Raw genomic sequence first — 72,089 nt, forward strand, 5'->3', positions numbered from 1 at the left:
GATTTAATGCAACATTCCTTGTCAACATTCACAAATCTAACATTCAGAGACATCAGCTCGTTGAGCTGGTATGTATGAAAGTCCTCTATTTAAAACACTAACCTCCACTTCAGCTGTTTGGAGGAAATATTCCATACCGACCCACATTTTCTTGAGTGTCCACATGTTTCCTTCCTGGAGTGGCAGTTTCCATTTCATTCTGCCTCGTGGCTCTTGTACATTGGTAGAACCTTCCATTTCTTGTGAAAGGGGAGTGGGAGTTGAAAAAATGGCTGTTCAACATTCAAAGGAATAGTCTTCCTTCATACCACAGGGTCAGGCTCTTTCTTATTCAATCTGTTGGCCAGTATATTGACAATATCTGTTGGCTCGGTATAGGAGGTACCATTGTGTAGTAGCTCAGAGCAAATCTGGGTATTGCTGTGGAGATTCTTTACATAACTATAGACGGCCTTGTGGATGTCTTTACTACCTGCTGCAACTCTGTTTTCACAGCTAACTTTAGAGGATTTTATGAGGGATCTCAACTTTTTGTTGAGGCTGATAAGGGAGTTTTTCCAGTCTTGGGACTTCACCTTATTCCACATCAGCTTTCTCCTTCTGTTGTAGAGTTTGTTTATGGCAGGGGACCACCAGATTGGCTTCCTTTTTGTCAAGGAGAGTGTCTTGGTTCTATTGGGTATGGCGAGATCCATGCATTTGTGTATGTGATCATACAGTGCATTGGTGTATGACTCGGCAGTCATGCAACTATTCTCTATTTGCATGGGTGCCGTGAAGTTAGCCACCTCCTTTTTTGGGTGCCCAAAGTTAGGTTTGGAGAAGTTTTTTATGGTGGTTACCTTTGCGGGGGGGGGGGGGGCGGCTGGGAGGGATATGGGTTTCCAAGCTGATTAGTTCATGGTCGGATCTAACCAGGGAGGAGTTGACTATTGGTGTAGAGCAGCAGTCACCCATGTTAGTAATGACCAGGTCAAGGATGTTGCTACCTCTAGTGGGGGTAAGAATGAGCTGGTCCAGGGCATTGAAAATAGTGAAGTCCAGGAAACATCAGGCAAGTGCACTGGAACATGAGTAGCTTTCTCAGTTAATGAAGGGGTAGTTGAAGTCACCCAGTATGAGTGTTAGGTTGGACCCTAATATTTTCCAGGGTGCTTAGGAATGTAAGGTGTGAGTCTTGGGACATGGTTGGGGACCTATAGCAGGCTATGACCTGAATCGCTGTCTTACCCAATGCTAGCTGCACCTGAAGTATCTCTGATGCGTTATGTTGGGATACCAGTCTGGAGGTGTGTGCATTCTTTATGAATATAGAAACACCACCGCCTTTGCAGCTTCAGTCCATGCTCTGCGGCCTAACGGTGTGGAATGAGTTATAGCCTGGTAGTGCAGGAGTGCTTTCTGCTGCCTTGAGTCATGTCTCTCTTATAGCACAAATGTCAATGTTCTCCATTTTAAGGAGTGCTTTGAGCGAGTGCATTTTGATATTTAGACTTCTAGCATTGAGCGGCATGACCCTCAGATTGCATTTGCTTGTAGTTGTTATGGTGGTAATTTGGTCTTTGGATCACCACCTAAAAAAAGGCACTGTAGGGGTGGCAAGAGCATTGGCCAGTATCCAGAAGCCCAAAGGTGACAGATGCAGACCATCTCTGGCAAAGCATCAAGGTCTGTCAATCATGTCATCCTGACAGACAGATACTGGATCCCCTTAGAATGTCACCGGAAACGTAGCCAATTGTTGAAATCAATCATTTTCTGCTTGTACTGTGGTATCATTCTGGGTGATGGTAGAATGCTGCTCAGGGCTGGGGTCATACCTGTCTGGGCTACATAATCCGAGAGCTGCTCCATGTCTCTTTTCATGCAGTCCAGAGAGGTACATCTCAGGTCATTCAGACCCACATGTACAATGACAGAGTCAAATTTGTACCTGTTGTTGAGGGACCTGAGTGCATGCATTATGTGGCAGATCCTGGTACCTGATAGACAGCTGGCTGTTACTTTCTCCTTATTCAACCTAGTGATTGGGGCATTGGTGTGCCTCACTATCGAGTCACCTATGACTAGTGTGCTGGACATGTTGTTTTGCCTTAGGGGTTTTGGTTGAGTGGCACACTGTTTAGGAGAGTTATGTGTCTCGTGATTAGTGTTGTGTTGTGGTGGTCGTGTATGTTTCTGCATTGGAGGTCTCTGCTGTTTGGGTAGATTTTTATTGAGAGCCTCCATGAAGGTGGGTGTGTGTTTTGTGCTTTTATGTGAAGGCAGTGCTGGTGTGTGTTCTGCAGGGCTATGTGTTCCATGTGGTGTGGTGCAAGTGTTGACCTTCTCCTCTTGACCGTCTTGGCTGGAGAGTGCGTGGATTCCAGTTTGGATATATAAGTGCATCTCTCGCAAGTCTGAGTGTTGGGAGGTAAGAGGAGAGGGTTGTCAGTGTATATGAGGCAGTTGCTACATTGCCTCAGGATGCCCAAGTTCACCAGGTTAATAAGAGAAAGCACATGGAATTGACCTTTAGACATGCCTGGAGGAGTGGGAATTAATAATAACTACTGGAGCTGTTTCGTTGTAGAAAGTTTAGTGCTGGTAGCACTTTTGTTTTCTACAATAATTGCTACAAGACGTCTTGTAAAGTGCTAGACTAATAAACTAGTAAAAGTACAAGAGAGGAGAGGAGAGAACTAGCAGATCTAAGGGAAGGGAAAAATTGACGAACAGACTTTTGCATCACTCAAAAGCTTACAAACAGTCCTTGATACAGAAAATTTATATCTGGAGTAGACTAGTTACAGGAAAGGCAGGAAACAAGAGCAAATGCAAGCTTTTAAACCAGAAAGTTAAAAGAGATGGAAAAACTGCCCAAATGGCCAATAAACTACAATTTCTGGGCCCAGAAACCACTCCTCTTGTGGTGCTTACCACTCCCACTGACAAGGTAGAAGGCTTCTCTCCAACACAGAAAGGCTTGGGGGACTCAGAAGCTTATATACAGTCCTGGATACAGCAAATCTGTATCTGGACTAAACTAGTTACAGGAAAGGCAGGAAACAAGCTTAGTTTTTTTTTTCAGAAAAGTAGCTAAAACAGCACTAAAAACAATTCAAGGGGACAAACATTAAGGAACAGCAGGCTCACTACACATGATAGTGAACTAGAAGAGAGGTTAGACATTGTTAATAAGGAGTTTTTAATAAGAGGCTATAAGGAAATGGACATTATATTAGTACATGATGAAGTTAAAAGGGGCAGGAATAGCCTAAGAAAACCTTATTTTTCACTCCCGCATATATGCAATCATAATAAGGACAGCTTAATTAAAGGGATACCATTTTCACTTACCTATTCTACAAATGATCATGTTATTAGGAATATAATATTGAAACATTGGCATCTGTTACAAGCGGAACCAGCTATAGCCTAGTTAGCGGGGCCCAGTCCACTTTTTGGTTTCAAGAATAAACAGTCTTTGAAATGTAAACTATGTTATCTAGGAATGGTGGAGAGACATTTGATAACACAGGGGGTGTTACCACAAGGAAATGTGGAGCTTGCTCTTTTTGTCATTTAATCAATGAGTCAGCAATATTTGTACATCCACACACTGGCCAAACGTATAAAGTTAGGGCAAAGGCTGACTGTAATACAAAAAACTTTGAGTTGCCCTATACACAGTCTGTAATCAGTTTTACATAGGTAAAACAAATGGGCATTTAAGGGAGAGAATGAGCGACCATCTGTACTGTGCACATAAGGGTTTAACCTACAGTACCATTGCTAAACACATGACTGAGAAAGTAGAGAAACATATTTTTATATTCTCAGTGTTAGAAGTTATGCCCCCAGTGTTTGGAGAGGGAATTTGACCAATGCTACAGAACAGGCAGAGTTGAGATAGATATTTAGACTGAGAGCAGATCAAGACTATGGAATGAATGATTGTTTCTAAACAACCACCCTTAAAATCCAGAAGGCTGATGAAATAAGTGCAAAAAGTTTTAAATAATATTGTAGAATTTTATTGTTTTGCATGTTTCCTGTGATGTAAAGAAGTTTGTTTGTGAAAATAGTTTTTAAAGTAGACAGACTGCTGATGACTTAATTATGCTTAGTCTTTGAATTGTACTAGTATCAAGTAATTAGTTACTTATTGTCTGGGCGGCCACGGTGGTGCAGTGGTTAGCATTGTCGCCTCACAGCAAGAGGTTCTCCAGTTCGATCCTTGGCTGGGTGCCTTCTGTGCGGAGTCTGCATGTCCTCCCTGTGGTCGCGTGGGTTTCCTCCAGGTGCTCCGGTTTCCACCCACATCTCAAAGACATGCTGCAGGTGGATTGGACACTCTAAATTGGCCCTAGGCATGAGTGTGTGTGCGTGTGTGCCTTCTGTGAAAGGTTGAGCACCAGGCTGGCAACTCAACACTGTAAAAACTCCACTGCCAATCATGAGCAGACAGGTGATCTGCTTTGGCGACCCCTAACCAGGAAAAGCTGAAAAAAGAAGCAAGCATAATTGTCTGTGTGTCTATTGGTTGGGGTGGCCCAGGGGAATAATATCTTTGTATATAGTTCATGGTGTTTTAGTTGTTGAGTATGATCTGAAGAAGCAAAAATGGTTTTGCAAAAGTGCTTAAAGTCTTGGCTTGTTTATCCACTCACTGTGTTTCTGCTGCAGTTTTTGTTGATTTTTTTCCATTGAATTTTTAAAACTGAGCAGTTCATTGCAGAGGATTTACTTTTTTTTTTGACAATTTGTAAAAGATATTGAGAACGTTGTAGGTAAAAATAACTTAGAGGGAAGAGAGATCTGTCTGTGACAGAGATGGTGTTAGAAGATGGGACAAAAGCTGATTTGCTGACACTAGCAGGTATAGTTGAGGGCCAAGAGATAATAACCTCTTCAATCAGTCTTGTGTGGACTCAGGCAGTTAGTGAAACTGCTGAAGAACATTGAATGTGTTTTCAAAATAGCAATTTACATATGCTGCATAAACTGAGTGTGAGCTTTACATAGCTGTTACATATAAAAACAAGACTGGAGAATTAAAGCACCTAAAAATAAATTCAGGACCTTTAATGCTCTGCTTAGAACTGCTGAGCTATGTAACAAGCAAATTAGCATAAAATGTACAAACAGCCAGGCAAAGCCTGTAAACGGATTAAGTAAATCGTAAAGTTATAACTGCAATTCCTGGATAAATGAAGAAAAAATAACTATGTCGCACATTTTACAAACATACCCTTACACATATGGAGTGCATTTATAGGCTGATACTGAAGAAAAAGCAGTAGTCAAAATGTTATGACGCACAATGTATAAAATATCAGAGGAGATACATACAAAATAACCATGTAGTGCATACAGCATTGTGATTTCATTCTGGAATGTGGAAGAATGAAACTGTTGAGCACCTTTCAGCATCCATAGCTCAAAACCCTATTTCAACAGTGCTTAGGCACTAATAGCAGACATGCTGGCTAACAAACAGCAGCAGCAGAATTAAAAGAGCTTTAAAATCTGTTAGACACTTGTTTTGGCATGATTATACATATAAAGTGTGCCATGATGCAGCTTCTAACAGTTCTTAAAGTGCTTCATTATTCAGAGAGATAATTTGTTTGTACCTGCTGTCTACTTGGTACACCTAAGTGTTTTATCAACTTTCAAGACCTTTGAAACTGGTAAGGCACATTGTGTTCCCATACTGTTTTTTTTTTTTTCCGATTTGTATCTTGCAGTACATGTATTGAATGAAGCTCTATGCACTACAAAGAATTATGATCAGATCCCACCAGCCATGACCCCTGTTGCATTCGCTGCATGGATGCCGCGATTCATTCTCACTATGCTCACCTTCACTGTGCTCTCCAGGTGAATTTATTGGCACCCGTGTCTCAAGTTCATAATCAGCTAGTTATGATCTGAAGCTCTATTACAATATTATCACAGTGTCAGTTAGATATACGTTCATCAACTGGGGTCTTAGAATGAATACCTTTAGTACTAGAATTAAGACTGGTAAAAATTACAAAAAACATGAGCCTGTATTAATTTAGTGAATATTTCCCAGAACTTTGCAATTAGTATCACAATATTACAAGTGACAACATTTACGAACCATCATTTCTTTGATGAACATTTTACTCAGAGTTTCTAATTGTTTTAAATATTGTAAGCTGTTAGTCTATTATGAGTTGCATGAGGCCTTACATAGTGAAGTCTAGTATTACTACTGCATACTTCTGTTAAACACATTTTGGATGACAGTTGTGAAAACAAATCTTTGCTGTAATGTTTCAGAATGATAAAATAGACTACATTATAACGTCAGAAAAGTTAACAGTAGATTATTCCCAGGATCTCAAACCTGCGCTCATTTCAGCTCAGCATAGCTTAAATATTTCATTGATTATACCTAAGCGTCTTACAAATTCCCAGAAACATAAATATACATAATTTCAAAAGAAAATATAAATAAACAGTAAAAAATACAACACAATTTCAATCCCATATGCATTCTAAGTAGAATAAAACAGAAACAGCTCTACTGAAATATTAATTATGAATAACTAAAATAAGGAAAACAATAGTAAATATAATTATCTAGCTGTTTCATGTCCTGAATTGTACTAGGTCCACTAATTTGAGAGTAAAGTTTTCATACTAAATTCTAAAAAAGTGCAAACTGTGTACATAGATATTTAAACCAGACAAGTTAGAAAGGTGTTTTTTTCCTCATTCCTGAGAAAAGAGTACATATATATATATATATATATATATATATATATATATATATATATATATATATATACTCTATAACCCTACATACAGTGAATACACAAAATATAGAGGCAAGCACAATTGTCTGTCATTTGAGATCCAGCAAGTAACACATTTCCTGATAAAATAAAGTCAGCTGACTATTCTGCTCCATAGAATCATTGAAGCAACTCCTACATCAATTTATCCAAATTGTCAATGGGTCGTATTCATTAATGGTGACATTAAGTGCAGCTATACTGCATGCTGCATGCCGAGCCACATTCAGAATAGCACCCTATACTGTATTCATTAAATGGCTTCACACTTAGTGTACTGCCGCAAAACAAATGTAAACATCAGAATATGCTAATGAAAGTATAAGTAGTAAACATACATGCTAATTAACCAATCCAGCATGGTGAAGCTATTCAGGAAGCTATAAAGAAATCATGTACACTCGGTGTAGCCATTTGCCCTGAAATCCAAAACTCTTTGGATTACAGCCACAAATACATTTAGAAAAAAAACACACTAGCAGTTGCTCCTGTCATTATAAACTTGTTTTTAGCAACAGGCTTTAATTCAAAGTGCTACTGCCAGACCACAGCCAAGAAGGGTGTTTAGATCCTGTTTAAGTCATTATGGACTGCATGACAAAAATTGTAATGGTTACATTCTGTTAGCATCAGATACAGGCAACCCTTCAAGGAGATGCCTCATATCTGCATTATTGCCAAGGTAAGTCTATAGAACAACAAATACAGTTATATAAATGATGCGTTTATATCACATTATCGAAAGATGAAAATAGCGATCGCTATTTCATTGACCCCAAAACATCTAAACATGAAAATATCGAACATTCAGAACAGCAGATTTTTTCCCATGGAAAAGATTTGCTTCTCTGAAACACATACACACAACACAAGCACATCAAACAAACAGCAACCACACACGTACACTTAAATTCCTACATCTAACGCTACACTAAATTAAACATACACTACTATCTACCCACTTAACTTAACCCAAACCCTAACCCTAAGGTCCGTCACTATGGTACACTCACTTAACCCACGCCCTAACCCTAACTCACTTAAACTGCCCCTAACCCTAAAATCTGTCACTGTCGCACACATGCCTATCCTGTGCCTTAACCCTAACTCACTTAACCCGCCCCTAACCCTAACGTACAAACAATCACACACTTACCTGAACCCAACCTGTAACTTTCCACCACAGCGCTAAGAATAGTGAAGCCACAGAAACGGCCAACCAAATTCTTTCCCGAGGAAAGAATTCTCTGTTCTGCAGCTTCGCTATTATTAGTGTTCACTGAATAGTGTTCGATATCAGAACATTCAAAGTTTTAATGCTTCGATGTTCTGATATAGACCCTAAATGATTACTACATTATGCAAATTGTCATATATTCTCAAGGTGGTACATGTCCCAGAGGTACAGTAATGTCAGCAATAACTTATGACTGATGTTTGCAATGCACAGCTATGAATTTTACCCAGTAATGTGCATCAAGCATTTCAGTTGGCCACTATATATAAACCAGTGAGCAGGTCCAGGATAGAATCATTTGCACAAGTATAACAGTAAGCAAGACTTAAAATCTACTTTGAATCCATGACGAATGGCAGTCACAGGAATACAGTGAGGGTTAACAATTACAGAAGCAATCATGCACAACTGATTATGAACTTTGATTAAAAGCACTTATTTTGCAATACAATTACATTAAAAGAAGGTTTTGAGTAAGCAATCATTAGCTATACACTCTGTGCATCAGATATATATATATATATATATATATATATATATATATATATATGCAAACCAAAGTCACAAAGAATTATGCAAAGGGCAGGACACAGTCATCGTCACTTGCACATGGTGGGGTGGAGGACAGCAGAACAAGCCTGACCCCAAAGCAATGAGTGTGGCAATTAAAACAAAAATGGATTCCTTAAGTATCCAATTTGTAGGCCAATAGCAAGATATGTTTAGCAGTCAACAGTAGTGCTTAAGTAAGTAGATTGTGTGTGTTTGAGGTGGAATGGGCAATATTATTTGTTGAATGTGGGTCTCTGTAACTGGGCACTACGACCTGGCATTTCAGACAGGTGTGAGCCATGCATGGTAGACTGATCAGCTCTGCAACCTTGCTGCTAACCATGAGAACTACCTCTGATAGGAGTTGCACTGCTAGTTCCATGGTCTGGCTAAAATTTGGGGTGCTACCTGAACATGACTGATGCCTGCTGGATGAGCTCTCATCATGACTACGTCCAGGGCCATGACCACAAGGCCTACCACACCTGGACACTATAATCACTGATGGAGCTGTAAAAGTAGTACCACTACTGGAGTGGGATTTTGCACTGCTATGTTGGCTAACACCACCAGATGATGTAATGTTTCTATGGCTATGTGGATGCCGACCCTCTCCCAGCAGATGTTCCATTACAGACACTGCCTGAATGAGTGTGTCATTTATCCTGTCCAAGTAGTCACCCAGATGGTTCAGGTGGTCCCACATGTCAAGACAGTACAATGTTTAGTGCTCACATTGTCTCTTCTGAGGCCTTTGTATGCCTGTGTCTTTGTGACTGCCCTTCACATACAGTGTGTTGCACCTAATGACACACCAACATCAGGAGCAGGGTGAAAAGCAGGCCTCCTCCTAGCATCTCCAACAACCCACCTGTGTGCCACTTCATCCTCACAATGCCTATGGGGAAAATTAATTATCTTAAGCAGCACTGACTACATGCAGCATATCACATGCTATTTATGATTTATTGATGACATCTTTATTGTGAGGGAAGGTGACACCTTGCAGCTTGGAGATTTTATCACTTACCTCAATCAAACAACCCCCTTCCTGAAGTTTACCTCTTCCCATAGCTATACTTCAACCACTTTCTTAGATATGCATATTTCCAAGGACACCAACAATAATAGTATCACCACTGATCTATCCAGAAAACCAACAAGGGTTAACTTATTACTCCACAGTAAAAGTCTACATCCTACAAAAAACAAGTATAATGTAGTGAAGTCCCAGGGCTATAGATTAGCTAGAATTACCACGGAGATAAAACCATTTTTGAGAAACCTGAACAACTTAGAGAATGATTTTCTAGTGAGAGACTATGAAAGTCAGCTGTTAAAAAACATCCTGGAACCCATTATAGAATTGCAAAGGACTGAAGCACCTTCACTCAACCTCCCCAGTAGGAGAATGTTAAGAAATTCTACAAAGAATAACAAATGCAAAAATAGCTGCATCCTGACATACACTTTGGATTATCACAGTATCAAAAATGTTATTGAAAGAAACTGGGACATTGTCACAGGAAACCCTTTTCTGATTAACACCTTAGGTGAAGCCCCATCTTTTGTTTATAGGAAGGCCAGGGACATTAGAAGTTTTGTTGAATTTAAACTTAGACCATATGAGAGAAACATTAAAAGATGTGAAATTAATTGTACATTTTGTATATTTATACAGCAAGGTGAAGGTTTTTATTGCTTTTATTTAAAGAACATCATTAAGACCAGTGCAGGAGGTGATTGTAACACTACAAAATGAATGTGATGCACTGTATGTGGGCAAGACCGTAAATAAACTTAAGCATAGGATTTCATGTCATCTGTCAGAAATCCTCTCTGGATGTAAAAATAATGCACTAGCCAAACACCTTTCTCTCCATAAAAGACACACAGGTTTTAAGTTCCAAATCCTGGATCGCATAGATATGGGTGATCTTGAAGGAGACATCACAAATATTCTGGAGAAACATGAACTCATGTGGCAATTAAAACTGAACTCTTTTAGGAAGCCTGGACTAAACTACTACTGTTCAATTAAAAGTGTACTGGAATTTAGAAAATTGCCACATTGTTTACATGACTAATTTTATTTTATTTTATTCTACCAGTTGGTTTTAAATACCATTTTAAATCAGTTGTAATTTAAGTGTATATTTGGTTTTCACCGTCATACATTTTTTCTTATTATTTTTTTCTTTTTCTGATTCTCTTTTTTCCACTTTATTCAAAATGATGTGTAATAACAATACTAACTAATTATACAATAATATTTTTATAGATAGTTTTTAGGGTTCTTGCACACAGACCTGAAGACATCTAGAAGGACAAAGCAATCTTTGTTAACAATAGGTTATGAAAATAGAATATGATTTTTGCAATTGATTTTTTTACATACAAATTGTATATGTATATATTTATATATATTTTTTTGATTACCAAATGGACTAAGGTTGATATATTTCCAGCCATGTAGTATATTGTCTTGGATAAAATCACAGACTTAATAATCTACTTAATAATCTGGTAAAATAAGAGGTACCACATCATTAGCAATTTTATTTAAAGCACATAAGTGTTATATTATTATGACAGCTACTAAGTAGGGCAGGACCAGCTCGGATGTCACACTGAGGGGGGAAGGGATGTGAATTTAACATGTGTACCAATAACACTTTGTTTTAAAGAACAATAATCTACTCTCTTGCCTGATAAAGAGTATATATATATATATATATATATATATATATATATATATATATATATATATACATATATATATTTATTTAGAAAGCTTGTGAATAAACCATTACTCTATTTTTGTTTTACTTGGCTCACTTGTCTGTGTACTTAAAGGATTTTCAACTGGAAACAGACTGCCTGCCTTACATATTTTGTATTATTATTATTATTATTATTTTACTTAAGACGAGTTTAAGTTTTCTCCTTCTACTACTATTGTCTGATCTGATTAATATACAGTGATTAACTAGAGATATATGGACTGAAAATCTTCCACACAGAGAAGTTTCTTACACTGTTTTATGAATATATACATCAACCATACACAAAATACATGAAAAAGGAAGACTTCATATGAGTACACACAACTTAATCCAGATTTCCTACCATCTATGAAAAGGAAAGAAAAAACTTGATAATAAATTTGTAGCAGGACACTCATTTCTTCTGCTCTGTAGTACACTGCAGCATTTACAAAAATAATATACACCTGTCAAAGAAAAATGGCTTACAGTTTTTTGTGTGACATCCACTACCATGGAGGGCAGCCAGGTAAACATCAGAGCATTGACAAAATTGTTTGTGTCAATAATGTAAAAACCCATGACTTAGATAATAATTTAATGCAAAAGTATTCTGAATGAAGTAGTTAGCTTACAAGATTGAAATTTCCATTAAACTGTCATCATTATATAGAAAAATGATGCATGGTGTCAAGAAATATCTGTGGTATACATGCCCATGCTAACAGCTGCTGATAATAATGCAGGCAGGAAAGAAAGACTTGTGACATGCAGTCCATAAGTAAGATTAAAATACAGGAATTTGTCATAACAGCAACCTACCTTTGCAGCAATTCAGCTGTGAAAGTAGAAAGACATTTTCAGAATCCAGAGAGCAGTATTGGGCTCTCTGGATCCAAAAAGACTTACCTACTATGATACAAGTTGCAATCCTTACCTACACAATTACCTTTATATATTGCAGAACAATCCCCCTAAACACTGTGATTATGCAAATAAGGTTTTAACTCATAAGCATTCATTTGTTCTGCAATCTGGTCTAACTGCAGGAAAGTAAATATGGTCTAAGGACCTGCATGACTGCACACACACACAGCCTACCTCTGAAAAGATGAGCACTGAGAAACATTACCTGCCAAGTGCTTGCAATTGGGAATGATTAGTTCAACTGTAGTATCAATCAGTTTTTCGCAATCAGTCCTCCTTGATGCACTCTTACCAAGGGTGTATCAGGTAGAAGGGACTTCATTTTGTAACTATCATTTACTGACTTAGGAGAGCAACATTCCTGACATTTATATGAATTGTTTATGACAACAGTGTCTGCCTCTTAGTGCAACTGTGTCTGAAATTCTAAGGAAGTAGATCACTCACCGGAACATATCCACTGCAAGGCAAAGCACATAACAGTCTTGTTACAGAAGCATATATATATATATATATATATATATATATATATATATATATATATATATATATATTATATATAGAGAGAGAGGAATGATGATCACAAAATAAAGAGATGAAAAGAGATATAGTGCTCAGTTTTTGTTTATTTTATATCGTGTGCAGAAAAAATGATCATCCTCATTACCTTTATCACAGCCATCCAAACATCTAACTGCAAAATACACAGGACAATTATCAGAACTTGTTTCTGTTGTAGCTGTTAATGTCAATTGATAAAATGTCACATCATGAATGTGTGTAACCCCCTTTTTATATTCACAGTCTATGTGTTTGGCACACACTGTTAAGAATCTTAAGTGTGGCTTTTGAATGCCCTCGTGTCCTCATGTTCTAATTCAGAGATGGTTGTCTTTGCTGAGGTTTAAGGAGCATATATTCATCATGAAACAAAACTGTGGGCATATCAGGACTGTATGTTTTAACTACTTGTTTTATATGTTTCCTCTATTTCAGTAGCAGTATTTTCTTTTCTCTTCATCATTTGTACAACATTTGACATTGCATACTCTGGATTGGCAGAGATCTCTTGCAGTGCCTAAGGAAAAAAGTGAAACATTTAATTTGGGCTGTTTTCTATAGTGCCCGGCACCAATGAGTGGCATCAACACTCTGGATATACTAAGTGATGAAAATGCAGCTGTCCAGTAACTTTTTCTGTGGCACAAGATATAAGTAAAGTGACTTTAGAGAAATAAGACAGGTAACACAGGGTTCAAATACAGTTAACTGACAATGTTTACAGAGGGGGGTCTGAACACATATTTACACACATTTTGCTACAGCTCTGTGTTGTACAAAAATCAGCTATTCTCAATATTGTTAACAGCATGTGAGCTGTTGACTGTCCACTTTCCCATTATTTGGCATTAACTACAATTCTTAAAATGTGTGCCAAAAATTGGTTTTCTGATGTCACAAGGAGATGTGAGAAGGATGAATGTGCCACTGTAATCCACTTCTTGCTCTGGTCATTGCTAAGTATGACCTTTGTTTGCATTCAGTTTCCTATTAGATTTTTTTGTTTGTCATTTTTTTCTAATGCTGTTTGCATTTGCTCTTGCTGTCTGGTTAGCAGTGTGCAAACATGGTTCACTTCTTAAGGGAAAAAAAAGTGAAATTTTTAATTTGGGCTACCTTTTGTAGTGCAGACAAGCATGATGCCAGTGTGCATCTACCAGAACTATGGATACTAATAACTGTATAAATTCTACCTGTCAGGTAACTTTCCCTGTGGCACAAGGCATAAATGCAGTGAACTTAAAGAATGAAGGTAGGTGATGCAGAGTTCAAATGCAGTTGCCAGATGCTTTTGCAAAGAGGAACATAATTGCATTTTTCACAACATTTTGATTAGGAATGTCACAGTAAATGCACATGAGTATCATGTATCAAAAAGCTAGAACTGGGGAGTCCACTTCTAGAAAGAGGCCAGTCATAAGTGGATTTCCTCAGGAATTGGTCCTTGGACCACTCCTTTTGGCATTTGTTTGTCTGAAGTCAAAGTCAATGCCAATGGCCTCTGGCTGACTAAATTTGGAGATGATTGCAAATTAGGAGCTGTCATTGAATCTCACACTGACGCAAATGTTTTCTAAGAAGGGCTGACACAGACAAACATCTGGTGTTAGAGTCATGGACTAAAACTAAATGCAAAAAAATGCACAACAGTATCCTTTGGGAAGTCATCCACCCCTCCTTAACTATCATATTGACAACACACCCCTTAGATTTGGCCCAGTAGTCAGGGACTTGGAACACACATAAACAGTAATCTAGCATTTGACCATGACATCTCTACAGTATTGAGGAAATCATTCTATGTTGCATAACTTATAAACAAAGACATGGCTTCTAGGTCCAAGGAAGTAATTGCTCCACTGTATTCAGCATTCATCAGACCTGTCATTGACTACAGTGCCCCCTATGGTATGTACCTAACCAGGTATATCCAACAATTGCAATGTCCACAGAGGTTCCACACTAAAAGAATACAGGGCCTATGCAGACCACCTCAAGGCCTTAGGTCTGCATTCTGTCTCCTACGGGCTGTTGAGGGGAAATCTATGCCTGGCATGCAGGGCATTGTCAGAACCCATGCTGATGGGCCTTCTGCATATCTACAAAACAAACAGCACCAGAATTTCCCATTCTAAAGACATAAACCTTGCCTGTGATATAAATGGGGCCTGCTGGAGCAACAGGTATATATCCCAGAGACTACCTTGCATCTGGAACACCCTCCCCATCCATGTGAAGCAGAGCTCCTTCCTAACCTAATTCAAGTGCAGCTTGGACAATTGGATGGGGAACAGGAAATTCATCCCTGGTTTAGCACCTATGTCTCTAATGGACAATGGCAATCTGTAAATGGTTCATCTCCCTGGTCCCTGCTTGTAAATTTTTCATTTCCCAAGCCCCTGCTTACACTTATCAAGGGTACCAGGACTTGTCAGAGATTTGGGATGCATGGTTAGGCTTAAAAAGGACCTTGTGTTTTTTAGCCTAGTAAACACCTATGAAACCATGAACCTATGAAAACAGTATAAATGAGATCACTCAGAGAGAAAACAAATAGTGGATAATATGAATGAAAAAGTCAGAACATGTTTTGTCTGCTGTTTGTCAGAAATTGATAGGCGATTAAGTCTTCTTCATAACCAACCAGAAGCAGGACAGCACAGCTTAGCTGATACAGCTAATAAAATGCACAAAAGTAGAGGAATGATTGTCAAATCTAGTTTCACCTCTTTGCTTTTAGTGTTTACAATTCCAATCTTTTCCATTACTTGAATATAGCATGTGCTACTTTCTGGAGGCATACAATAATTCCATTTATAATACCTTAATATGATGGCATGCAAAGTACTGTGATCATGCTTTGACACCCAAGTTTTTAAAGACTGTCGTGGGGATTTAATAAACAATATGTGGGCTTACTGCAAAGCCTACATGGCGTTTTCATGTTTGTGTGATGAGCAGCAGTGCTAATTACATATACATGCCACACATCATGCTTACCGGGATACAACAGATGTTTCAAGGCCAGGAAAACAAGTAAAGCAGCACAAATGTGTATAGAACATGCAGACAAGTTTAACTATGGGCAAACTTGCTCTGTAAAACTCTGTTACCCTGATTGGTCCTCTTATTTCCAACTTGCCTAAAATGGGGCAGATTTCCCACTTCTTTCTTCCTTCACCTCTGCTATTATTTGTTCAAAAGGGCCAGGGGGTATTCCCTTTCCAAGAATATGTATTGTAGTCTTTGACTTTCAATTTCAAAATCTTCATTGTCAGATGTCATTCTACAACTTCTAATTAGTTGTCCCCCTCAAAATACCACTCTTTTGTGTAAATGGGTGGGCACTAGTAAAAAATAAGTAGGAACTGGAAAAGGTACTTCTTCTAAAAGCCCTGGATTTAAAGCTCTTTGACTCTATTACTCTTTCCAGCAACACGTCTAAATATTGTAGTTTATCACAAGACAATGTGTGGGTAAATTTTAAAAAATCCATAGTTTCATTTAAATTACTTATAAAGTCATATAATATTTCTTTGGGACCTGACCAAAAAATACATATATCGTCCAGGTACCTACAATAGTAGTTCCAATATTTTGAATATATGGAATGTGTGATGAATTTCTCCTCCCAAGTGGATAAAACTAAATTGGCATACATGGGAGCACAACTTGCTCCCATGGCTACTCTACTGGTTTGCTTAAAAAATTCTCCCTCAAAATATAGGAAATTATTTCTAAGCACTAAATCCAATTACTTCATAAATAAACCCAATTTATCATGTTCTATGTCCCCATTAAACCTTAAAGCTTCTTCAAACCATTCCAGTCCAATGGTATGAGGTATCACATTAAACAGATCTTGAATGTCTAAGGTGACAAAGATAAGCTCTTCACTAAGCAAGTCCTGCTTTGTATTCCTTAAGAAATCCCATGAATCTTTAAGTATTCCTGCCCTCTCAGTCCAAACCTTTTTAAATTCCAGATCCAAATATTTAGCAATCAGATATATTTTAGACCCTAAGGCTGCTACTATTGGTATGAGGGGTGGATCTTCCAAGTTCTTATGAACTTTGGGAATCCCAAAGATAGATGATATTTTTGGCTTGTCTATTGTTAAAAAATTCCAAAGTAATATTGCCTTTGTCCAATAACTCATTTAACATGAAATCTATTCTCCTATTTGCAACATTCATCTCATTTCTAGAAACTCTATAGAGTATCTGTCTGTCATTTAACATGCCCAACATTTTGGCTGAGTAAAGTATACTATCCATAAAAACCACCCCTCCTCCCTTATCGGGCTTCATTACCCTAATGTATTGATTATCTTTCAAGGAGGTAAGTAACTGATGTTCTTCTTTCTTAAGGTTGTAATACTTTCTTTCTTTCTTTGATTCAACCTAATCTCCTTCTCCACTTGTGTTTCAAAGTTCTTTAACTATGGATGGGGGGGTTGGTTTAATGTACTCTTCTTCCTAATCTGGATGTTCGTGTTATTAGTTCCTCTTTTCTCATTGTCAAACATCAACTCCAGATTTTTCTTATGCACAAACATCTTAAGATCAATAAGAGTTTGTGAAATGTTGCTGGTAGAAGTGGGAACAAATTTTAAACCCTTGCAAAATACGTTAAAGAGGGTATGAGTGATATCTGTTACACTGTAATTATAAATACTAAAATTACGGTAAACATACCTATTCCCTTCAATTATGATTTTGTCCTCATCTGTACTAGACTAAACATTCAAAGGCCCACTCCTATCTGGGCTCAATAATACTTCCCATTTGGGTACCCCCTCTTGTTGTTAAAATAATAATTCACGGGTCCCTGTCTTTTGATCCTCTCGGACCTCCTAAGGTCCGAATACTCTTGTGGGTTATCAAGATCATAAGGTCTTTCAAAGTTACAGAAATTGTAGTTTGAATCCTGTGCAATATAGCTACTTCTACCAGGCTCCCCTTCCTCTATAAACAAAGTGTCCCCTTCTTGTTGGAAATTGGCTTGGTAGTTTTTTGGGACTACTCCTTTTAGGTTTGGGGTAGCATACTTTGTCCCTATATTCAATGATGTCACGGTCTAATGTTTTACTAACCGCTAAGTAGTTCAGACAATGTGTTGTTCATAGGTTCATAGGTAGGTACTAGGCTATCAGCCCAAGGGCCTAAGTAAGCCTAGCCAACAAGGTTCCCCGGATTACGCCACCCAAGAAAGTCATTTTCCTGTGCCACTGTCGAGCAGAGACACAGAAGTGATCCCCGGGGTGTATTTCCTATTTCCCATCCACTCAAAGATTTTTCTTGAAGAGTGCTAATGAGGAACTTTTCTTGACATAGATTGCTTGTTTCAGAGAAAGGGAAGTCTCTGGGACAGGAATCTATCCCACCAGCATGTCCTGTTTATTGTGGTGACAAGGTTTAGGTCCCAAGAGCATGTAGCTCAGAGGGATTGGGATTTCTTTAGCTGTAGCATGTCCAACATAGGTTCATAGGTTGGTACTAGGCTATCGGCCCTAGGGCCTATACAAGCCTAGCCATAACAATTCCCTGCCTATTTCTTTCCACACTATTTACTTCCCTGGACCCCTGTCTAGCAGGGCGACTGACGTGATCCCTGGGGTGAATTTCCTTTCTCCCATCCAGTCATCAAGGTTCCTTTTGAAGAGAGCCAAAGAGGTGCTCTGCTTGACATGTATGGGCAGTCTATTCCAGAGTCTGGGGAGTCTCTGGGTTAGGAACCTATCCCTCCAGCATGTTTTGTTTATTGTGATGACAAGGTTTAGATCCCTGGAGCATGTGGCTCTGAGGGATTGGGATTTCTTTAAGTGTAGCATGTCCAACAGCTCTGGGTATAACATGGCCTTGTATGTTAAGCAGAGATCGCCTCGGAGTAGATGATATGCGACAGAGTATAGCTGGAGTTTTTTTAATGCGGTCAGCATAGGGCATCTGCTTTAGGCCTGTGATTCTTTTAGTGAGGTATTTCTGTGGCCTTTCCAGTTGTTGCAGATGTCTTGAGAGGTACATACCAAATGGGTCATTGTATTCTATAATGGGTCTAATGAGGGATGAGTACAGTGTGACAATGACCTCCTTTTTTCTGAATGAAAAGCCCTTAGTGATGAGGTGTGCCACATAGAAGACTGTTGTGGCGATATGGTTATTGAAGGTGAGACCACTATCCACCTGTGTCCCTAAGTCTCTTATCACACATAACTAAGTATGGGTTATTAAGTGTTATTAAATGCAGTTTATGAGGACCAGGAAGATGGTGCTGAAGTTCAAACAACAGTTTTATATACAGATAGATTAGATCTAAATGTGTATCTAAATGTGTATACACACACACACACACACACACACACACACACACACACACACATGTGTGTGTGTGTGTGTGTGTGTGTGTGTGTGTGTGTGTGTGTGTGTGTGTGTGTGTGTGTGTGTGTGTGTATGTGTGTGTGTAAAGTACATGCTAGTCAATCCCACATCAGGGGAAAAGTGAAAACCATAAAGGGTTCGTACAACTGCATTCTCAAAGTACAAGCAAAGCAATTTTAAAGTATACACTCCCTTGTACTTAGAAAGTAGGGAACTGTGGTGGCAATTAAGGCTGGATGCATGTCATGTGCCTGGCCTAAATGGTTCTTTGCACCTGGCTTGCTTATTGAAGTTAAAGAGGCTCAAGAGATGACCTGTAGTAACACCATTTCATACCGGAGGGGTTTCTATGTCTTTCACATTTCCTTGTCACTAATAGTCAGTTTCTTCTTTTTTCAAATTACGAACATCATTCGAGCCTTTACCTGATCATGTTACCTGAGTCATTATTATTACTATTTTTATTTAGTAGTAAGATTTAAGTTTCCAACACACAGCTAATATAAAAGCCTAGATTACACACTCAGGCAGGTTTACAGGATTCAGTAAGGGAATATATGGAACTGACCTGTTTTTTTTTTCTCTAGCATCCCTACATAGTATTTCTTTACCATTATACATTTATACTAGTCTTTTAGCATTATTGAGGTCAGTATATTTTGCCTGAACCTTACATGTGTCGGGCCAATGCGGTACTTGTCATCATCCACGTTTCTTTGTGGACATCTATCGCACTGGTACCGAATAGTGGGGGGGCAGCATGTACTGGCTCTTTGTATTGAACAGAGTTGTCAGTTTGGTCCACCTTCTACTGGACTACATCTCTGGAGCAGACACTATATCCAGTGCCATCCAGTTAGTTTGACGATAGCGGAGAGGGTTCGGGGGCATCAGTCCCTCGGAAGCGGGTTTAATAGAATGGAATAGAGTGGAGGTTGGCAGTGGTCAACTACACCCCTGAGTTTGTTATTTATACTTATACCGGGGTAGCAGTATCAAGAAGAGTTACAATGCAATGTGTACTTGCAACATTGACAATTTGTTATTGCCACGGGATAGTAGTTTCAAGTTAGGATAAGCACACGTCTGGCAAAACAGTAATATTTTTATATTTTATGGATACAGCTGTCTTATTTCAGATTGTATCCTAGAGGAGAAGGTTTTTTCTGCCTTTTTTGCTCTGAGGCTATTTGGCCAACAACAGGGAGTGTGTTCTGTTCTTAAAAATCTTAAAAAAATCTCTTCAGTCTTCAAACTTGGCAGGGGGGGGGGGGCGGGTTTCACAGCTGCCTGATTTTCATGTTTTAAAAAATTTTTTAAAACTTAATTTTTATGATCAGAATCAAAACCTTCATTTATTCATATGTCCTAGATTTGTTAAGTGTGTATGTACACCTTGCTTCATCTGGCAATGTGTTTTGTATGTAATATGGTTTTAATATTTTGGTGTTGTATTATTATTACATGAGCATTTAGTTGTTCATTGTTTCCCTAGTGCTTTTTTAGTGCTGGGACTTTAATTCAGATGAGGTTCAATCATGTGACTAGCTATTCTCAATTAGTGAACTGTTTAAATGTTCTCAGTGAAGGGGAGGCACTCTTTGCTTGTTTGTTCTTTCTGAAGAAGTCGGACTGTTAGCCAACGAAAAGCGTATGGTTTTAATGGCTTAACATAAATTTGTATTTTTGTTTTTACACCGAGTTGGACTTTATATTCTCAATGGAATTGAGACTTGGGCTTCGGAGTGTTCGTTGAGTTTATACAGCGTTTTCTAGTTTTTTCAGGTCTGTCTGAACAATTGTATATACAGATAGATTAGATCTAAATGTGTATGTATATATATATATATATATATATATATATATATATATATATATATATATATATATCTATATATACACACACACACACACACACCGCTGTGTGTGTGTGTGTGTGTGTGTGTGTAAAGTACATGCTACTCAATCCCACATCAGGGGAAAAGAGAAAACCATAAAGGGTTCGTACAACTGCATTCTCAAAGTACAAGCAAAACCATTTTAAAGCATTCTAGGGGCTGCTTCTTGGGAGAATCTGTTTGTTTTACTATAAGGGCTATTTATTCATATAAATGCCGATACCCAATCTAGTTTAAATTCATGAGGAAGAGATTTTATTTCTCATGCCATGTTTCTCAGTCTCCATGCATTTACCGATGTTTTTAAGATTTGGCAACAAATTTTGGGGTTACAAAGCTGGGTTTTCTTTTGTTGTGAACCAAACTTAATTCAATAACATTATGTTGCCACACACCTACCTGTCATTTGTAAATTCGTCCGTGAAATCCAATCCAAATGTCTTCTTTTGCAATTCAAACTTCACGTGGGCACGAAAGATGAAGACGTAAAACATCAAGTCGCACAGATGCAAAAGCGTCTGTGTGACTAAGGGCGTTCTTAAAGAAGAACGCCCTAAAAAAAAAAAATGTTTTTTTTTTTAAATTAAAATAAGATTAATCTGCCACTACCAGACAGTTGATTCCAGGGGGGTGCAAGTGCACCCCCTTGCATCTGCCTGTGGGTGCCCTTGCCTCCCTCATCTCTACAAAACAAACAGCACCATAATTTCCCACTCTAAAGACTTAAACCTTGCCTGTTATATAAATAGGGTCTGCTGGAGCAACAGGTATATATCCCAGAGACTACCTTGCCTCTGGAACACCCTCCCCATCCATGTGAAGCAGAGCTCCTTCCTAACCTATCTCAAGTGCAACTTGGACAATTGAATGTGGAACAGGTAACTCATCCCTGGTTTGGCACCTATGTCTCTAATGGACAAAGGCAATCTGTAAATGGTTCATCTCACAGGTCCCTGTTTGTAAAATTTTCATCTCCCAATCCCCTGCTTACACTTATCAAGGGTATCAGGACTTGTCACAGATTTGGGATGCATGGTTAGACTTAAAAAGGACCTTGTGGTTTTTAGCCTAGTAAATACCTATGAACCCATGAACCAATGAAAACAGTATAAATGAGATCACACAGAGAGAAAACAAATAGTGGATAATATTCATGAAAAAGTCAGAACATATTTTGTCTGCTGGTTGTCAGAAATTGATAGGCGATCAAGTCTTCTTCCTAACCAACCAGAAGCAGGACAGCACAGCTTAGCGGATACAGCTAATAAAATGCACAAAAGTAGAGGAATGATTGTCAAATCTAGTTTCACCTCTTTGCTTTTAGTTTTTACCATTCCAATCTTTTCCATTACTTGAATATAGCATGTGCTGCTTTCTGGATGCATACAATAATTCCATGTATAATACCTTAATATGATGGCATGCAAAGTACTGGGATAATGCTTTGACACCCGAGTTTTTAAAGACTGTCCTGGGGATTCAATAAACAATATGTGGGCTTACTGCAAAGCCTACATGGAGTTTTCGTATTTGTGTGATGACCAGCAGTGCTAATTACATATGCATGCCACACATCATGCTTACCGGGATACAATAGATGTTTCAAGGCCAGGAAAACAAGTAAAGCAGCACAAATGTGTATAGAACATGCAGACAAGTTTAACTACGGGCAAACTTGCTCTGCAAAACTGTGTGGATAGCTACAGTAATCACTAGGGCTAAAATTACTGCAGTGCTTACCTCTCAACCGTACCAAATTCCTTGGTAAATACCAGTTTTGCGGGCAAAATATTGGGGTACCACAAATTCTCGAGTGGCCCCATTAATTTCCAAATTTGCTGGGTTTTTTTTGAAGTTTTGTTTGACTGTTCTGATGTCATCACGTGCAGGGTGTGTGTCATGACGTCAGCACGAGGAAGACAGCCTGTCAAGAACATTACTAGTACTGAGTTTAACTTTACCAGCCTACAACTCCACAGGTTTTGTTTGCGCACAGAACTTCTTTCTTCCAGGTAAAAAAAAGACTGTTACTTAATTCTTAGGACCAGCTGTATGTGATTTATTATGCTTATGCTTGTTAGGAATACGCTGCCGACCGTTCTTTTTCTTGCTGTATACTTAATGGTTGCATTTGTACTGCTACTGCACTTTTTTTTATTATTATATATGGATGTTATTAAGAGCTCAGGGCTCAATTTGAATGCAAGGCTTATGTTTTTTTTTTTTTTTTTTTTTTTTTTTTTTTTTTTTTTTTTTTTTTTTTTTTTTTTTTTTTTTTTTTTTTTTTTTTTTTTTTTTTTTTTTTTTTTTTTTTTTTTTTTTTTTTTTTTTTTTTTTTTTTTTTTTTTTTTTTTTTTTTTTTTTTTTTTTTTTTTTTTTTTTTTTTTTTTTTTTTTTTTTTTTTTTTTTTTTTTTTTTTTTTTTTTTTTTTTTTTTTTTTTTTTTTTTTTTTTTTTTTTTTTTTTTTTTTTTTTTTTTTTTTTTTTTTTTTTTTTTTTTTTTTTTTTTTTTTTTTTCCCCCCCCCCCCCCCCCCCCCCCCCCCCCCCCCCCCCCCCCCCCCCCCCCCCCCCCCCCCCCCCCCCCCCCCCCCCCCCCCCCCCCCCCCCCCCCCCCCCCCCCCCCCCCCCCCCCCCCCCCCCCCCCCCGCCCCCCCCCCCCCCCCCCCCCCCCCCCCCCCCCCCCCGGGGTTAGTTTAGTTTAATTTTTGGAAACCCCGTTGGCAAAACATAATTTTAAAATTTTAATGGATGGTGTTATTTCAGATTGTATCCTAGAGGAGAAGGTTTTTCTGCCTTTTTGCTCTGAGGCTATTTGGCCAACAACAGAGTGTGTTCTGATCTTAAAAACCTTAAAAAATCTCTTCAGTCTTCAAACTTGGCAGGGCGTTTCACAGCTGCCTGATTTTCATGTTTTAAAAAATTTTTTAAAACTTAATTTTTATGATCAGAATCAAAACCTTCATTTATTCATATGTCCTAGATTTGTTAAGTGTGTATGTACACCTTGCTTCATCTGGCAATGTGTTTTGTATGTAATATGGTTTTAATATTTTGGTGTTGTATTATTATTACATGAGCATTTAGTTGTTCATTGTTTCCCTAGTGCTTTTTTAGTGCTGGGACTTTAATTCAGATGAGGTTCAATCATGTGACTAGCTATTCTCAATTAGTGAACTGTTTAAATGTTCTCAGTGAAGGGGAGGCACTCTTTGCTTGTTTGTTCTTTCTGAAGAAGTCGGACTGTTAGCCATGCAAGTATGGTTTTAATGGCTTAACATAAATTTGTATTTTGTTTTACACGAGTTGGACTTTATATTCTCAATGGAATTGAGACTTGGCTTCAGTGTTCGTTGAGTTTATACAGCGTTTTCTAGTTTTTTCAGGTCTGTCTGAACAATTGTATATACAGATAGATTAGATCTAAATGTGTATGTATATATATATATATATATATATATATATATATATATATATATATATATATTCTATATATACACACACACACACACACACACACACACGTGTGTGTGTGTGTGTGTGTGTGTGTATAAAGTACATGCTAACACAATCCCACATCAGGGGAAAAGAGAAAACCATAAAGAGTGAGGCACAGTTCGTACAACTGCATTCTCAAAGTACAAGCAAAACAATTTTAAAGCATTCTAGGGGCTGATTCTTTGGAGAATCTGTCTGTTTTGCTATGTGTATAAGGGAAATTTATTCATATAAATGTTGATACCCAATCTAGCTTAAATTCATGAGGAAGAGATTTTATTTCTCATGCCATGTTTCTCAGTCTCCATGCATTTAGTTGATGGAATTTTGAAAACTTTGGGTTGCACAGCACAAATTATGTATAATCAATGGCTTGGGGTTGAGAGATATGTTGCCCAGGCTTGGAGAAGATATCCTAACAAAATCAGATTAGGAGACCAATTGTATATGGTGCAAGATAGGTACTTATTTTGAAAGGTGGTGAGCATTTAAATTTTTGGGAGAGGCAAAGTTCTGGTTGCACTAATTTGTGGTTAATCTTCTGAGGTTTAGTAAGATATTGGAATTGGAGTAAATCAGCTCTGGGTTGCTCATGAGAAATGGAGAAAGTCTGGAGTAGTTGATGATGTTACATGGGTGCTAAGAAATTAAGATGTCAAAGAAAATGAAGTCAATGACATGAAAGTAGCAAAAAAAAAGATAAGAAAATATACAGATGACAGTGGCAGATTGATGCATTCCAGTGTCCACAGCAATGGTTCAAGTGTCATACTTAAAGAGTTCTAATGTTGGATACTGAGCAGATCTTTAAAAAGGGATAGAGGACTATGGGGAGAAGAATCACACAATGCAATACCTAAAAATGAAACATAAGGGGTAAATACTGCAGCCCTACATAGGAGGAAAGGGGCCAGTATGCATCATCCTATGCTAGCAGGGCATTTGCAGACAGATATGATGTGAAAAAGCACATGCACTTGGAAATACAGTTGAAAGTCATTAAGACACATTACACAGTACTTTCAAGTAGGCAGATGTTTCCGTATATCTCAGATACTAAGCACCCTTCCATTAAGTCTTGTATTATCAATGGTTGCTATGAAGTGCATCTTGATTATAAACAAATTAAATGTTTATGCTTTGTTAACCAGGCTACCCCAGTTGTGGGTAACCCATTTTTTCAGAGAGAAACCAAATAGAAAAGCTCCAGATTAGACACATACATAACTGAAGACTGTGGGATTAGAATGTATAATTTATGAAATAAAACTGATTGCACATAGAAATGAAAAACAGTAATATAGACTCAGATATGTTTTTATAAACTAGATTATAAAGTTGCCTTAGGAGAAGTAACTGTGTGTGTGTGTGTGTGTGTGTGTGTGTGTGTGTGTGTGTGTGTGTGTGTGTGTGTGTGTGTGTGTGTGTGTGTGTGTGTGTGTGTGTGTGTGTGTGTGAGAAATGCCCCAGGTAGGTATAACAGTCTAAATTCTTTACCCATACCACCACTCATGAACCAAGGAGTTTCTCAAGTGTCCAAAGTTTCACAGAATGTTTGACTCATACATTTGGTCTGTTCTTCTTAAAATTTGTAGTTTTCTGACACATCAGTGAGAACTGAATTCACTAAAAATGGTAACCATTTAAGTTTCAGACTTCCTATCTTTTAGGAAAATCACGGTAACACAAAACATTTATTATAGCAACTTTCTAAGATAATACAAGCAATATTTAAAATGTGTCCCTGCTGGTTTTGTGCCTTTGTCCCCTCCCCCCAATACATTTTGGCTTTTTCCAGATTTCTTGTGTTGCATACTACTTCAGGGGGAGAGAAGCTTAGTGCTGCTTATACCAAGTCTACATTAGTAGCATGGCACATAGTATACTTGCTTTAGATGCAGAAGGCTGTGGACTCTACTCCCACAGTATGTAGATGGATTGCTGATAATGTACTGTGTTGTACTTTAAAAGGGGGTGGATGCTGCAGTCCTGAGAATGTCCTCTTTGGTGGAGATACCTAGTAACTATGAACCTGTTATCAGTTTGCCATCCATTCTCTATTGCGATATTACGAGCTTATCATTTTTTATGTAACATGGGCAATTTATTCTACAAGGGCAACAGACACTTTATTTGTAGATGAAACAATGAAATATATGTTGTTTGCTAGCAGCAGCCTCTTCATTAGTTACAGATCTCTTTAATGTGGAATTATTTAGATGAACTTTGCATTTTCTTTGAATGTGGGTACCAATGCTGTTTCAGTGAATGTGAGTTTCAAAGGCAGAGAAACTAATGCTAAGTTTGTTTTCATTGTGAGACTGTATTACTTTGTTTAGTATATGTCTGTTAGTGTTTGTGCTATAAAATGTAAAAAAAAGTTTTAAATGAAATCCAGATAATCATTGTATAAGTAAAGCAGTATGCACATTACAGTGATTATGGTAAATGGGGTGAAATAGCCAAGTAATGGGACATTGGAATGGCTGCAAGGGGGAGGGCTGTGTATGGGTGCCCCACACGACCATGATTTTGTGAGGGGAGAAGGGCGGCAAATTCAAAGACAGCCCCAGGTGACACAAACTCTAGCCATGCCACTGATCAGTAGGCCATGGAGAATGACTTTTGCAGGTCCTAGCAAACTATAATATTCTTTTGCTAAGATTAGAATTTTGTCTACCATTAAATGTCCTACTTTTACCACAAAACCCACTTACTGCAAGTCAGCAAAACAAAATTCTAAGGTTCATCATCTTCTCCCTTTCCAGGGGAACACCATTGCTATACATACTAAAAAAAAATGGCTACCATTTACTACAGGGTCTGGGGCCCTGGTTGTCTGTTCTTCAGTTTGCGTTTGAAAGTTGGCATCTCAGGAAAATGATGCAGAAAACAACAGTTCAGCACAGGTACCATCTCACAATTCATTGGAGTAGGAGGGATTACATAATCATGTATGCAGATTCTATGTTAATCAGCTTACAGATTTGTACCTATTTTTCATGGGCCTTTGTCCAGATTTTTTGATGCTTCCAGGTTGAGAGGTATGCTGCGATGAAACTTAAGCGACTGCATAAACTATCTTGCACCTGACCAGATCAAAACCAGGTCTTCCCATAAAAACAAGCCACTGTGGTGGACTTCAAGTATAAATAGATTTTATAACAAGATGAAGAAACGGTTGTCCAAAAGCAAGAGGGATATTACTCTGCAGATGAGGAGTTCCCTCCAAAGCCTAAACAGAAAAATCAAAAATCTTGTAAAGTCTTCTAAAGTCTTTTAAAGCAAATTACGAAACTGTAATCACACCCCTAGCCAAGGATAATCATAAGGCAGTCTTTAACGATTTACCTTTATATTACCGATATGCACAAGTTCGATCCCAAGAAGTTCGAAAGTGCATTTTCAAAATCACAGAATGTCGAAAAAAAATGGTCCGAATTTGCAATGAGCGAATGCACATTGGTATTCACTCGTTGCACATTTGGCATTTCAGGTGCAGATCGCACTATAGTGGGGATTGGGAAATGAACCCTTTCCCTCACTGTAGTGCGATCTCGGAGTTAGTATATTAAAGTAGGGGGGGTGTGGGGTACAGAGGGGCTTTCCCACTTGCATAACGATGTGTAGTCTAATTTGTAGTTTGAAAATCCTTGAATCTGGTTTTCCAGATTTTGATTTTTGAACATTGGTGACATTCAACATTTGATTTTTGCAGTTTAAAGTTGCACAGTAGTGTGTTTGTATTTGTCATTCTTGGTAATATAAAAGTAAACTGTCTTTAACTATATCTGATCTCTAAAAGGGAATGTCTAGCTTTGTGCCAAATTGGTTGTAGATGGGATCAGTCATACTACACTGGAAGATATTGCCAATCTGCTAGCTGACAGATTCAGTGCAAACTTCATCACCCCCCCATCCCCACCTACCATATCCCAAAGCATACCTGACACCAGTCCTCTGTCTAGTATCTCTAGAAAACAGGTCATCTCTACACTCTCCAAGGCCAAAAACAGGGCTTCAATGAGACCAGATAATATACCAGGTTGTTTACTAAACAATCTAAAACAAGACCTAGTGAACCCACTTTGCATTGTCTTTAATCATAGCTTGAGAACTGGCTATGTTCCTGCAGAATGGAGAACAGCAACAGTAACCCCCCGTGTAAAGAGGGGCCATCAACTGGACCTGAGAACTACAGATCCATAAGTCTAACCAGCCTCATCTGCAAGGCCATAAAAATAATTATCATGGACCTTAATAATAAGGACGTAGGTAACCTGCAAACACTGGACCCAACCCAGTTTGGCTTTGTTAATTGTAGCTCATGCTTATTAAACACTGTAGACTTTTTTGAGAATGTCACCAAAGCCATGGACAAAGTAAGACTGTATACACAGCCTATGTTGACCTTGCCAAGGCTTTCAACACAATCCCTTACTCTGGTATCATTGAGAAACTCTCCCAGATAGGGATTAGGGGTCCAAATGGAGAGATGATAAATCAGCAAGTAAAGGAAAGCATTATTGCTGAAATTGAATTCATCCTTAAGTCTTGGTGAGTAGCTTTGTGAGGTGGACCCTATATTTCACAAAATCTCACCAAGACGACACTGATATATAGACTGTATTTATATAGCATATATCGGTTCATAGGTTCATAGGATGGTACTAGGCTATCTGCCTGAAGGCATTTATAAGCCTAGCCAGAATGTGTTGGCTTTCGCCGCCCCCTTAGATTAGTTCCCTGTGCCTCTGTCCAGCAGAGCCACTGAAGTGATCCCCAAGGTAAACTTTCTGTTTCCCATCCACTCATCAAGGTTTCTTTTGAAGAGTGTTAACAAGGAGCTCTGCCTAATGTAGATTGAGATCTTGTTCTAAAGCATGGGAAGTCTCTGTGACAGGAATTCTATCCCTCCAGCATGTCCTATTTATTGGTGTGGTGAGGTTTAGATCCCTAGAGTGTGTGGCTCGAGGGGATAAGGTTTTCTTTCGGTGGAGCATGTCCATCAATTCTGGGTTGGACATGGCCTTGTATGTCAGGCAGAGGTCACCTCTGAGTAGGCGGTATGCAACTGAGTACAACTGGAGTTTCTTCAGTTGAGCTGCATAGGGCATCTGTTTGAGGCCATTGATCCTCTTGGTGAGGTACTTCTGTGGTCTTTCCAGCTGTTGCAGGTGTCTTGTAAGGTACATCCCAAATGGGGCACTGTACTCTAAGATGGGTCTGATGAGTGATGAGTAGAGGGGCACAATGACCTCTTTTGATCTGGATGTGAACCCTATTGTTATTAGGTGGGCCACATAGAAGGATTTTCTAACTACTTTGGCAATGTGATTACCAAAGGTGAGATTACTATCTACTTGGGTCCCCAGATCCCTTATTATGTCTTCCGTATTTTGGGGACTACCACCTATGTGGTAGTTTGTGGGTACTTTGTTTTTTTCCAAATGGGGATGGCTATGCACTTTTTGGCATTTAGCTTGAGGCCATTATTTTGATACCAGGTATCCATCTCAGTGAGACCCTTTTGGAGGATGTCTGTGTCAGCCAGAGAGTCAATTATAGCCCCTAGTTTGCAGTCATCTGTGAACTTGGTCAGCCATAGTCCTCCTGTGCTTGCCTGTACCTCTGAGAAGTATATGCCGAACAGGAGGGGTCCTAGGACTGAGCCCTGGGGAACACCACTTGTAACCAGTTTAGAGTCAGACCTAGCTCCCACAACTCTCACCATGTGGGTTCTGTCCGTGAGCCAATTGGCAACCCATCTTGTGATGTAGGGGTTTATATTCAGGCTGGTGAGCTTGTCTATAATACCAGAATGGGGAATGGTGTTGAAGGCCTTAGCAAAGTCTAGGTAGGCTGTGTGTACCACCTTTCTCTTGTCTATAGCCTTGGTAACTGTGTCAAAGAAATCCACCAGGTTTAGGAGGCATGATCTGCTCTTAACAAAGCCAAACTGGATAGGGTCCAGTGTTTGGAGGTTCCCAATGTCTCTGTTAATGAGGTCCACGATGATGCACTCCATAGCCTTGCAGACCAAGCTAGTCAGGCTTATAGGGCTATAGTTCCCGGGGTCTGTTGTGGCTCCACCTTTGTGGAGCTGAATAACATTTGCTGTGCGCCACTCTATGGGTATGTAGCCTGTGGAGAGGCTGAGTTTGAACACTGTGTTTAGGTGAGGGGTTAGTTAGTCTTTGAGCTCATGTAGGACGCATCCTGGGACACCGTCCGGTCCCATTGATGCACAGTTTTTGGATTTGGAGAGGGCTGTTTTAACCTGAGTGTCTCTGATTTCAGGGACTCTACATTCTTCTGGTATGGTTATGGGCCATTTTGGGGGTAAAGTTTGCACTGAACCTGTCTGCCAGGATGTTGGCAATATCGGTCGGTTCAGTGTATTTTGTGCCATTCTGCACTAACTCCAAGCAGATCTGAGCATTGCCACTTAGATTCTTGACATAGCTAAAGAATTCCTTGTGGTTATCTTTGGAGTCCTTGGCAATTTTTCTTTCAAAGCTCGAATTGGATGATTTTATGAGGGATCGTAGTTTCTTGCTGATACTGATCAGGGATGTCTTCCTTTCTTGGGATTTTACTCTTTTCTGTACTAGTTTCCTCCTTCTGTTGTATAGCTTGTTTATGGCAGGAATCCACCAGATTGGTTTCCTTTTCTTGGGGGAGTGAGTCTTGGTTTTGCTTGGGATGGCACGATCCATGCATTCTTGTAGCTGCCCATAGAATGCATTAGTAAAGGATTTTGCAGCTTGGACAGTGTTATCCTTCAGCATGGGGGCTTTGAAACTTTCCACCATGGTCTTAAGTAACGTGAAGTTTGCTTTTGAAAAGTTTTTCATGGTGGCTTTCTTGTCCAGGGGTGTGGCTGGAATATGTATATCCAAAGTGATTTGTTTATGGTCAGATCTAACCAGCGAGGGGTTGACCTCTGGTGGGGAACACCGGTCGCCCATGTTGGTGATGACCAGGTATAATATGTTGCCACCTCTGGTGGGAATGTTGACCAGTTGAACCAGGGCGTTTGAGTTTATAAATTCTAGGAAAAAGTTGGGCAAGGGAGTTAGTACTTGAGTAGTTCTCCCAGTTAATGTTTGGGTAATTGAAGTCACCCAATATTAGGGTGTTTGGTAGGACCTTTATGTTTCCCACTGTTTCCAGAAACATGGAATGGGGGTCCTAGGACATGGTGGGTGATCTGTAGCAAGCTACAATTTGAATTGCAGTTTTGCCCATTGTTAGTTGCACGTGGATGATCTCTGAAGCATTGTGCTGTGCCACTAACCTGGAGGTGTGGGTATCCTTGATGAATATGGATACACCCCCACCTTTTGTATTTCGGTTTGGGTTCAGTGGCAAAAATGTATGGTATGAGTTGTAGCCTGGTAGTGCTGGGGTGCTCCCTGGAGCCTTAAACCAGGTTTCTGTTACTGCACATATATCAATTATCTCCATACTGAGGAGTGCCTTGAGTGCGTGCATTTTGAGGTTTAGACTTCTGGCATTGAGTAGCATTACCCTCACTTTTTTGTTACTTGTGCTATTTATGGCAGTGGGTTTGTCTTTTGAGCCTTCTTGCCTAAAAAAGTCACTATGGGGGTGGCAAGAGCCTTGGCAAGTATTCAAAAGCCTAAGGGTGACAGGTGCAAGCCATCTCTAGCAAAGCAGAGTGGCTTGTCGAGCATGTCATCCCAGGCAGACAGACTCTGGATCCCCTTTGAATGACACCAGAAACTTTGCCAATTGTTGAAATCGAGAATTTTTTCTTTATACCGTGGTATCATTCTTGGTGAGGGCAGGATGCTACTCAGGATCAGGGTCATAACGGCCTGGGCTACATGATCAGAGAGCTCTTCCATGTCTCTTTTCATGTAGTCCATGGAGGTACGGCTCAAGTCATTCACACCAACATAGACAATGACAGAGTCATATTTGTACTTGTTCTGGAATGAGCTGAGTGCTTGTGTTATGTGGCAGATCCTGGCACCTGACAGGCAGCTAACAGTAACCTTCTCCTTATTCAGCCTAGTGAATGGGGCGTCAGTTTGCCTGACTATAGAGTCTCCTATTACTAGTATGTTGGGTATGTTATTTTGCCTTAAGGGCTGTGATTGCATGGCACACTTGTTTTATGAAGTATGTGTTTCATGGTTTGTGTTGGGGGGTGGAGGTTGCTTGGATGTTTGCTTTGGAGGTCTCTGTTGGTCTTGGAGATTTTTATTTAGAGCCTCCAAGTATGTTTCCATGTATTTATGTGTGTTTTTTGCCGGTGCTGGTTTAATGGGTCTATGTAAGACTGGTGGTGTGATGCAAGTATTTCCCTTCTCCTCTTGACTGTCTGATCCAGTCTTGGGTTGAGAGAGCTTAGCCTCTAGTTTGGCTGTATAACTGCATCTCTTGCATGTATTAGTGTTTGGTGGTAGGAGGAGGGGGTGGTCTGTGTACATGAGGCAGCTGTAACATTGCCTCAAAATGCCCAGATTCACCAGTTGGACTGGAGAGTACACCTGAAACTGCCCTTTGGACATGCCTGGATAGGTACAGTGAACTGTTTTACTGGATGGCTGGTAAGGTCGAATAGAGAGCTTTGTCCTTCTGCACAGTACAAGGGAGTCTTGTGCTAGGGTTTATAAGTGCTTGCTATAGGTTTTGAGCAAGTGCCGGGCTGAGAATTGAATGGCTTGAGTGCTAAAGTTGAAAGTTTGTCTAGTTCCAAGGGAAAAATTGAAGAGGAGACTTTGTGGAGCTGGGAATAGTTTTACCCTAGCTAATCATGGATAGAAGTATTTTAAAAATTAAAAAAGAGAGCTGGGTACACAAGACACAGGATAAAAAAGTGCCCAATCCTGGTAGGCACACTGGTACCAGGACTGGAAAAGACGACAGTGTAGAATCCTCAAAATATGGAAACATTCCTTCAATGGGACCAGGCCAAGCCCAGGGGGAAGATTGCCCCCCCCCATTCTAAAAGGAAGTAGTAGTCCACAAAAATCACAAAAACTGATAGGCCAAAGAAGAGCCATAAAGATGATAAAGAGGACTATTGAGGATAAGAAAGAAATTATGTATGGTTACTATTATGCAAAAAGCCCAGAATTTCCAGACACAAGACATACAAAATGATTAAAAGAGAAATTAGAAGAAAGAAAAAGACTTCCACAGGGAAAACTGTAAGAGCCTTCAGATGAAAATCTGTGTTCATTAATATAACAGATTTGTGACAAACAGTATATAGATCAAGAAATGTTGATCTGTTTGGAAAAAGAAGCATCTGAGGAAGTGCAAAAATATAAACAACAAAACATAGAGATATTACAAAGTATAAAAAAGAAAAATGGACATGGGAAAGAAAGAGAGATTTGATATGGTGCAATATTTATGCAAAGGAGAAAGCCAAATTAATCAATATAAAGAGGCAGCCCCAAAGATATTCGAAGAGAAATACAGGCAAAGGCATCTGGATATGAAAAATTTCACAATAAAAAAATAATATCACAAAAATGGAACATAGAAAAGAAGATTAGTAAAGTAGAAGTAAAAAAAAATAGAAGTTGAAGTTGTGGAATGCCTGTGAAGTGAAGGACTTGGTGTCGAAGGTCTACCACAGGTTAGATCACAGCATGATGTAGTGAGCCCCCAAAGTAAGGAGAAACAGGAAGATCAGGAGACATTTGAAGAAATATGGACATGGGAAAGAAAAAGAGATTTAATATGGTGCAATATTTATGCAAAGGAGAAAGCAAAACTAACCAATACAAAAAAGAGCAGTACCAAAGATATTCGAAGAGAAATACAGGCAGAGGAATCCAGACATGGAAAACTTTACAATACAAAAATTAAAGAGACGAAGAGGAAAAGTAGAAAAGGAGATTAGTAATGGAGAAGTTAAAGAAATAGAAATGGAGTTTATGGAGCTTGCAAACTGAAGGATTCAGTGTAGAAAATCTAATTCAGAAAGCACCACAACAGGATAGAGTAATGGATATCCAAATTAAGGGGAAATCAGTGGAACAGGAAGCAATTGGTCAGGTGCCATATGAAGATATTTTGGAGCCTTCCACATAAAATCAGCATAAATGTTCACTTGAAGCTAGACAGCAAGGGAAGGAACAGGAAACTCTGTGATACAGTCAACGCCAGTGAGTTCCCATATGACAGAGCAACAGAAGACACAGGATGAAATTGAAGAGAATGTGACATGGGAAGATGCTATAGACCTTTCTATAGAATGCCCACAGGAAATGGGAAACAAGGGATGTGCCCTCAGTTTGGAAGAAAATGAGCCAAGAGAAAAGTTGCTTGATTTAATAGATATAGATGGATATATTAAGATCAATGAAAGAAATACACTGCAGAAGGTCAATCAAACCCAAAAAGTCAGAAGTTTGATAAAACAAATGAACACTGTAATTAGGACTGTTCATAGAGATCCATGCAATATAACCGAAGTAAACAGGATATATTACTGTGCAGCTAATTAATAACTGATAAAGTTCTACCACAAGATCACAGGGTAGTGAGGGAAAGGAAGGGGCAAAATCAAATACCATCATGGAAGTAATAAAAAACAGTGAAAACTATAAAGCAATTAAGACCAGAAGTGTCACTGTTAGAAGACTATAGAAGAGGGAATAGATCAACAAAACTACTAAGAAAGATAGATGTGATAAAAGCAATGCACAGTATTAGAACAGACCAGGATTTATCATGCACAAACAAACTAAAAATGTCAGCACAGGCAGAAAAACTTAGAAAATACACAGATAAATATAAAGAAAAAGTACAAACTAAGCAATTTATCAATGACCTAAAAATGTTTTTTAGAGAACTGGGAATCAATGTAAAAGGAATTGAAAGACCGCCAAAAAAAGAAGAAATAGATACATTTTGGAGAAATATCTATGAAGAGCCTGTGGAACATAAAAAAGATGCTAAATGGATAGAAGAAGTAAAAGAAAGAATAAGAAGTTCAAATGTGCAGGATATGAAATGGGATGAAGTAACAGCCAGAGAGATTGAATCAAAGTCAAGAAAAGCCTCTAATTGGAAAACCCAGGCCCAGATGCAGTACCTAACTTTTGGTTGAAAGTATTAATATTTTTGCACAAAGAATTAGCCATGAGTAAGAACTATTTATATGTGCACCCTGAACAGACACCAACCTGGCTAACAAAAGGAAAACCAATGCTCCTATTTAAGAGTGAATCTGCAAGCTACCCTAAAAATTATAGACCAATAACTTGCCTTCCAATGATGTACAAAGTATACATGGGAATTGATCCTGACAGAGTTTATAGTCATTTAGAAAAAAACTCAGTTATGGCAATTGAACAAAAGGGCAATAAAAGAAAGTCATATGGAACAACAGATTATTTGTTGTTAAATAAAGTCATAGTGGAGAACTGTAAAAAGAGGAAGAATCTAATTATGGCATGGATTAACTACTAAAAACCATTTGCTAGTATCCCAAATTCATGGATAAAAGAGTGCTTAAAAATGTATAAGACACACCCTACACTGTTCAACTACATTACAGTAACCATGAAACAGTGGCAGACCACTTTGCAATTAAGCCATGGTAAAGGACAAATTATTATCCCAGGGATAACAATTCAAAGGGGGATATTCTAGGGTGACTCTCTGTCACTGTTGCTATTCTGCCTTGCCCTTAACCCTATAAGCTGTCTACTTAACAGCTTAGGCCATGGCTATAATTTGGCTGCTAGAAAACAACAAATTGTAAAGACTTCTCATCTTCACTTTGTCAATGATTTGAAACTGCATAGCTCATCAGATGAGAAACTGAAATTACAACTGCAAGCTGTCAAAGCTTTTTCAGATGATATAAGAATGTCATTCTTTAAAGTAGGAAAACTGCAGCACCAGGAAAACATCAGTTTGGGACAAGAATGTGATATAAAAGAACTTGAGTAAGAGGGAGTGTTTAATTATTTGGGAATTGATGAAGGATCAACAATAAGCATGAACAAATGAATAAAACGTAGTAAAGAATACTTTAGAAGACTTAAATTAATCCTGAAAACAGCACTGACATCTATGAACAAAATCCAAGCTCTAAACCAATTTACTCTTCATGTCCTAACTTACAGTTTGGGAGTGATTGACTGTACCCAATATGTGTTGGATAAATTAAATAGGAAAACAAGAAGGATGCTTCATGCTCACCAAATGATTTATAAAAATCAGTGCATACCAAGATTATATAGTCCACATTCTTAAGGAGGGAATGGCCCTCCTTGAAACTGATTACATGTATAGATCTGCAATCATGGGACCCACAAATATCTGCTGACCTCACAAGACCCAAACGTAGTGAAAGTTTTGAAACATGAGTAGAATACATCTAAGATCACTTCTCTGCTTAATCTAGGAGAAGCATATTGGCATCAAGCAGGAATGGAAATCAAACCAGAAGTAGATAAAAATCAAGCAGCTGCTGAATGTGCCAAAAAAACAAAAGAAAGAATATAAGGTGAAGGACCAGATGAGAAGGCAAGAAATGTGGAAAATGCATAAATATAGTTGCAAGTATAGAAAACTTCTAGAAGAACCACATGTTGATCAGGAACAAACTCAGGAATGGTTTAGGAGAGGTAAATTCAAACCAAGAGAAGAAAGGTTAACATTGGTGGCCCAAGATAGTGGGCTACACACATGCTGGTTTACAAAGTCCATTGAACATGTGGGAGAAACAGACAAATGTAGGTTTTGTAAAACCAAACTGCAAACAGTCCCACACCTCATTGCTGGTTGTGACATACTAATGGCAGAAGGACTGTATACTGATAAGCATAATAATGTGGCAAGACTGTTGCACTGGGGATTGTGTGAATATTATGGTTCTGAAGTGGCTGAAAAACACTGGAAATATGAGCCACAAGGCATCATACAAAATGATGAAGTTTATATCTCATGGGATCACCCTTTACCAATAGTTCAAAAGATAGATGTGAGAAAACCAGATATATTGGTCCATGAAAAAAAAGACAAAGGTAGCATTGATCTTTGAAATCACCACACCCAGTGACTACAATGTGTTGCATACAGAGAGAGACACAAAGTCATAAAATATCAGGATCTGTAGGCAGAAATGAGAGCAACGTGGAAGAAAGATGCCCAGACATTTGCAATAGTAGTAGGAGCAATGGATCTTATAAAAAACTAATCTACAATGGTATTTAGATATGTTACCAATCCATGCAACTCCATACGAATTGCAGAAGAAGTCATTACTGGGCACTGCGAACAGCACTTTTGGCTGACATCAAAGATTGAAACAATACTAATTTCATCAACTTTAATCAGACTTTGATTTAGGAATGGGGTCTGTTCTCATCATGGTATTAGAAACACAAAAGATATGGAGAAATTGAAAATAGGAATTGTCCCTTACATTACTAGACTGGTAGACAATTGATTCACCGACAAAACACACTCTGTCAAAATTGCTGACTTCGCCTCCATCAGTAGACCCATCACCAGTGGACTACCACAGGGGTCTGTGCTGGGCCCCTTACTGTTTGGCATCTATTTCCCACAACTCCAGGCCAGATTAGATACCCTTTGACTCACCAAGTTTGTGATGATTGCAAATTGGGAACAATCATTGAGCCCCCGAACAATGTCAGCATTTTACAAGAAGGGCTAACACAAGCAAATGTTGCCAAAGCCATAGTCTAAAACTAATTGCAAAAAAAAAAATGCATTATTATTCCCTTTGGCAAATGGAATTCCCTACGAATTACAATATCGACTGCACCCTCCTGAGTTCCAACCCAGTAGTGCGAGACTTGGGAACACAGGTTGATAGCAATCTGAACTTTAACCACCAATTTTCCACAGGAAAAGGAAAGACATCTACATAGAGCACATCATAAGCAAGGGCATAGCATACAGGTCAAGGGATGTTATAACTCCACTGTACTTGACTCTCATCAGACCACTAACATATTATAATGCACCTTTTGCATGTAACTCACCAGACACCTGCAGCAGCTGGAGAAACCTCAGAGTTTTCTCACTAAGAAAATACAGGGACTTCAATCCATGACCTACATGGACAGGCTGAAAGCCATTCACTTTACTCTGTATCTTATTGGTTGCTGAGAGTTGACTTGTGCCTAGCCTATAAAGCAATCTCCAACCTTGCCCTAATGAAAATGCTGCTCATCCACAAGTCAAATGGCTCAAGAGTCACTTGCTCTAGGGTTCTTAACCTAGCTTGGGACATTAAAAGATTATGCTGGAGAGACAGATATGTCTCCCAGAGACTGCTTCTTCTCTGAAATTGACTCCCTATTCATGTAAAACAGAGTTCTTCACTGACCCAATTCAAATGCAACCTAGAAACTGTTGTTATTACTATAATGTAAATCTAATTGACTTAGTGTTGGAGTGAGAAACAGTACTTACTGATTTAGCACTACAGTTGTCTCTGCTACTGATTCAGCTGTGCTGTTAAGTGGTAATTTTCCTTTTTCTTGTATGCACAGGATAATTGGCTGATAAATGTATTGTGCATGATTTATTAACCTGTTTCCAAACTAAGTTATGGCACTGTGATGTGGTTACTGTTGAAGCACTCTCAAACTGTAGCAGTACCATCCATTCTCCTGCTTTATCCACACTATCCTCAGATTTGTATCTTTTACACCCTCCTATCTCCTCATTACTTCCTTTAACCTGTCTTTGTCTCATTCTACTAGCTTCATCCTCCCTTTCTTTTCTCTCTCTCTTCAAACCACACTCAAGCAAATCTGCAGTCTGCGGCTACCCCCTACACATACCGTATAAGAAGGAATCAGTGCTGCAAAACTAAACAAGGATATACATTTTGAGCCTCAAGAGCAGGGTCAGTCCACCCAGGCATTCTACTTGTATGTTTTATGAGCGTAAAGCTATAACATTAGCAGTATGTATTAGTAGTTCTCAGTGTGCTAATAAAATTGACTGTTGTAGCCTTGTGTCGTCCCCCCCAGCTAGTGCGGTAATCCTAACTGTCCAATAGACATTATACATTTAATTCACATTCCTGTGACTAAATAACCATCAAGCAGCCCTCTTAGTGCTTTCTGCCTTAGTTTGTATCACTTGAGCCCACCTGTTTATTTGCATCTCTATACATTCCCCTTCATTGCTAATGTATCTCCCTACTCTAATTTGTGCACAAACTGGCTACTAATAAGCAAGTCAATGTGAAGAAACTCCCAGCCATTAACTTTGCTGTCTCTTCTCTCCTTCACATTACAGGTAGTTTGAATTATTACTTACGCCCTCTGAGGCCTTCACTGATAGATTTCCACTGATTGCCTCTCTGGTTTCTTTGCATTCCACCTGGTTTACACCCCTTGTGCTATCTTTCTCCCCCAATACTAAGTCGTTATTAAAATCCTGCTGAGCATGGAGCCATCTTTAAATTTCTAGTCTCCCACCAGGACACAAGTGCTCTTCAGCAATTGCATTCTGCTTGCTGGTAAGCCATTAGACCTCAGGAATTTGTTTAAAATGTTCAGATTTGTAAAGTAATATTTACTTTTTACTATTGTCTTGGTGGGCTCTGTCCCACTCCTTTTGCTCTCACTAATGCTCGGGCTTTCTCCGCTCCCCTGCGCTGCCCCCTATTCCCTCCCACCCCCACTACCTCTACATTTATAGTAATCACAACCACACCCACAGCTCACCCTCACATCACCTCCATCAATCACAGCTCCTCAAGTCAGATCACATTATACCATACCAACTTGCTCCACCACAAAATACTCCAAACCACTCTCATTCCTCACTAGGCATTATTTACATCACCCACACTACTTACCCATCCACATAAAATGCAACCATATAATTCCTATCCAGAACCCCACCTAGAATCAAATTAAACTTTATAACCATGACTATCACACAACTAAGTCCAGTCTGTCTTCTCATAATTCTTTATAACACCACAAGTTATCACTCTAGCAGTATCCCTAAACTTAGTAGCACAACACTACATTATGCACTCTCATATACAGACACCGCACATTATAATAATATATGCCCACAATTGTTCAAGAACTACATAACGGACCAATTCAGAACTAAACACATATGCTCTAATTCCTACTCCAAAGAAACAATACTTTCTCACACTCATCACCAAACTTCAACATCTGTATCACCATTTTAACACCAGGCTCACCATACGTGGGGATATCCACCCCAACCCAGGCCCAAATCCATCCTGTCCAACACAAACTGCTCCAACACAAATATCAGAACATAACACCTCACTATCTTCATCCCTGGGTAAATCAACAACATCAGCAAAACCAACCATCTTTTAATGCTAAATATTAATATTAGAAGTATCAGAAATAAAATACCTGAACTCCAGGCCACAATAGCACACTACTCCCCAGACATAGTTGCTTTAACAGAAACCTGGCTAAATAAAAACATAGCTAACTCAGAAGTTCTCCCTACCGGCTACAATATCATTAGACAAGACAGACCACTATGTAAAGAGGGTGGAACTGCCTTACTGTATAAGTCCAACTTAACTGTACATCAATTACCAAACTCCTACCCCTCCCCCAATAATTGGAACATACTTATGTCACAACTTCAACTTCACCCTAAAAAGGTCATCACCACAATTGCGATCTATATTCCACCTGGTAATACATCCGCTAGCCTTGAAGACTTCTTATCCTGGTGTTCTTCCACATACTCACAAGAAACCCTTATTTTGGGGGATTTCAACCTAGATTGGTTCACCTGCATATCAGAACCACCACGTAATCTAATAAATCTCCATGGCTACCAGCAGCTAGTCCAAATTCCAACTAGATGTGATAAAAAATCTAAAAGGGAATCCACCCTTGACTGGGTCCTAACAACCCCACATTGTACCCCCATGCAGGCAGTCTCCCAGACACCTTAAGTGACCACAGTATAATATACCTTATACGTAGTAGAAAAAGCATATGCAAAACCACTAACTATAAATCCACTATAAACACAAAAAAAATTCTCTCCTGATGTCCTCAATACTTTATTCTGTAACTGTGACTGGACCCCCCTAAAAACCCTCCCACTTGACCAGGCTGTAGCATATTTCAATAAAACATTTCTACAATACCTAGACACTGTCGCTCCATTGCGCAAAATCAAGGTTAGAACCTCTACAAATCCCTGGCTCAGTAAAGAAGCCAAACAAATCCTCAAGTCCAGAGACACTGCCTGGCTTTACTATCAAAAAAACAAAGAAACACAAAGCCTAACTAAGTACCAAGAACTGTGCAACCGTGCAAAAAATGCATTAGGCTGGACAAAAAATCCTACTACACGACATTACAAACTAAATACGAAAAAGTTTGGAAAAATGTAAACCAGCTACTAAAACCCACCCAAAAGGCTACCCCCAAACCAAACACCCATGACACTAACGTTCTCATCGAAACACAATTCATCTCCCACTTTGTGAACTCAATTCTATCCTTACTATCACAGAACAGTTCCTTTCTCACTATCCCCCCAACACAAATAACACTAATACAAGCTTTACCCTCAAAATAGTTTCCACCACTTCAAACAAAAGCATGCTCTCCAAACTAAAAACCTCATTAACAGCAGCCGACCTACTCCCCAGCTATTTCTTGAAACTCACAGCAGATGCTATTGCTATTCCAATCTCCACTCTCATAAACAGATCAGTTGTTAAAAACTATGTGCCCAAACTCTGGAAAATATCCTATGTTACACCCATACATAAAGGTGGGTCCACCACTGAACTTAATAACTACAGACCCATTGTTTTACTCTCCCTCCTGATCAATATTCTAGAAAAATGCATCCATACCCAGGTGCTAAAATATCTCCTAGACAGCAACATCCTGTCACCTAGTCAGCATGGTTTCAGACCTGACCATAGTACCACTACAGCCCTCCTCTGCTTCACAGACATAGTAAACCATCTCAAAAATGAAGGCCTGCAGGTGTCAACTCTCTTTTTGGATATGTCCAAAGCATTTGACACAGTCTCGCACCAAATCTTGCTAAACAAACTAAACCAATATCACCTATCAAATTCCACTTTTACCTGGTTCCAAAGCTACTTAACTGACAGGTACCAAACTGTGAAATGGGAAAATTCTCTCTCTCCTCAGCAGCCCATAACTATAGGAGTCCCACAGGGTTCTATCTTAGTACCACTACTATTCACAGTCTTCACAAATGACCTCCGTACCTCCACATAGCATGCATCTATCATTCAGTATGCAGATGACACTACCTTAATCTGTGCTGCACAAAACTTTCCCACCCTCCTGCAAACAACTCAACTAGCATTCTCCCACGTTGTAAAATACCTTACTAAAGCCCAACTTATCCTCAATCCAAAGAAAACTCAGCTTATGATTATAACCAGTTCTAATAAAAACACTGATAACAGTCAGTTCACTATCTACTCCACAAATGCTACTCCAATCACTCCAGTGGCACAGGCTTAGCTATTGGGAATAACTATAGACTCCCACCAAAAATGTGATAGTCATCTCAACTTAACCTTAAAAAAGTACATGCCAAACTGGGATCACTCTACCATATGCAACCATTTCTTACCAACAACACAAGATCAGCCATTGCTTGCTCCTAACTTCTATCCACCCTGCTCTATGCATCTCCCATTCTGACTAATCTCAACAAAACTGAGCTAAGTAAAATGGAAGCCTGCTATAACAGAATTGCCCGCTTTGCTGCAAATTGCTCATATAGAACTCATCACTGTACTGATTTGAGACAGCTCCACTGGCTTGAACTGCCCAACCTCCTAACCTACAATCAGCTCTACCTCTGTCATTCGATCTATTACCTCCCCAATAAGTGTCCTGCCCTCAAAAACCTAGTAGAACATCACTCAGCCAAAAGGCCTCTTAGATCATCAAGCAAACTAATACTAGAAGTCACCAACAGCTACAATAGCTTTGGAGATGCACTATATAGTAGTTCAGTGGCTAAAAAAATTGAACTCTGTCCCCACTAGCATTCAAAACACATCATCCAAAGCCTCCTTTAAAGACCTCATCAGGCGACATCTCAAGCAAAGTTGGCAGTGCCATGATTGCTCCCCAGGATAGTAAAAGCAGATAAGGTACACATACTAAACCTAGAGTACTTGATAATAGCTTTCAATCGTATTCACAAACACTGGCTAATCTATAATGTATGTACTGTACCTGTGTACTATGTATGTATTCTTCCTATGTTCCAAATTTCAGCTGTACACCACAAATCTATTAATTACCTTTATTTTTAATTAATATTTTTTGTTTGTTCTCTCTACTGTAACTGTTGATGTGCTGCATGTCACTGTAAAACATGTCTTTTGTAATTTGTGTGTATACTGATCATGTGTAAATAACTAAATGTATCTGTAATTTTTCTATGTGGAGGTTTTCTCCCCAGGCCTCTGCTGAAAAAGGGACTTTTCAGCTCAGACACCCCCGGTTAACAAATGTAAAATAAAATAAAAATAAAATAAAATAAAATAATTGGAATGTAGACTACAAATTCACCCCTGGGGTGGCATCCATGTCCCTCATGGACAAGGGTAGCCAGTGTTGATCACAGACCAACTTTATTCATAAATTAATTCTGCGAACTACCCAAAAAGAACAAATCATGATACTTGGTATTAACATGGCTAGGTTTGTAAAGGCTCTAGGACTGCTAGTCTAGTAACCTCCTATAAACCTGTGAAATAGTAACACTGTATAGAAAAGAGTAGTCAGTTCAATGTACAGTGCAACATGTTTTTGGCATACTGTAATAAAGGATTTGTGGTGATTTTCAAGGGTACTTAGAATGCATTATAAATGCAGTAGTCTGGAGAAGTGTGTGTATTGGAAAGTGCCACAGACATGAATGTCAGGAATGAAGAAAGAGGAAAAGAACATGTGATACATAAATGGTAATGTACACTACAATACATGTCAATGTATGTACACTACAAGACAAGTCAATAGCATGACATTAAGCACATATGTACATAGCACAGTACGGTTTACATACATTTGTGCAAATAACATTCTGTTGGCTGCAATGTGCTGAACATCAGAATGTCGAGTGCACAAACATTTCTGAACCAGATAGTCAACTACACTTATGCGAATGCACTACTGCTTTCACATAAGTATAAGTTGACTATCTGCATGGAGATTGTGGTACAGTGGGGAGTAGAAATTCATCCACATTCCCACTGTAGTGCAATCTCAGAGTTAGAATATAAAAGTAGTGGGGGTGTGGGGGGTGCATGAGTGCTTGCTCCCCTGCAAAAACGTGATTTGTCGTATAGGAGTCTGATTTACATCAGCTCTTATACGGCTATGACGTGGTGGTTTCGACAACAATGTTGAGTCAAATGCGTCGAGCATTTGATTCGACATTGTCACTGTTCATTTTGTTTCATTTCAGTATTATTATTCATTTTTCCAAATGGAAAATGTTTTTCCGTTCGAAGAAACAATAGTAAACCACACAGTACATACTACTGTGTACACCTCCCGTACAAATATTTTATTTATACTTCCACACATTATAGTATATTTTAGGTGACTGACACACAAACTTATATATCAATGGAGATAATTGGTTGCGATATTAACATCCTGACATGACCACTGGAGATGACATTTAGCAAGAATGGTATATACAATATTGGTATATGCATATTGTGGAGGTGTGCAAAATGAGTTTCTTGAATATGACTGAAATGTCAGCATAGATCTCAACCAATCAGGGTCACATAGCAACAGGACCATGGACAACATTAGACAGAAGCAGCAACAATCATGGACCATTTTAAACTAGTAGCACCATTAGTCTGTGACATTGACATAACATATGTGATTGTAAGATATTATAAATGTTCTCTAGGAATTTGTGCAATTGTAATGATTTCTCAGTAATCTATAAGGGTAATTCAACACTCCTTCTTCAAAAATGACCACTTTTTTAGTGATATTAAGAGGGACAGTGTTATACCTGTAGTTTAAATTAGGGGACTATCCTGGTCAGTTGAGAGGTTGCATGACACATAAGCCACAATCTATACCTTTAAAAATGTAACCCATGCCGTCAATGTTGTCAATGAGCTGTGTATTTACTGGGTGCATCACAGAAAGACTTGTCACACGTGCATTTTGTAGAATATCCTGGAGGGAAGTCTGCACTATCCCCACAGGTTATGCATCACAAATAACACTTAAGTATGTCCAACAAGATGTGTGGGAGCTCACTGTGCCCCAAAGTGATGCACTTGAGTAAAGCATCCCTTGATGACACAGGTATCAGCCATATGGATAACAACACCTAAAAACAACACACTAGTATGGGTGGATTCCCTACACACGGCTGTGTACTGCATGCATCTGACACATGTAATAGTAATGGATATTGTCTGCAGCATCTGCAATTGATGTGTGAATTTAGAAGTGATTTGTCATAATGAATGGTACAGCACTATGTGAGACTGATGGCAATACATCAGCTACGCTCATGTACACAGAAACTCCAGCACTGCAAAGTCTATCTTTAATGAGCAAGAGAGCTGTCACTTTGATATTGTTCAGATACAAAACAATACATGGAGCACAATTTTTATCAGCACATGTCAAACCTAAGATATGTGCCAAAGGATCAATGTCACCCTGACATTACAATGGAAAATGTTCTACTACCATGAAATCCTGACATGCATGCATGTGTTCATGCAAACTATCAAGTGGTAATACTGATGTAATGTATCAGTACATCCATGATGCTGTGCAGTCACACTATAGCTGTACCTAGGATACAACTGAACTTCATAAGTTTATAGGTGCATAGGAGAGTACTAGGCTACAGTCCCACGACCCCATGCAAGCTTAACTATATTTAACATGAGTTACACAATTTCAGTAGCTCTGTTAACATGCTCACACAGGATGTGCTTATGCTATCTTTTCTAATAGAAACTGCCTCTATCTATGAGGGATAAGGGCACAACACCAGGAGTATAATCAAAACTAACCATCCATTTATCTATGTTGCATCTGAAGAGGGCCAGAAAAGGTCTTTGCTTTACATGAATGGCAAACATGTTCCAGAGAAGGGGTATTGTCTGATAGATGCGTCTATCTCTCCAACATGATTTAGGCTAGGTTGACCCTTGTGTAGTTTGCACTAATGTGTAACATTGGCACCAAGGACAAATTGTAAGGTGCTCTGTATGCCAGACATAGGTCAACCCTTAGTAGTCTGTTGCAGATATAATACAATGATAGAGCTTTACATCTGCCAGCATATGACTTCTTGTTTACACCTCCATGTATCGTCATTGTGGAAAAACTATGGGGTTGATCTAGCTGTTGCAGATATATGCTGAGGTACATACAAATGGATGCATTCTACTCAATTATTGATATATTGACCAAGTACAATGAAATTATAATGTCCTTTGATGTAAGTGGTCTGCTCATACTTATGAGTTGTGCCATGTACAAGGGATTTGCCACCACATGGTGATCGATGTTTTGATTACAGTGTTACTGGGTACCAACATCTCATACCACTGGATGCACTCCCAGAGGTGTGCTGTCTATCTTGTAATTAGCTTGGGTATTTGCTTTTCAAATGGTAATAATTATGCTTTTGTGTTCATGTAATGTGTTTCAATGGCTGTGAAATAAATCATTTTTGCACAGTAAAAGTTTCTGCAGTATATCAATAGTGTTTGTTGATTCAATGAGTGTCCACATTTTGCAGTCATCCACAAAGTTGCTAAGACAAAGGCTGTCTAAGTTTGTCTTGAGTTCTGAGAAGTAAATACTGGACAGGAAAGGGCATAGTGCAGAACCCTATGGTACAGCACTGGTCACTGACCTCTTCCTAGTGGTGAATTCACACACTTTGACACTACGTGCCCTGTCAGTGATCCACTGGGTCATCCACCTGGTGATCTATGTGCTCATGGCCAGTAGAGACAGTTTACCTGTAATACCTGAGTGTGGATGTGTGTCAAATGCCTTGGCTAGGTCTAGTTATGTGGGATGCACAGTCTTTCCCTCATCCATACCCTTGGTGACCTTCTTGAAGAAGTCAAGCAGCTCCACAGGACAAGTTTGAATTCTATAATGTAAAACACCACTTTATAGACATGATGCATCCTTAAGGAATCAAACATGGGTTGGGTGCAGAGTCAGGTGATTACTTGTGTTCTTTTTGATAAGGTCTGTGATAATTTATTTACTTATTTATTTATTAATTTTACATTTGTTAACAGGGTTAGTCCAGCTGAGCAGCAGCTCGATTACAGTGGAGACCCGAGGAGAAAAGCTCCGCAATCAGTATTAACATTTTACATAAAGTCAGCAAGAAAATTTCATTGGCAGCTAAAATAATTAGAGAAATAACATTTTACAATAAAAATTTGCAGAAAACATTTGGGTACAAATGTTAGAGATCAAATTGCAAAAAGCATTTACAACAGATCATACAGAAAAGCCGCAGAGTACAATGTCAGAATTTTTACAATTTACAAATAATTCCTTTGATTGCCCTACAGATGAAGCTAGTCAGGCTTATGGGCCTATAATTTCCTGGGTCGGGTGATGGTCCCCCCTTTTTCAGATGGATGACTGTTGCTGTACACACTTCTGCTAGAAAATAGCCTCTCTGGAGGCCATGGTTAAGTAGAGATCCAACTATGTCTGCTAGGTCAGGTTGCAAGTTATTCAAATAGCAACCTGGGATGTTGTCAGGGTCCATTGATGCTGTGTTTTTAACCTTAGAGAGTGCACAGATGAGCTACTCTGTTGACAAAATAAGCTGAGCAATGTCTGCATGCATAGTTTGGGTGATGTCCAATGTGGACAGGGGGTAAAGTTTGATTCAAATCTGCCAGCTAGCAGATTGTCTATTTCCAAACAGCTCTGTACTTAGTTGTGTATTCCCCATATAATTTTGTACTTATTTAAGAAATTATTTGTGAGAATACCTCCAAATACAACCTTGGGTATGCATCACATACCATACGTTGGTCATACAATTCTACCAATGTCACGCAATTACATCAATTCTACATTATATGTCTATATGTTTTTCATTGGAAAGCTGTGTGTGTGAGTGCCCTGATATCATATATGTTCACATTACAAATGAGGTGGATTTGGCTTATGCATATCAGTTACTGATACAAATGCTGATAGTCACACCACAATAATACCTGTGAATAGCAACACAATTGTGAATACAATGAAATCACAAAGGTTACATTTGAATCTGGACTACTTATATGTTTGTGTATATAACAGTATTATAGCATGTGGATGAAACAAGACATTTGTGCCCATGTAATCAATATAAAGGTATACTGATGTATCTCACAGAGCATTTAATCATGGTAGGTATACACATGCATACCTGTGCCATACTGCAAGTGTCACTGTGATGGCTGAATGACAACTGGCTAGAATGTTGGCATACTCTACTATAAAAACACATGCCTTGGTAAGGAAACAATAAACATAGTATCATCCCATCTCAGCAGTTCTCAGAAGGCAAATTACTATAGTTCTTACGGAAGGTACATGCAATCAAATGGCAGCAGTGGACATCAATAAAGACAGCAGTGGACATCAATACATAACCTCAAATCACAGACTGGAATACACAGTTGTAGAGCTACCATACATCCACATCTCTAGCAGCACATGTAGATGACATCAACATTGATGTACAGTGTTCATGGGGTCATAGGATATTAGAAGGCTAATGTCCAACATCACAAAACATTCTAGACATTATTATAGCTTTTAAACAAAAATTGCAATATCTATTGGAAGGAAGCTAATACGGGTATGTGTGCATGTGTGCATGTGCTTGATTGTATTATATACTGCTAATGTCCATATGCGACATGTGCACCAGCCCATGACAGAATTAGCAATCACACATCTAGTGGTCTGATATGGCTTGCAAAGGGTCATGGAAGTGTTGTGCTTCATGATGTGTGTACACACCTTTGAGATGATGATATCCTCCAGTCTTCTGCAGAAAGGATGTTAGTTAACTGAGGTCAGATTTGAAAATTAAATCTGTGTAGGTATAGAACTGGATTCCATACAAATTAAGACTGACACCACCACATATGTCTGACTTTAACAGTGTCATGGTGCATGTTATAGAGGATGATAGCAGCAGTGTATGCTGAGAAGATGATGTTTGGAGAAGTGTCTGACATAGATGGGGATTCACATCTTGCTGTAAATTTGTCTCAAAAATATTATACATAAACCTATATGGATTCTCACAACTGATCACTCCCACTATCCACTACAGTAAAAATGCTATTGGTTCCAAGATTCACTAACTCTCCTCATCTCTCTCAGACCCATCTCTACAGAGATTGTAGGAAACTGATTAACTTTTCCCCTGAAAACTTTAACTATAAATTCTCTGCCATCAACTGGTCTTTCCTAAAGACTCTCCCACTTAATGATGCTTTTACTAAATTCAACCACTTTTTCCTTGATGTCCTAAACTCTCTTGCTCCAACTTGCAAAATCATAATCAGATCTAATTTTGCACCCTGGCTCTCCAAAGCTACTCATGCTTTGAGACTTGAAAGAGATGCTCTATGGAAAAAATGGCAAACCACTAAAACTCCCACCTTTCTCCAAGGTTATAAGCAACACATAAGTTAGGTAAAAAATTATTATTTTGGATAAATGCCAATATTTCACTAAATTTCAAAGCTCTCATCCAAATGATCCCGAAAGATTCTGGAGTACTATCAACTCCCTGCTCCACACTAGTTCTCCTACCATCCCTAACCATTTCCCTTATCAATCTCCCACTGAAACTGCAGACTTACTCAACAAACACTTCAAAGAGAGCATCTCTGAACTCCGAACCTCTGGTAACTCTGCTCATCCCAATTCTTCTGTTTCACCCTCAACTCCCCCTAAACCTCTATACTCCTCTGTCTCTCAACCTTTTACCTTGCGACATGCTTCTACTAACTATATCAAATATTTGCTTCTTAAACTAAAACAGTGCTCTCCCTCAACTAATAAACTCCCCCCTCAATTTCTGAAAATTGCTGCTGACTCTATTGCATATCCTGTATCTATCGTAATCAACCACTGCATTCAGGAATCTACCATACATGAAATATGGAAATCCTTCTATACCACTCCTTTGCACAAAGGTGGCAACTCTGCTAAACCCTATAACCATAGACCAATCACTTTTCTCTCATCGCTCTCCAAGATCCTCAAAAAATGTATACATACTCAATTACTGTCATATTTTATTCATGAAAATCCCCCTCACAACATGGTTTACACCCAAAACACAGTACCTCGACTGCCTGACTATCATTTACTCAAAAGGTTGCAGAAGCTAGGGACAACAACGTCCTCATGTCCTGTCTATTCCTTGATCGCTCTTAAGCCTTGAACACTGTGTTTCATCCCATCCTTCTTAACAAACTCTCAGACCTAAATCTCTCCCCTTCTACTCTTGGCTGGTTCCAATCCTACCTTACTGGCAGAAAACAAGCTGTTAGATGGCAGCAGGCTTTCTCACCCTTCCTTACTGTTCGAACAGGAGTACCCCAAGGCTCCATAATTCGACCGCTCCTTTTCAACATTTTTACCAACAACCTACATTAATCCTGCAGTCTCTCATCAGTAATATAATATGCAGACAACTCTACTCTCTTATCTACCTCGAATACTACCTGTGAACTACACACACTAACACAGAATTCCTTTATCTCTTTTGAAAAATGGATCAGAAACAATCAACTAATCCTTAACCCTAAGAAAACTCAACTCCTTCTCTTCCTACCTCAGATGGTTTCTCAACTTAAATCCAACTTTTCTCTTTTTTCCCTAGATGGCACCACTATCTCCCCTGCCTCACACACCAAACTCCTTGGGCTAATAATTGATGACTGACTAAAATTTGACTAGCAATTACAACAGGCCATCAAAAAAACACACCAAAAAATTATTCCTCGCTACTGCCACTAAACATACTCTTTTGCAGGGATTTCTCTTACCTAATCTTCTATACGTTTCTCCCATCCTTACCAATATCCAAACTACCTCAATGCAGAAACTGGAACAAACATACAACAAAATTGCCAGATTTATTCTAAACCAACCACTCTCTTCACATCACTGCCTCTCTACTCCCCCCGCCCTGGCCTCTCCAGAGTGCTGGTCAGCATCTTCACTCAGTTTATAAACCCAAAAGGAATATTGGCAAATTACTTTACAAACACTTGAAATGTACACTGTTCATTGGAACAAACTCTCTCCATATTAGATCCAACTTTCCTTCTGTTTTAAATGGTTTTAAATCTCACTTACTAAACTTGGAAATTATGCCATTGCCTTGACCACATTTAGTGTTAGTCTATCCTACTGTATAACCTTTTGCATCTAATAACTTTCTTTCTCTGTTAGTAACTTCTGCTTAAACTAAAATTCTAAACCCTCAGCTCTACTACTATAGCTCTACAATAGGCCCCTCCCATTCTCCACACTATTTCTCTTCCCCCCACTTCCTATCCATGTCTATAACATTGCCCATCTTTTGAACAACAATTATCTTTTTGTTTTTACTCTCATATGTTCATAATTTTGTCTTTTGTTTTTCTCTTTATAATCAATTTCATATTTGTATTGTTATTTGTAATAGTTTTAGTCCTGTATGTTTATCTTTGCTTATGTTTGCTGGGGCAATATCTATTGGAAGGAAGCTAGTAAGGGTATGTGTGTATATGTGCATGTGCCTGATTGTATTACATACTGCCTCTGTCTATATGTGACGTGCACCAGCACATGACAGAATTAGAAATCATACATCTAGTGATCTGGATATGGCTCACAAAGGGTCATGGAAGGGCTGTGCTTCATGATGTGTGTACACACCTTTGAGATGATGATATCCTCCAGTCTTCTTCAGAAAGGATGTTATGTGGATACAGGGAAAAAGGGGATGTTGGATTTATGGGTCTATGTTTAAGGTTCTCCTGAGTGGGAGTCAAATGAAAAGAGATTCAAAAGATCATACAATGACTGTATTATACCACCGATCACACATACACACACACACACACACACACACACACACACACACACACACACACACACACACACACACACACACACACACACACACACACACACACACACACACACACACACACACACACACACACACACACACACACACAGCAGTTAACTGAGGTCAAATTTGAAAATTAAATCTGTGTAGGTATAGAAACTGGATTCCATACAATTTAAGACTGACATAACCACAACATATGTCTGACTTTAACAGTGTCATGGTGCATGTTATAGAGGATGATAGCAGCATTGTATGCTGAGAAGATGATGTTTGGAGAAGTAGAAAAAACAACTAGGCAGGATTCACCAAACTCGATTTATTCTGAGGAAATCAAAGCACTCTGACGTCTTGGCCTTCGCCTTCCAGGAGTATAACACAAGTAAAACCATCAGATCTTATATACAGGTTAAGTCAATTAAACAGATAATTAAACAATCAATATACTTAACATCAATCAATTAGACAACATTTTCCAATTAAAATCTTCATTAAGTCCATTTGGATATAAAGTTTTAAACTTTAAAATATACAGTTTCCTTATATAATAACAGCTGTTTAATTTTTAACATATCTCTATCATTATTAGATACTTGCTCCAAAATTGAAGCTTTAAGCAACCTTTCCTCACTATTATGCTTTTCAAAAAAATGTCGGGCAACAGGGCTCTCATTCTTAACATTAATTATGTCCCTGACATGCTCTAATAGTCTTATTTTGAAAGGTCTCTTTGTTTCCCCGATGTAAAATTTCTGACAGGGACATGTTAATGCATAAATAACCCCTTCTGTTTTACAACTAAAACAACCATGAACTTTAAAAGGGATATCATTTATATAATCAAAACTACAAGTAACAAAGCTGCATGCTTTGCATTTTCCACACTGATAGGTTCCTTTTAATCTAACTTGTTCTACCATTATGTCTGTAGGGGCACTAAATCTACTTCGTACCAGAAGATCTTTAATACTTCTGCCCTTTCTGTATGAAAATTTTAAATTCACATTTAACCATGATTTAACATCATTTAGAGAGCTAAAATACTTCCAGAATGTTAAAACATTCTTAACAAATTCAGGGGTATAACAACCATAAGTAGTGACAAAATGCATAACTTCATCATATGTTTGTTTATTCCACTTTTTTTGACTAACACAAGCTTCAGATCTTCTTTTCTGCATTATATTTTCTTTACTATAATTATTAACATAGTCCCATAATTTATTGAGACATTCATTCAAACAAGATGTACTATATCCTCTCACTAAAAATGAGTTATAAACTAAATCTAGCTCATTTTTAAATATTCTTTCATCATTACATAATCTAAAGCTTCTTAACATCTCACCATAAGGTAAAGAATATTTAATGTGGGGAACATGTCCACTTGTGCCATGTACATATGCAGTAGGGCCTTCAAACTTTCTGTTAACAGAAGTTATTAATTTGTAGCCACTAGAAATGTCCAGAATAACATCCAAAAACGGGATTTGTGGGCCCATTATTAACCCATCAAAGTCCAGACCAAATCTGTTGCATTTCAAATCTGAAATAAATTCTGCAGCCATAGATTGTCCCCCTTCTACCAGAAAAATTAAATCATCTACATATCCGTAGTATTTAATGACATGTTCTTGAAAAAACCTATGTTTGTAAATGTACTCATACTCAAAAAGTCCCATGGCCAAATTAGCATACATGGGGGCAAATGAAGCCCCCATGGCTGTGCCCTGTTTTTGACGATACATGATACTGTTAAATTCAAAATAATTATTTGTTAAAGAAAAATATATTAACTCAATAACAAACTCAGAGACGGGTGACTGACCCAAAAACTGTCTCAGTGCCTCTAATCCAAAATCATGACTTATATTAGTGTAAAGGCTTTTGACATCTACAGACAACCAATATAAATTTTTATTCCATTTTATATCCTTAATTCTGTTCAAGAAATCAAAAACATCCATTAAAAAAGAAGGTAGTTTTTTAACATAAGAAATCAAATAATCATGTAGAAATATACCTATGTTTTTTAGGAAATAATTATGACCGGAAACTATAGGGCGACCCGAGGGTTTATTGAGACTTTTGTGAATCTTAGGGAGGCAATAAAAATATGCCCTGCTACAGCCTTCTGTCTGAAATTTATTTTTCGCATCTTTCATCTCAAAATATCCCAATCTATAGCCCTTGTGTATCAGGTCATTATATTGTAATATAGCATCATGATATTTATCTACCTCACATTTTTCATAAATATTTTTGTCATTAAGATGTTGCATACACATGTTTAAATAATCCATACTATTTAGGACAACTAACTTGTTGCCCTTGTCAGCAGGTTTAAAAACAATATTGTTTTGCTTACTAAGATTCATCAAAATCTGCCATTCCTTTTTTGACATATTATATTCAATATTACTATTATTCAACATGAATTCATGATATCCCATTTCTAAAGAATGGTTAACCATTTTAGTAAAGTTAGAGACATCTTGGTTAGAAACCAAAGGAAAAAAATTACTTTTTGAAGGAACCTTTTCAGTGTTGAGCTTAACATAAGCATTAGTAAATTCATCCGACATACAAGAATAAAAACTGTTATATGTCTGACTTTAACAGTGTCATGGTGCATGTTATAGAGGATGATAGCAGCATTGTATGCTGAGAAGATGATGTTTGGAGAAGTGCCTGACATAGATGGGGAATCACATCTTGCTGTAAATTTGTCGCCAAAATATTATACATAAACCTGTATGGATTCTGACAACTGATCACTACCACTACCAACTACAGTAAAAACGCTATTGGTTCCAAAATTGACTGGATCTTGACTAACTCTGCAAACAACTATTGTAACCCTTCTGCATTCCCTGACTGTATAAGTGACTATTCTCCAATCTCTGTCTTAAGGGACTCTCCTCATCTCTCTAAGCCCCATCTCTACAGAGATTGTAGGAAACTGGTTAACTTTTCCCCTGAAAACTTTAACTATAAACTCTCTCCCATCAACTGGACATTCCTAAAGACTCTCCCACTTAATGATGCTCTTACTAAATTCAACCACTTTTTCCTTGATGTCCTAACCTCTCTTGCCCCAACTCTTAAAATCAGAATCAGATCTAATTTTGCATCCTGGCTCTCCAAAGCTACTCATGCTTTGATGCAAGAAAGAGAAGCTCTATGGAAAAAATGGCAAACCAGTAAAACTCCCACCTTTCTCTAAGGTTATAAGCAACTCAGAAATCACGTAAAAATTATTATTTTGGATAAATGCCAATATTTCACTAAATTTCAAAGCTCTCATCCAAATGATCCCCAAACATTCTGGAGTACTATCAACTCCCTAATTGACACTGGTTCTCCTACCATCCCTAACCATTTCCCTATCACTCTCCCTCTGAAACTGCAGATGTACTCAGCAAACACTTCATTGACATCATCTCTATACTCCTACCATCTGGTAACTCTGCTCATCCCAATTCTTCTGTTTCACTCTCACCTCCCCCTAAACCTCTATGCTCCTCTGTCTCTCAGCCCTTTTACCATGTAACCTGTTTCTACTAACTACATCAAATCTCTGCTTCTTAAACTAAAACCATGCTCTCCCTCAACTGATAAACTCCCCCTTCAATTTCTGAAAATTGCTGCTGACTCTATTGCATATCCCACATCTATCATAATCAACCACTGCATTCAGGAATCTACAAAACCTGAAATATGGAAATCCTTCTATACCACTCCTCTACACAAAGGTGGCAACTCTGTTGAACCCTCTAACCATAGACCAATCACTATTCTCTCACCGCTCTCTAAGATCCTTGAAAAATGTATACATACACAACTACTGTCCTATTTCATTCATGAAAATCCCCCTCACAACATGGTTTCCGCCTTAAACACAGTACCTCGACTGCCTTACTCTCCTTTACTCAAAAGGTTGCAGAAGCTAGGGACAACAATGTCCTCATGTCCTCTCTATTCCTTGATCCATCTAAAGCCTTCAACACTGTGTCTCATCCCATCCTTCTTAAAAAACTCTCAGACCTAAACCTCTCTCTTTCTACTCCTGGCTGGTTCCAATCCTACCTTACTGGCAGAAAACAAGTTGTTAGATGGCAGAAGGCTTTCTCACTATTCTTTGCTGTTCAAACAGGAGTATCCCATGGCTCCATAATTCGACCGCTTCTTTTCAACATTTTTACCAACAATCTACATTTGTCTTACAGTCTCTCATCTGTAATACAATATGCAGACAATTCTACTCTCTTAACTAGCTCCAATACTACATCAGAAACACACACTAACAAAGAATTCCTTTATCTCTGTTGAAAAATGGCTCATAAACAGTCAACTAATCCTTAACCCTAAGAAAACTGCACTCCTTCTCTTCCTACCTCAGATGGTCTTTCACCTTAAATCCAACTTTTCTCTTTCTTCCCTCGATGGCACCGCTATCCCTCCTGCCTCACACACCAAACACCTTGTGCTAATAATTGATGACCTACTAAAATTTGACTTGCAATTACAACAGGCCATCAAAACAAAAACACCTAAATCTTATCCCTCACTACTGCCAATAAACGTACTCTTGTGTAGGCATTTCTCTTACCTAATCTTCTATACATTTCCCCCATCCTTACCAATATACAAACTACCTCAATGCAGAAACTGGAACAAACATTCAACAAAATTGCCAGATTTATTCTAAACCAACCACTCTCTTCACATCACTGCCTCTTTCTACTCCCCCCACCCTGACCCCTTTGGAGTGATTGTCAGCATCTTCTCTCAGTTTATAAACCCAAAAGGAATATTGGCAAACTACTTTACAAACACTCTGTCTCACTAAATTGGAACAAACTCCCTCTCCATATTAGATCCAACTTTTCCTTTCTCTGTTTTAAAAAGGAGCTTAAATCCCACTTACTAAACTTGGAAATTATGCCATTGCCTTGACCACATGTAGTGTTAGTCTATCCTACTGTATAACCTGTTGCATTTCCTAACTTTCTTTCTCTGTTAGTAACTTCTGCTTAAACTAACCTCCTAAATCCTCAGCTCTACTACTATAGCCCTACTATAGCCCCCTCCCATTCTCCACACTATTTCTCTTCCCCCCACTTCCTATCAATTTCTATACATTGTCCTTCTTTTGAACAATGATTATCTTTTTGTTTTTACTCTCATATGTTAATATTTTTTTCTTTTGTTTTTCTCTTTATAATTAATTTCATATTTGCATTGTTATTTGTAATAGTTTTTGTCCTGTATGTTTATCTTTGCTTATGTTTGCTGGGGCTCTTTCCCCTTGGGTCTCTACTGAAAATGTGTTGCTTACTATCAATGCAATGCAAATAGTTAATATCCTTTTCTTTCTTACTATTATTTTGTATTGTGATTGTTATTTAATATTTGTATATTGTCACTTTATCTTATGTTTGGTAGGGCATTTCTCCTCGGGTCTCCATTGAAAATGGGTCTGTTTGCAAACTCAGTTGGACTAACCTGGTTAACAAACGTCAAATAGAAATAAATAAATAAAGAAATAAGTTGGATGAACTTAAAGTCAAGCTGATGGCTGTGAAATTGGAACCCATAACTATCTAGTTACAGAGTCTGGATAACATAATACTTAACATCAGTGCCACAGCTGACTTTACAATTGTCAGACTGCACTTTATAGAAGATGACATCATTAGAGTGTTTAGAGAAAACAATGTTTGGAGGAATGTCTCACATGCTGCTCTAAAGTGGTCTCACAATTACAGCTAACTGAACACAAACACACAAGTTGATTGCAATGAGATTAGAACCCCTACTTACCTATCAAAAGGGTCATAGTACTTAATGCAAGCACTACAGTACAAGTCTTTTTTTCTATAATGTCAAAGGGCAGTTTATACCACATAACATCATCAGTGTATGTTGAGAAGAAGATGTTAGGATGAACTTCTTACACACTGCTCTAAAATTGTGCCACAGTGGCAGATAACTGAACAGAAACACATGTTGACTGCAGTCATATTAGAACCCCTGTAAACCTATCAACAGGATCACAGTACTTAATGCAAGTGCCATAGGACAAGTCTGATTTTGATAGTGTAAAACAACACTTTATAGATGACATCAGCAGTGTCTGGTAAGAAAATGATGGTAGTAGGAGTGTTTCACATCCTGTTTTAAAATGGTCTCCAGAATGTGAACACAGACATAAGTTAACTATAGTGAGATTAGAGCCTCTACCTATCTATCTATAGATCACAGTACTTAACACAAATGCCACAATACAAACCAGGCTTGCATGGTGTCAGATAACACTTTATAGATGCTGACATTAGCAGTGTCTGATGAAAAGAAGATGGTAGTAGGAGTGTCTCCCATGCTGTTCTAAAATGACGTCCTGAACATCAATTAACTGAACACCAACCAGTTGACTGCAGTTAGACTAGAAATTCTACCTATCTATTTAGAGGTCACATATGTAATGCAAGCATCATGGCACAAGTCTGGTTTTCATGCTGTCAGACAACATTTCATAGCTGATGGCATTGGCATCAGCAGTGTATATCTGAGAGAAGATGTTGGGAGGCCTGTATGAAATGGCTGTGTAGGCATGTTCAAGTGCAAATTTTATTTCTTTTTAGGTGACTGGATTGCTGACAGTAGGATACAGACTCTTGCTGTTCTGATTAGACACAGTCATATACATCATTTGAATTATAATTTATTCTATTTTATTTTACATTTGTTTACCAGGAAAGTCTGTCAGGACACAGGTCCTTTTTCAGCAGAGACCCAGGGAGAAAAGATCCACATAATACATAATACATACTTCATAATAACATAATACTTACATAACATCATAAATCCAGATGCAATATTACATAGTATAGCACATAGAAACACAATACTACATGGAAAAAACTGAACATAGTATAAGCTATCTGGTAGGTTATGCAATTAGTATAAAGTAGAAGGGAAGAACAATTGGAATAGTACAGAAGTATATAGAATAGGTAGCATAAGATAGTGGGACTAGGTTATCTTTTAGTCTGTGGATGTTCTACATGTTCTAACTCTAGGGACGTTGAGTTTTCCTATTTGGTTCTATGCAGTTGGTATCAAAAAGTTGATCAGGATTTTTTGGTAAAGGGAGTAGTGTCTATGGGATTAGGAGAGGTTGTTGATTTAGTAAGATTAGAACTCCTATCCTACCCAGTAATACAAGCTAGAAAGCAAAGTATTTAACACAAGGATCATAGCACAAGTCTTACATTTATAGTGTTGCAGAACACTTTATAGCAGATGACATTATCACTGAATGTTTGGGAGAAAATTTTGTGAGGCCTGTATGAAATGGCATTGTAGGCATGTACAACTGTAAAAATGTTTGTTCTCCATGGGACTCGACTGCTGACAGTAGGATACAAACTCATGCTCGTCTAATTACACCACACACACACACACACACACACACACACACACACACACACACACACACACACACACACACACACACACACACACACACGTTGACTGCAATGAGATTACAATACCTACTTAACTAATTCACAAGCTTGAGAACACATCACTTAACACAAGCACCACAGCACAATGCTGACTTTTAAACTGTTGCTAGACACTTTATAGCAGATTACATCATCACTGTAGGTTTGGAAGAAGATGTTGGATGGGCTGCATGAAATGGCTGTGTAGGCATGTATGACTATAAACATTTTTGTTCTTCATGACACTTGATTGCTGATAATAGGATTAAGACTCATGCTCATCTGACTATGTACACACATGCTTACACATACATACAGACACACACAATGTGGTTGCTGTGGTAAGTTAACCCCTAGCTAACTATTTTGTTCCCATCTGCAAATTCTGTAGTTAATATTTGCCCCATCACCAAAGTATGCTTTTTCCTTGTCATAGTGGTCTTTATAGATGATGATGTCATCATCATTATATACTGTAGGTAACATCCTGCTGTTAGAGTCATGTGCAAAGTGTAGACTTTGGATTTTCTGCTTTGACTCCGATATGCAGATACATTTTAAAAGACAGCTTCTCAAACTAGATGTAATAAGCTGTCAGGAATGCATGCTGCAGAACATATGCACCTGTTTTTCAATATGTTGTGTACATTACACACATACAGTTACACACACATACATATTTGTGACCAGCATGGATGCAACTGTGGATGTACATGTGAGTCCTTTTTGTGATGAATTGATGTCCACATTAAGACATGTATAAGACAATCTGAATGTCTATTGTCAGTATAAAGCTTTAGATGATGTAACAATGCAGCTGTGCTATTTATTTTTTTGGTGTAGTTGACATTTGGAAACTAATACTGACATATCAATTTTCAAGTGCATGGGTGCAGGGCACACATGAATCTGAGTAAATATGTGTTCAGTCACTAACAAGTCCCTTCACTTTGGTTGTGTTTTTACATGAATTTTAATGGGATGAAGACTAACTGTGAATTAAACATAGTAATACATGCCTGTCAGTTCTTTCCATAATGCACCACTGAGCAATTGGTTTGCGTGATTGATGGCAAAGTATTTGTCCATTCAAGATTCACATTTAATGAATACAACTAGAACGTGAGGATTTCTTATGCATATTTGCCAGGGAAGAACTAGCTGACAGATACTATGGTATTCATACTGTAGTTTATATTGAAAAATTTGTGTCATAAGATTTATAACATTAAGAACTGTTGCTATTTCCTTTCCCATTGCACTTAGTTAAGCAATGATCAACTGTAATTCTCTGCTTAAATGGGAAAACAGCAATATTTCTATTGGTCTACCTTCCTTCACCAAACACACTAAGTAGTGAGGCACAGCTGTCAGCACTTTAGACAGTACTGTGTACAAGAAACATACCTGCTGCCTAACTTTCCCTGTTGCAACAGGCATAAGAGCAGAGTGCTTATTTTGAATACATATGCCACAGGGTTGAAATCCAGCCTAATCTTATTGCTTTACACATGTCAGGATGGCAATTCATAAGTAAATGTGAAAATTTCTACAAATGTGAGAGGAAATGACTACAGTGAAGTACTGTATAAAAATGAACATGAATCAATTGATTTATGTCAACATTAAACATACATATTGCATTTTTATACATTTAGCAGTCTAAATAAATGTTAGAGTAAATGCTTCATAGCACTGCTTTTAATCTGATGTAACTGTGTTCCTTTAGTGCAGCAAGTTTAAGCAGCATTGCACAGAGATAACCAAACTGTGCCATAGCACATGAAGATCCATTCATTGTCACTCTATATTGGTGCATGATACCAAACCCCACATGAATGCAGAGCACAAAAAATGAAGGGCTTTATTAGATGGCATTTCTGCCATGTGTGTGGTGTGTGATTCTATTTTTAGACCAGATTAAAGGTGTGAAAAATGGGTTAAAAAGGAAAGTGTTGAAAAGGTGGCAAGCAGGAGGAAGAACAAAAGGGAAGCAATATAGGAATATGCAAGAGGAAATTAGAAAATAACCACAGCTATCTACTTCTTCAACACTGTAATGTGGAGATGTATATAAAATTGGATGAATTTAGACTGTTACTGCAACACAGATGGTTGACAACAACACAGTCAAGTTGTATAGTCAATTGGACTGAATCCATTGTGTCAAAGAAGACACTTGGAGAGCTATGTACAGCACAAATATTTTTTGTGGGACATGTGCCCATTTTTTTTATTTTAATTCAGAAAGAGAAGAATGTTGGGTAAGGGATGTAGGTATGTCAGGGTCAGGTAAGTAGGGCAGGTCAGGAAGCGGGTGCAGACAAACAGGAAAAACAAGACACAGACAGGGATGGTGATGAACACAAAAGGTTGGGAGACACCATGATTGGGGATAGGGAGGGGGCATCGGAATTTAATGCCCATCAAGAATGGAGACAGTAAGAATTTAGTTCTCACCCTCAAAACTGTCATCAGTGTCCCCATCCTCAGCTTCCTATTGGAGTGTTTGACATTTTTTGTTTTCTCAGCATTCCAATGAGCATCTTCTCCATACAGTGGATGAGAGCACCACTGGTGCATTCTATGACCTCATGCACCATGCCTGGCAGCTCCTTCTTGGTAACTAAATCCCACCTTTGCTTGTACTCCCAGAGGGTACCACTGCACCCACTGCTGGGGTAATGCTACCTGATGGTGAGGGCCCAGGTACTGCAGAGGCTGCAGAGGCAGTACTTCGAGGTTGTGTCACAGATGTACTGGGTGTCAATGCAGTAGCCATTGGAGGGGTGGCAGGCAAAGCCACATTGCTTGGGCTACCTCCCTGTTCTAGAAATCATTTTTGTCATTTGTCAGAAAATTATGACATCAGAATGGTGTGATCACACATATATAAAAAAGAAAGATAAGGGATGGGCTAAGAGGGGGAAAAAAAAAGATAATTATAACCATCATATGTCAAATATAATAAATTACTACAATACAAATATATTTTACTGTTATGTTAACTATGCATTTTAAACATTAAAAATAAGACTGAAAAATGTTCAAAATAATCCTTGCAAAATGCATATATCACACATATGCTTTTAAAAATAATAGAGATTAAATTAGCAACATGCCATGTATGCTACTTTTGTTGAAATTAGTATTTTTTAACATTTTAGTATGTATTTGTTACTTGTACAATTTGAACCCAGAACATCTGAATACACTGTTAAAATTGATTCTAACAATTACCTTGAGTGACAGAATGAAGCATGCATGCTTCATTTTACAGTTAAGATATGCATGCTTAATTTGCTCTTCCATGCATTACTTTTAATAAAATAATTATTAATTTGTGCTGCATACATGCTCCTTGCTTCTCTAAGTCTTTCTAAGCATTCAGCATGGGTGCCCCTGTTTGCTGAAATCTCCTAGGTAGTTATAAAATAAAAAGAAGAGAAAAAGAGAAGGGCATTATGCATACCAGTCTTATCTATCTCCAGCTTTGCTTATAATTTAATATCATTATCTATATACTTACACAACTGTGGGATGTCAGTAGTCTTAAACTCATTCAGGAGAAAGCATATTGAGTTGTGCTTCCTTGCACCTTTTCAGGTCATTGTAGTGGTGCCTGCATTGCTCTCCAGTGAGTGGGATGCCAGTTGCACTGGAGACAGTCTTGGCTATACTATTCCAAGCCTCTGATTTATATTGAGACCTGCTACAGTCCCCCTGCAAAAAGCCTGTGGTGCTTTACAAGAAGTCCAGTGGGTATTCTAGACTCCTCTACACCCATTTTTGACCTCTAAATTGGATACCTTCATTCCTAGCTCATGCCCTATCATGTCATCCAGCAACAGTTAAAGTGTTCTCCCACCAATTCATGATGTCACATTTTACAGCTAGTGTGCAAACCCACACAACTGTACCAATAGCATTTGCACAATGTTTAGTGGAGATCAGCATTGTCAAACAGACAGGAAAGCAGTTTATGAAACAGGAAGGGTAATGTGACAGTGGGCATTAGTTTATGTCTTGTATGCTGCTATATCTGTTAGATGACTTAACTTTTCAGACATGTATTGGGGCTTATACATTTTATGACTTACATATTTTGTGTGGCTTTACACACTGATAGAAGTAATTTGTTCAATGTGGGATTCAAACCTATGTAAAATAAAGAACACATACTCTACAAATAGGTGTTTTCTCCTCCTTGGCAGAGAAGAAGTGTTTGTCAAACATGATCATTAATTATATAGACATATTAAAGAATAAGTGGTTAACCATGTATATGTGTGACCTGATAAGGTCCTGGTGTATATATTCACGTGTATATGACTATCACTGAAATATGAAGTCCATCTCAGGGCAGAAAAGAAACTTTTAATTACAGAAACATAATTGTCAGGATACCCTCAGTCATGCATATAATTCATAGGATATCCACTGCTATAATACACAGTTATTGTTATGTATAATTATCTTTTTATGTTATTTTTAAAAATTGAGTGGAACAGCATTAATAAAATTTAGAGTGTGCTAGGTGAGAAGCCTGGCTCATCTGCGTTGTGATTGTGAACTTACACCACTAGCCACAGAGAAGGCTGTGCAACATGTGTATTTTTACACTCATTATTGCCCAGAGTGCTCATTGCTACTGAGGATGCATTTGTCAGACATGCTCATTAGTTATACATATACATTACGGAGCTGAGTGGTTAACCATGTATGTGTTTGAAATGAAAGTTCAGAAACTAAATGTTTAATTGTAGAACCATAATTGTACTGATACCTACAGTTAGACGTTTAATATACATGATATCATGTGCATGCTCAATGAACCTGCTATACATAGTTATTTTATGTATACTTGAAGATGAGGAGACTTGTGTATTTGGAGAAAGTAGATTGGATATCCCTTTTGATTTATCTGCAGAGAAGTCTTCTAATCTTGCTATGGTATGATTGTATTTTTCAAGTACATTTTAGGTTTTGTAACATGTCACAAAGCAAGTTATATATATGCAGTAGAGAAGGAACTTTTATCTGTATGCACGTCTTATAGTTCACTGTTGGCAGAGGCATTTTTGGCAAACATTTACATTTCTCAGATAGGTTATTAACTTTTATCAATGTGTTATTGTTAAAATTGTTATTTTACAATTTTCTTTGTTATTTCAGGGTAATGTAATGTACCATGTCAATGACACAGGTGTTATGCTTCTGAGATGGCCCAGACACACCTCAAGGAGAGTGGTTGGCACAGTAGCAGGTGCCTGGCAATCATATCAAATTGACTTTTCTGTTGTAAATGTGTACACATTGTGAGAATTGTGTTGAAAGCATATATAACAATTGAATTATGTGGTATTCCTTGGTTTGTACAAACTTTCATTTGCTTGTTGTTTTGGGAGTGGGGGTGCACCTACCATTTGTATGATGCCACAACAAAAGTGTGTTTCAAGAGGTTTTCTACTGGAAATGTGTAGCCATCCTGTTATTTTAGTGGGGAAACAATACATTACTAGAGTGGCATTGCCTGGTGTAAACCAAGCATTGGTTTGCATGCGAGTGCGATATGGTACAACCACATAACTTTCAGTTTTACTAACTGAAATGTGTGTTTCCGGTGTTTAATGTTGAAAAAATATGTGTATATAAGCATTACTTTACTTTGGTGATATTTATGTGTTGTGTCCTTCTCTGTCTTATATCACATAGGTTTATGGCACCCAAGCGTACAAATCCACGTAAACCCCTTTTCAGTGACTCCAAAAACAATGTAATAGTGCAGGCATTCAGGCACCATAGCACATTTCTGCTTCAGAGAGGATGTGTGGTTATGGCTGACAGAATGCAGACTTGGAACCAGATAGTCAATGATGTCAATGTCATGGGGGTGCACCAGGACTTATTATCAGGTGCATCACTGGGACACTGATATGATTTCTCCAGGAGGAGAGCTGCTGTAGTTGCCTGTGAACAGCTGGCTACAGGAGGTGGGCCTGCTACATGGCCACCACTGACAACAATGAAGAGTTCCTGTCCACTGTAAGAGATCCAGAGAGCTCAGTGGAAACTGCACACAAACATGTGATTGATGTCAGTGCTGATGTGTCTGAGAGGACAATTATGTGCCAGGATGAGCTTTCAGAATAGTTTACATATGGCAAGGTTTAGATTTGTTTGTACAGTAAACTATATAAAAATTTAAGTAATACTTCCTGGGAATTTTTTTATGAACCTTTTGATAAATTAATAGATTTAACAACATACTTGTTCATTACACATGGGCTGTGCATGGATGTGTCAGCCAAGTTTCAATTAAAACTATTCTTAATGGACGTATAGGCAAAATTCGTATTCACTGCCTCCCTGTGTTACTCCAATTCTGATGTTTAATTTGTGTCCTTGGTATACTTAATTTCTTCCAGGGCCATCCTCACTAGTAAGTGTGGAGTCATCTGCACTTGCTAAGCCATAAATGTTTCCTTGATTATTGATGACCATTTCTCAGATGTATGCATTTATCTGTATATGTGAGGTGGGTGTAATAACTGTGTGCAATGAGGTAACATCTGTGAAACTGGGACCAGTGTTAATTTTTTATTATATACATTGTTTTAAATATTTTAGTGTAGTATTAATTTCATTTCTGTGTCTGTTGCTTATTATCACAGGTGGTCCTGACAGTGGAAGTGTAAGACTCTTACGACCTGATGTCAGAGATGGCAGATGCTGATGATGATGGTGACCAAACACAGGCATAGTCAGGGGGTGCAGAGGTTGTATCTGACACAGAGGTTTACATTCAGCCATCTCCTGTATTTCTCTCTGTCACAGTCAGTAGGCTTACACATACTTATTCCACTGAGCCCTTAAGTATTGGACAGGTAGAGGTTGACACATCTGATCAGGGTAGTGTAATTACTGCAGCTTCACTGCCAGCTGACTGTGGCCATAGCCAAAGTGTGGGTGAGGTGCCATGCAGGAGGGTTGTTAGTGGTGCTCAGAGGAGGCCTGCTATCCACTCTTCACCTGATCCTGGTGGTTCATTATATGTCACGCAACATATGTTTAGGGCCATCATGGAGGTGCAGGCACATTCCACTATGGCCTCCGAGGACATGCTTAGGGTTGTAGATGTGGCACAGGCTGACATGCATGACTGCCTCCACGATGTGACTGATTCAGTGGATTGGATGAATGACACGAAGAAATAGGCAGTGTCTCTGATGGAACATCTGCTGGGAGTGTGACCGCTTCCACGTGAATGTAGGTCAGCATCATCATATGATGTTAGCCACTGCTGATGTGCCACTTCATCCTCGCATAGTGGCACTGGTTCCACTTCTCTATCAGAGGTTGAGGTGTCCACACTCAGATGTGATAGGCCATGAAATCATGTTCCTGGCATAGTTGTGGGGAGAGCTCATCCAGCAGACATCAGCAGCACATCTGACCATGGGCATGGACATGCCAGTGCAAATCTTGGCAGAGCCAGTTCTCATGATGGTCGGGGGTGACAACTATGAACTCTTATCTCTATCATACATGGCTTACACATGTCCAGCATGCCAGGATATAAAGCTAGCACAGAGCTTGGCTGTGTTTTTGCACACACTCACACACGTTTCACTTTGAGTGCCCATACAGACACACACACATAACAGTTTCATGGGTCAGTCGCAAGGCTTACAGCTCATTCTGTCTCAGTAGCCATTTAATACTTTATCCAAATGTCTGCCTGTTTCTCTTTCTTACTCAGATGCACTCACTACCTTTTGTGTCACCCTTGGCTTCTTGCACCCCAACCCCAGCAGCACCCTGTGCATATGATTATAATTCCTTCTTTTGGATTCAGGGATACATAAGTCTTTTGTCTGATACACAGGGTGCATAGCTGAATGAGTGCTTAGTATATACACACACACAGCACAAGTATGGGGATTTGTACTGCAGGACTCCTCCTGATGTAGCTATGCATCAGAACTGTGACATCAATAGCCAAAACACACACACACTCTGAGATATTTCTTGTTTGATATTTCTTGTTTGAACATGTACCTCATTATAGCATCCTTCAGAGTGTGTGTGTGTGTGTGTGTGTGTGTGTGTGTGTGTGTGTGTGTGTGTGTGTGTGTGTGTGTGTGTGTGTGTATGTGTGTGTGTGTGTGTTTGTGTGTGTGTGTGCATTTCTGATGAGGGTCATCAGCCATGGTTCAAGTGCATACCTTGCATCACACAGTAAATGACCTTGTGGGATATCTCCCCTAGAAAACCTCTGATAGATTTGAGGCTTGTGCCAGATGTGGGAGTCGTGATAACTGCCCGGGTTGCCAGTGCACACATTTAGGATGATTCTCCTACCATTACATATGACCTGACAGTTAATGGAGTGGAAGCCCTTTCTGTTTATGTACACCCTTCCTTGTTCCCCAGGTGGTGCTTTGCTCTCAAAATGCATGCAGTCTATGGCACCCAGGATGTCAGAAAAGTATGCTACAGGGTAAAAATCCTGCACAGTTTTAGATCTGTGTATGGCAAAGATGTATGAAGTCACTGGCATGTTGTAGCATAGTGTTCAGAAACTGATGGAGGATACTGGATGTTAATGAATGTGACACCCTCAACATATCCTCTATTGGTCTGCGGAAGGTTCCTGTAGCTAATATTCTACATGCTACATATACCTTAATTTCCACAAGTACTGATTTCTCTCGGTTTGCCCTTGCACAAACACATGCAGAAGAGCAACAGCATCTCCTAACATTCTTTCCATGTACAGTGGTTTCAGTGGCTGTATTCCAATCAGTTTTGGAATTTGAGGCCAAAACCTGTATTGAGTGGACATTATTGTTTTATAGCTTGTTGAATAGTTCCTCCATCTTGGATTGGTTAATTAACATACAATTCAGCTGCATATGCTGTAATTATCATGCCACGATGTTTACTGTGTTTGCGCAGCTCTACACGCCATGAAGAGCCACTTACTGAATATAAATCAGTGTGCTGCTGTATGTGTGTGTGCCACACTCAACACATGCATTGTTTCAGCACACCATGTTGGTTTACTGAATCCAGACCTTTATATGCATTGTGAAGTGGGGTATCATTAATATGGTAATGCTAAAATATATAACTAGTGCCAAAGTTATGACTCAGTGTTTCTTTTGGTGTCCCTTTATTTCCTCTGTTTCACTATACATTCATTTATGGATTCTGATGTATGAAGTTTTCATCCATCATCATCATCATCAGCCCCTTTTTTCCCATTTTTTCTACATGGGATAAGGGTATCATGTTAACTGTCACCAGCTCTCTCGATTCAGTGCCAGACTCCTGCCTTCTTCAACACTCATTCTTGACTGTCGCAGATCTTCTTTCACACAATCCATCCATCCATGCACATCCTTGCATCCTCTTACCTTCTTCCTGTCTGTCCCAAATTTCCCTCACCAGATTGTCTTCTGCTTTTCTACACATGTGTCCAAACCACCGTAATCTGTTCTCTTTGATCTTTTCTGCAATTGGAGCTACATTAGCTTCTGCTCTTATGTCCCACAGTGTGCATCCTACCACCCTTCTCAGGCACTTCCTTTCCATCACCTCTAGCTTCTTTAACTGTTCTGCCTTTACTGCCCAGGTTTCTGTACCATACAGTAGTACTGGTCACACCACTGTCTTGTACACTTTACTTTTCAGCTTCTTTGGCATTCTTCTGTCATAGACTACACCTAACACTCTATGCCAGTTGGCTGCAGCCCCTCTGATTCTAGCTTTGCCCTCTTCATTCAGACTTCCCTTCTCCTCAACCACCCCTCCCAGATACTTGAAGCTGTTTACCTGTTCCACTATCTTCCCTTCTATCTCTATTCTCAGCTTCTTCTGATTTGCCCAATTTGCTGCCATTACCACCATCTTATCTGTACTTAGTTTCATCCCATGTGCCTTCAGTTTTGCATTTCATTCTCCTACCCTTTGCTGAAGTTCTTGCTCAGAGTCTGCCTGTAATGCCACATTGTCTGCATACACCTTTGTTGATGTATCCCCTCCGACCTGTTTGCTAATGTAGTCTATCACCAGTATGAGCAACAGTGTGCTCAGAGCTGAACCCTAGTGTACACTGCCTCCCACGGGGAACCCCTCTGTGAGGCTGAACACTGTTCATACTTGAGACATTGGGTCCTTGTACATAGCCTGCACTAATTCTACCAATGTTTCTGGGACTTCAAGCCACCACAGTACTACCAAGTTCACCTTTCTTGGGACCTTGTCATATGGTTTGTCCAAGTCTAAGAATGGCCAGTTGGACTCTCTTCTCATCTCTAGCTTCTTTTCAGGTATCTCTTTCACTGCAAACATCAGGTCAGTTGTGCTGAATCCTGATCTGAATTTGAACTGCTCATCTCCCATCTTACATTGTACTACTCTGCATATCTGTTTATCAATCACCCTCTCCAGAACTTTCATGCAATGTGATATGAGTTTGATGCCTCTGTACTGTCCACAGTTGTGGATGTCCCCTTTGTTCTTGTACACTGGCACACGTATGCTTATTCTCCAGTCATCTAGGATACTCCTTTCTCTCCACACTGCTATTAGTACCCTCAGGAGCAATTTCTCCCCTGTCTCAACCAGCACCTTTATCATATCTGCTGTGACCTAATCTGAGCCTGTTGCTTTCCATGACTTTATTTTCCTTAGTGCTGTTCTTACTTCTTCTATGGAGGGCTCCTCTTCTTCTTTCATTGTAGGCTGTTTCTGGGGCAGTACAGCTTCTGTGGGGTTTTCTTCATTCAGAAGCTGCTGGAAATACTCCTTCCATCTGCGTTTGATGTGCAGTGGACTGGTGAGCAGGTTGTTGCTGGCATCCCTTATATAGGGTGTCTGACTATCTTCTTTATGTTTCTGTCTTTGCCTTGTAACCTGATATAGTTTCTATGTGCCACTTACTGAGTCACTTTCCAAAAGTTGGTAGAGTGCCTCTGTTGCCCTATCCTTTGCTATTACAACTTCTTTCTTAGCTTCTTCATTAGGCCAACCAGTAATCCTTCCTAGCCTGGTCAGTCTTTTCTATCTCCACTTCCTGCACTCCTTCTTTTTTTTTGATGACATTCCACCACCAGCTTTCCTTATGTACCTTATTTCCATACCTGGCTCAGCCACATATCTGTCTTGTTCAACTCTACCTATGTCCTCCTCTTCTTGAGGTACTAGAGCCCTGAGTAATTCCTTGTATGGTTGTACTTTCTCTCCAGTCAACTTCCAGGTCTTCAGCCTGGTCTCTATTGACCTTAGAGCCTTCTCTGACCACTGCTTGCAGCTGATTATGGCAACTAGTGGTTTATGCCATGGGCCACCTGTTTTACTGGGGATGACTTTGCAATCATGGATTCTATCTCTGTGCCTTTTCCTTACTAGGAGGAAGTCTACCTGAGTTGCATGTTGGCTACTCTTGTATGTGATCTTGTGACTGTTTCTCTTTATGAACCATGTGTTGGCTACTATCAAGCCTCTTTCTGAACCATGTGTTGGCAAGCCATTTGCCAGAGAGAAGTCTAGAATGGCTTTCCCTTCTTTATTCCTGTTGCCCCATCCATGTGGACCCAGGCAGTACTCATATCCTCTTCTGTCTGTCCTGATATGTGCATCCAAGTCACCCATTATTAACTAACCAATTCATGTTATCCTGTTTTATCTAGTAGGTGCTGCAATTGCTGTCTGAATGCACTCTTTTCCTCACTATCACAACCTGCTGTT

The sequence above is a fragment of the Protopterus annectens genome, chromosome 15.part0 (genome assembly GCF_019279795.1).
Source record: "Protopterus annectens isolate FY-2018-M chromosome 15.part0, PAN1.0, whole genome shotgun sequence".
Lineage (NCBI taxonomy): Eukaryota > Metazoa > Chordata > Ceratodontiformes > Protopteridae > Protopterus > Protopterus annectens.